Source organism: Budorcas taxicolor, chromosome 20, assembly GCF_023091745.1.
Source record: "Budorcas taxicolor isolate Tak-1 chromosome 20, Takin1.1, whole genome shotgun sequence".
Lineage (NCBI taxonomy): Eukaryota > Metazoa > Chordata > Mammalia > Artiodactyla > Bovidae > Budorcas > Budorcas taxicolor.
In genome coordinates, this window is record NC_068929.1 from 3,589,752 (window position 1) to 3,661,840 (window position 72,089).

Sequence of the window (72,089 nt, forward strand, 5' to 3'; positions counted from 1 at the left end):
CTGAGTGACTAACACGTTCACTTTGAATATGGAAAACTTAACAGTGCTGGTTTTTAAATCACTCAAGTTAGCTGCAGAGAAAATAATTAGTATCAAAAGTACTTAGATACTACTGTTTAAAAGTAGTATTAATACTACTTAAAAGTAGTATTTTTTTAAATACCATATAAATTTTCATCATACGCACAAAAATATTTCCCTTTAATAAAGATTTTCTCATCATGTTTAATGAGAAACAACTAAAATGTCATGAGAACAGTCCAGAAGGGAAATTTTTACTATTTATCTTTCAGATCATTTATTTTTTCTTCAAAATCTGTACATATTCTTGTGATGTTTTCAAAAGCAGGTCCTGAGACAGATTTGACCCATCTGTAGCTCCTAGAGGAGATAATCCATAGGACTCGATTTAAATTCAGCAGCAGCTGGAAAGAAAAAGGATAACATTCTTTCTCTAAAATACTTGAGTTAACTCAGTATTAGTAAAAAAAAAAAAAAAAGAAGAAATAAATAAACAAAACAAAAAAAACCTGAGATATTTCTAAGTGCTCTGAAAAATGAAACATATCTATAAATGACAGAAAACAAAATACAAGATTACAATTATATAATCAGCCAACGGTCCCACATGTGGCTAAGTATCAGAGCTTCTGGCTTTCTCATTCTTCATTCATTTACTCAATGACTATCTGCTAAGGTGTTGTGACAAACACTGGAATTACAAGATGAAGGTGACCCATTCACCCTGAGAAATGATAATGCCATAAACTGTAAAAATAGATGAACAGACAATTTCCATATGGAGTCATAAATACTAAGACAGGTATACAAGATGGCATGAGGAACACTCAGAAGGGACAGCCGGCTTTGCGTCAATACTGCCAGCTTTTTGGTGGAGGTGCTATGGAAGTAGCCGCCTGAAGGACAGGAAAAAGTACAAGAGTCAGAGGAGAGAAGCATGTACAAAGACCAGAGGTGAGGAAACGAATCTGTGGGATCCTACACAGTCTGGCTGTTTAGATGCACAGCTAAAGGACAGAGTAAGGTGGTAAAGAGATAAAGTCAACTACTTTGGAAGGACCCAAATTGATGCAGGTGTTTGGAGCTTTTCCTGAGGGCAAGAGATAAACTAGTGACAAAGTCAATGACGCAGAAATTATAAAGTCACCCACCAAGTGACAGCTATGCAAACATGACTGCTTGAGTCTGGGTGTTCTAGCCTTAACCACTACCAGACACTTGAGACGTTGATGAACTCCATGCTTTCTGAGAATGGTGTCCGGGTGCGGATGGACAGTTCCACAGCGATGGCAGTAGTAGAGAAAGGATACAGCCAGAAATAAATAGAAATACATAGAACATTTGAGATTTTTTTTTAATTATGGAACATGATGAATAAATGAGGAAGAAGAATATTTTTCACTATGACTGCTCATGCTTTCACATTATTCATTAGCTATGTATAAGAAGAAAACATTTAACATAGCATCTGTTATCCAAACAATGGAAAGAGATGCCATTTATTGTTTCTTTCAGAAATCAATATCTAAATTTAATTCATACATTTTGGCAACATAGCTTTTCTTAGTTCTCTAGTTATACTCCTGTCCAACTCCTGCCGCATCCAAAATAAGTCAAATATTATTTATCTTTAACTTAAGCAAGAGACATTATCATAGGAATGTTATACAACTTACTAAATGTGACATTTAAATAATACTTTTAGAGACTAGACCTAATTTGAAGATTACTTAAGTAGAAAAATAATCATATAAATAAAAGAAAATGTATTCCTACTTATTCCACTTATAAATAACAGAGAACCTATATATGGAACGTTAATCTGATAAAAAGTACAATAAATATCAGTCTATTGAGTAGACATAATTTCAAAGAATTACAGAATGACCCATGATCCTAGGAGTGACCCACAAGATTACTATCTTTTCCCCCTAACAGCTCCTGCTCTAAATACACCTTTATTTTGATTTCTAGGTGAGGATCCTGTTCAAACGGAGGCAATAGTTTGAGTTGAATGTTATTAAGAAGAACACATCTGCAGTTTTCTTTAAACTTTTCCATTTAACAAAAACACAGGACCTCTGGCCACTCCTTTGGCTAAAGGCTTTATACTTGTCTCTGTTTTATATAATATGGTTCCACACAAAAGTTTGTTTGTTTGTTTGTTTTTTTAAGAAAGGCTTTTACTTTGGAAAAAAAAAAACACAACTTTTTTTAAGGTATGAGAGTCATGATTTAGGCAAAGTTTATAATTCTACAAAAGAAGTAAGAAAGCCAATGACTTTCTTACTGAGTCCAGAGTCCTATGCCAGCTACTTCCTCAGATTAAGAAGAAACACATAGATTTTTAACTATAACGCAGAGAAAATGAATATGTAAAACCTTCTTACATAGTTCAATAATGCTTGTGGCATGACATGACCTAGTAGCTTTTTAACTAAATCATGTTTTAAAGCAAGAACAAGAATAAATTATTGTCAAACTCCTATATGTAGCAGTCAGTTGATATAGTTAATTTATAAAGTATATTTTTTAAAAAAACACATGACAGGGAACTTGAAGGAGAAAAGTTTCAAGGTAAGGACTTATACTCCTACCCTCCTTATGAGAGGTGAGGAGATTTACCTAACCAGTGAGTCTGGGAGAAAGAACTTCTCCCAAAGTGCTTGCTTGGTTCCAGATCCCTACTTTGAAAAGATGTATGTGCCCACAGCACTGTGAACTTGGGTGTGCAGTAGGCAGCCTGTGTCTGGGACGGGGGTCAAGCATTTGCTTCCTCCTCTTAGGCCTGCATGGTGAAGTGTCTGACTTGGGATGAAGTTTTGGGAGGCCTGCTGTGACCGCACAGCTACAGCACGTCCTCCAGTTTCACAGCTCTCAAGTACTAAGACCCAGTGTAGATGCAGTGCTGTGAAACCTTAATTGCTCTCCTACGATGGCAAGAAGCCAAATGAGAAAAAAGGTTGAGACTGAATTTAACAAGGGTTACTTTTCCGTACATCACAAACATCAGGAAAACACCATCAAAACCATAAACCTGTGTGCATTGACTGAAATGGATATTTTAATCACAATGATTGAACAGTGAAAACTGGTTGCAATTTCAAGACTCCCCATCATTGCCATCTTAGATACCATTCATCCAGGTGATGTCAAGATAGAGATAAAGTAAGCTTCATTTATAATGTTTAAATGTTTGAATTAACTACAAATCTAGAAATATTCTACAAATGCTCAGCAAGATTGTTTTTTTTTAATTTTAAATAAAAATGCTATAGGTAAAATAGCAATTAAAGAAAATGACGAAAATGTCATTTTTGTAAGAAATGACAAAATTTATGTAAGAAAATGACAAAAAAAAATGTTAAGCTAAAACTAGAAATTAATGTTTTGGTTTAGTATTGTAAGTTTATTTAATTCATAAAAAGGATTTATCTAGGATTCCTTTAAAAAAAAGCATCTATTTATAGTTAGTGTTTAGAAACCAGTGATTCACTTATGCTTAGAGGCAGAAAAACTTCATTGGGTACAGCAGAGCTTGAAAATGATTATGAACCATTGCCAACTGAAATCAATTAGAAAGGAAGTGAAACATCTGAAAGAATACTTTTGGATATTAGGCAATAAGATTTCATTTCTAAAGTAGAATTTAAATGCAGCTTTTCAAGAAATTTAATAATTTAGTAAGTATCTCTTAAAATCAAGAACTCTGGGACAAAAAAATCATAAAATTTCTGTCTCCTTTATTAGCACAGCTAATTATGACTTTTACTCAGTGTTCAGTTCAGTTCAGTTCAGTCACTCAGTCGTGTCTGACTCTTTGCGACCCCATGAATCACAGCATGCCAGGCCTCCCTGTCCATCACAAACTCCCAGAGTTCACTCAGACTGACAGTTGTAACCTTGTTCTAAAGAAGTACACACGCGTCTAGGGCTCTTCAAGTAACAAGTCACAGTTGGGAGAGGAGAGAAAGGGCATCAGAGAGAAAGGGAGGTGGCCTCACAGTGACACCTGCTGCCCTCTGGGACACACCTGCCTCCAGGAAACAGTTCAGGGATGAAGAAACACCCCATCCCACAAAGCCACTTTCAAGCATTTGCTTTCACCACCCTTGTATACACGTTTCACTCTTGACCTTGGAGAAATTAAGCTTTTGGCTCTGAGGAATCATCTAGAGTCACAATCTAGAGGGGAGGACAAGAAAGTCAATAGGTGATTGAAAAGAGCTAAAACAGCACCAAGAACAACTACAAGTATCCCCTGCTTTTCCAAAGTTCACTTTATGTTACTTTACTTCTAGGAAAGGCCTACATCAGCATCTGTTTTTGATAATTAAAAAAAAAATTTAAGAGACCATTTGATTTCATATAAAAAGGTTCAGTGTAGATTTTACAGTAAAAGGCATCATGCTCCCCAAGCAGGGATACTGGCCCAACTGGGCTCCTTCCCTGGAAGCCACACCCCACATCTCAGTGTCAAGTCACCACAACCCCAAACCCTATGTGGGAGCACCTGTGCTTCACTTGTGCATATTCATTTTAGGCTTCAACTAGCAGAACGTGCCCTCAGGTACCTACTTCTTTGCTGTATGCTGTTTTGGCTTATGAAAGGCTTCCTAGGAATGCTCTGCTTTCAGACAGTGGGGAAACCTGGACTAGGCACTGGAGGTGCCATCTGTCCTTTCCATCCTCCACACCCCCCTCTCAGTCAGGTCACCATACTATTTCTAGTCACTCTGTGAATTATCCTGTCTTTCACTCCTGTGTTATGTTAATTGCCCCCAATTTCACAAGCATGCCTTTATGCAGTGTGCTGCTGCTGCTAAATCACTTCAGTCGTTTCCAACTCTGTGTGGTGAAACTTAAAAGGACACAGTATTAATTGTTTGTCTTAGGGCTCCCTCTAGCAGTGACCATCTAGTTAGCCTTCATTTCCTACTAATCTCATGAACTGCGCTCTAGAAAAATTAGGCTTTAGAGACAAATTAATTAACTAAATTTACGTTCTGTGATTCTGTGTTTTGACTTATCTGTCTAGTTTACCTTCCAATGACTTTCTAACTTCTAGTTCTACTAGGTAGAGTTGCTTATATTTTTCCAATTCTGCTTTATGAGAATCTTCTTGCAAAGTTTTCACCTTGGGGAGTTCAGATTCCAAGTCTTTATTTAATTCTGAGTTCCAGCTGACTTCTTATGGAAACATTATTCTTCTCTTGTAATTGCTCTAAGTTCTCCTGAGAGCTGCTTGTATCTAAGGCAAATTTTAAAAGATAACATTTTAAAAATAATCTAAAATAAATAAATAAATAAATAAAAATAAAAATAATCATTAACCTGGAAAATGATATTTGCTCCCTTTAGTTTTGAGCCAGTGATTCAGAAAGCAATTTTAAAGGTTAAAAAAAAAAAAAGCAGAAGTTTAAAACAATTATCATCAATGTGAAGTGAATTACATGAGAATTATAAAATGAAAGTGGAATTATTGTTATAGTGGTGCTTATATAATCTGATAATTCAAAGAACAAGAGGATCAACTTAAAATTTTAAAAACTGAACAAGACAACTTAAAAATAATTCAAGAGGATGGTACCAGTTCTAAACCACAATATTTTCTTTTCCTCCTAGTAGCCTTGTTTTATACCAATTGGTCTTATAAATGAAAGGATTCTCTAGTGAGAATCATTCTGATAGGTCAATTTGGTGATAACCGTGATGGAAACGGAAATATTTAAAGGGAGAAACAAGTGTCCCCTTCCTTCCAGAAAACTACCAAACCAACTGCTCTAAGGGAAGTAGAGGAAACCCATAAGCTGTATAGATCCAAAATGTAATTTACAGTGAGGTGAATTCAAGCACATGACAGATGAACAAATTAACCTGCAAAATAGGTTGACTTCCTTTCATTTCTCTATGAGATCCTGTCTCGCCCTTTCTTCAGTCTCCCCTTTATACTGCTCTACTTGACTGTGTTCTATCATATTCACTTCCATACGACTTCTGAGGTTCACTACTTCTTGCTCCAACTTCTTTTTATTCTTCTCTAGTTTTTCACATTTCTTTTGCATTCCTTTCATAGATAATAACTCCTCTCGAAGAACTTGATTTTTGGCATCCAGGTGCAGACATTTTGAAGAGGCAGTTTCAAGGATTATCAGTCTTCAAGAATAAAATGATACTGTTTGCTAATGAAGAAAGTGGACTGAGCACAGCCTAACTAAAACCCAGGATCAAATAGATATGAGGGTATCTGTATTGTAGAATGTAGGACCAGGGATTACTCAGAGAATCAAGAAAGAAGTTCAAACCACCAAGAGGCACAAAATATATTCTTCACTGTCATCATCTTTGTCACAGAACATTTGCACTTGATTTTATACTCTTTTGTATTTTTTTTCCATAAAATGACTACAAGTCACCTCTTAGTAGAATGTCTCTTACTCCTTCCCCCCATCTTAATGCCCCATGTTTTAAAGAAGTTTGAGGGATACTGTATTGAGTTACCTAGGGCTGAGTTAATAAACACTTCCCAAAAGAAGATTGTGAAAATAAGACTTTCATTAATAAATATTATAAATATGGATTCTAACCCCATAAGTCTTTTTCTGAACTATGAATAGTTTTTGCTAATTTGAACTGCATTCCAAAGAAAAATAATTCAAAAGGTTAAAGAAATCCTATCTCCTAATAGCTTAGTGAGATAATCCATACATTTTCCTGAACAACAACAACAACAAATGCCTCATTTTCATAACCATTTGTTACTTTTCACAGAACAGAACATACCAAACAAAACAACAAACAAAATTTGCAGGAATTTCAGTGACACCGAGTTGCAAAGAACTTTCCTTTAGACAGAATGATTACTCGGTAAGTCGAGGTGAGTGGAGGTGGTGGTATTGAAACTGTCTACAAATTCTTTGACACTTTTCTCTGAAATTCCCTCCCCTTAAATATGTGCTGGCCTCAGTAACTGATTTCTACTGGACAGAGTCTGGGGAAACTGACTTTTGCTCTGTGGGCAAGCCCACCCTTAGCATCAGTCACTACGCTGCGAAGAAGTCCAGACCACCTACTGAGCACCTTGTCAGTGCCCCCACTGACCACCCCCAACTAATGTCTCATCCAAAAGCCAGCTCCAACTGCCAGACATGTGCATGAACTAATCTTCAGATGACTCTGGTCCCCACCTTTGTGACATCCCAGCTGATGCCAACTGGAAAAGAAACATGCTGGCCTCACTCACTGAGCCTTGCCTCAACACAAATTTGTGAACAAAGTGAATGCTGTTTTGAGCCACTAGGCTTTGACGTGGCTTATTATACAATTTGCTGGCAATAAATACCTGGCACAGATACTGATATTAAAAGTACCATTAAAAAAGAACTAAAAGATGTGAGAATGCCTTTCAACCTGGAGGTAGGTGAGATCTGAATGGATGCAAAGAAAGAAATGAAAACTCAAAGGGCTTCATGACATGGTAAACTGAATCCTGATGGCCCTTAAAGAGGCTGCTGGTGACAGCTTCTAGGCAAGAGAAGAAAACGACACTGAAACACAGGGGAAAGGAAATTCTTGCTAAGAACCAGCTGAAAGTAACATCAATGAGAGGGATAAGCTATCAAAAAAAGGGGGAGGATTATTAAATATAAAGGAACAAGGCTCAATTATATTTGGGTTCAATATCTGATATCTCCTTTACAGCATCCCCACATGTCCAGTGGTCACATGATGCTAAAAGAGAGAAACAGCTTCTGGGCTAAGATCAAATCTAGGGTGCTGCCAGGAAAACATGGTCTAAAGGTGAAGCCTGTAGACTGTAAAACCCTTCATTAAGACCCTGAAAAGACTTAAGGTGGTGCCTCAAATTCCTTTAAAGATCTTAAGGGCATAAGAATTTTAAAGGCATTATCCTACAAAGCTTCATAAGAAGCCCAAGGTGCAGAGCTTCTCTCAAAAAAGATTTGTGAGGGTAGCCTTTCCAATGATGTGAATCCCAATCCAATTTACAGGACACTAAAAGCTTTAAAGAGAACCTTGACAGCAAAAAACAGTGCTTGGCCTAACAGAGACCACGACATACAAACGAGAATAGGCCTTTGGGATTTTCTTTGAAGTTCAATAAAGAGGAAGTTGGCTTAAGAAACATGACTCAGCTACAGATAGAGGTCATTTCTTATGGAAAGGACAGCACACAGAGCTCAGAGGGTAGAGCAAAGGAGAAGCACTCCTATGGGCAGGACCAAGTCCGCATCAAAGAGCTGGCAGCACCAAACTGGACCTCAGAGCTGCTATGGACTACGGTGCCTCCCGTTTCCCATTTCTGGACGGGAGAGTCTAGTCATTCAGCAGAATGGTGGGGCTGTGGGTGGCAGATAACTTGCCCCTTTAGTTCTCAAGTCTTAGTACTGAGAGGGTTGTGCTCACAGGGTCACACTCTAGAAATCACACCCAGAAACCTCATCTCCATGTGCCATCTGTACCTGATGAAGATGGTAAGACCTCTACTTGAGCCTGGGCCTCACACTTAACAACTGAGATTTGTGAGGGAATGAGTAGGGAAAAGGGTATTTTTCATTGGAAGGACTATAAAAAATTGTGGCCAGTGATTTACTGTGCTAGTTTTTAAATGTACCCATTAGTTTTTAAAACTTTATTCTGTAAAAAAGGTAGAATATAGGCCAAGTATAACTGACTTGCTCCTATTGAACAGAAGATGATGAAAGTGATGCCATGTGAACTGCAAAGTGAGGTTAGACAAGGCGGCAGAGCTTTTGCCTGGCTCTCAACCTGGGAACCAGGCTCCATGTTGCAAGTAAGCCCAGGCTGCAAAGAGAGCCTAGGTGTTCAGTGTAGGTGTTTCACTTGTCTGCCTTCACCAAAGTCCAGCCAACCACAGATACCAACTATCAGACATGGGAATGAACACACCTTCACCCAATTCCAGTCCCCAGCCCTCGAGCTGCCCCATCTGAAGCTGAGGGGACGAGAAGCCAGCTGTCCTGGCCACCGTTTCCTAAGTGCAGATTTTGAACAAAACCAATGTTGTTTATTGAAGCCACTAAACTTAAAGCTGATTAGGAAAAAACAGAAAAATGGATTTTTGAATAAGAGAAAATAAAAGCATAACTTAAATGCAGGTAGAAACTGATCTCTTATAAAGTGGAATATAATAAAGGGTAAGAGTTTTAATGACAATGTTGAGGAGAAGAAGCATATAACTAGAAGAAAGACTTAAGAACTACTCCGGAAGAAGTTTTTCAGGGTTCCCTTCAATTACAATTTCTTACAAATAGGCAGGTGTGACTCAGAATTTCTGCTCAAGTTTGAAAACAATGAAGACTAGTAAGCAATGAGACATATGATTTGAACTATAAGAAATAACTAGAAATAGTTTAATTACCAAAATCAGACTTTTGACCTCATCTCAATTTACTGAAATTCTAAAAGAGGTGGGTAGCTTTGAGCAGTTACTAATCTAGAACTCAATCTTCATTGTCCTCTCCTCAGAAAGAGAAATAAAACACCACAAGATGCCACTTCATACTTGCTAGGATGGCTATACTCACAGAGACAGGTAATGACTAGTGTTGACAGGAATGTATAGAAATGGGAACGTTTTACATACCTTGGATAAAAATATAAAATGATGCCGCCATGCTGGAAAACAGTATGGCAGGTCCTCAAAAGGTTAAACAGAGTTGCTGTGTAATACAGCAATTCTATTCATAACTGTATTCCCAAAAGAAGTGAAAAAATATGTTCACATCAAAACTTAGACATAAATGTTCACAGCAACATTACTGACATTAGCCAAAAATTAGAAACAACCCCAAAGGTCCATCAGATGATGAATGGATAAATAAAATGTGGAACGTCCATACAAAAGAATACTCAGTTCAGTTCAGTTCAGTCACTCAGTCGTGTCCGACTCTTTGCGACCCCATGAATTGCAGCATGCCAGGCCTCCCTGTCCATCACCATCTCCCGGAGTTGACTCAGACTCACGTCCATCGAGTACGTGATGCCATCCAGCCATCTCATTCTCTGTCGTCCCCTTCTCCTCCTGCCCCCCAGCATCAGTCTTTTCCAATGAGTCAACTCTTCGCATGAGGTGGCCAAAGTACTGGAGCTTCAGCTTTAGCATTATTCCTTCCAAAGAAATCCCAGGGTTGATCTCCTCCAGAATGGACTGGTTGGATCTCTTTGCAGTCCGAGGGACTCTCAAGAGTCTTCTCCAACACCACACTTCAAAAGCATCAATTCTTCAGCACTCAGCCTTCTTCACAGTCCAATTCTCACATCCATACATGACCACTGGAAAAACCATAGCCTTGACTAGACGGACCTTGGTCGGCAAAGTAATGTCTCTACTTTTGAATATGCTATCTAGGTTGGTCAGAACTTTTCTTCCAAGGAGTAAGCCTCTTTTAATTTCATGGCTGCAGTCACCATCTGCAGTGATTTTGGAGCCCCAAAAAATAAAGTCTGACACTGTTTCCACTGTTTCCCCATCTATTTCCCATGAAGTGATGGGACCGGATGCCATGATCTTAGTTTTCTGAATGTTGAGCTTTAAGCCATTTTTCACTCTCCTCTTTCACTTTCATCAAGAGGCTTTTTAGCTCCTCTTCACTTCCTGCCATAAGGGTGGTATCATCTGCATATCTGAGATTATTCATATTTCTCCCGGCAATCTTGATTCCAGCTTGTGATTCTTCCAGTCCAGCGTTCCTCATGATGTACTCTGCATAGAAGCTAAACAAGCAGGGTGACAATATACAGCCTTGATGTACTCCTTTTGCTATTTGGAGCCAGTCTGTTGTTCCATGTCCAGTTCTAACTGTTGCTTCCTGACCTGCATACAGATTTCTCAAGAGGCAGGTTAGGTGGTCTGGTATTCCCATCTCTTTCAGAATTTCCCACAGTTTATTGTGATCCACACAGTCAAAGGCAATTATTGAGCAATAAAAGCAAGGAAATACTGATACATATTAGACGTACCTTGAAAGTATTATGCTAAATGAAAGAAGGCGGTCACAAAGGATCCCATATTGTGTGATTCCACTGACACGAAATGTCCAGAAAAGGGACATCTACACAGTCAGGGAGTGGAGTCATGGTTCCCTCAGGCTGGGAAGATCAGGAAGGGAAAACTGGCACAGGGTGATTTCTTTGGAGGGTGATGAAAATGTTCTAATGTGGTAATGCCTGTATAACCCCTTAAACACAATTAAGTTACTGAACTGTACAGTTTAAATGAAAGAACTGCATGGTATGTTCATTAGATTTCACAAACCTGTCACCAAAAACAACGGATACTTTGGGGTCATTAATGCTGTGCTGCTCAGCCTCAGATCACCAGCCAGGATACAAGACAGAGAGAGTAAGAGTGTGCCCTTTTTATCTAAAAATGATATGGGGAAAAGCTGTCTTTTTTACTGGTGTCCAACCTAAAAAATTAATAGACAAATCTGTGTTTCACTGTTCAAAGCATGGAATGATTATATTTCCCCAAATTAAGTGATTTGGGGGTTCTAAAACTGATTAAAAATTACCTTATGTTTTAGCATATTAATTTGAATATCCATTTCTGTTGACTGGTTTTTAAATCTCCATGGAAACTAAGCTCTCCATTTTCTTATTCATTTAACTTCCTTCTTGTCATTTTTAAAAGTTTCTTAAATCTGTGGAAATGTATAGAATGAGTAAGTTCTTTAAGAGCAGATATTTAATAATTAAACAGATATATGTTCTATCAGATAAAGCAAACAAATGTATAAATTATAATCCTTTCTCATTATTCAAACTTAATATTCCTTGAAAGCATAACTAAATTCTAATCTTAGATAAATATTATGAAGAAAAATTTTATCACACTTAAATATACTGTGTGTGATATATGTAATATATGAGTTCTTATAACTAAGTTAACATCAATTTTTAGCATGCTAGTGTGAAATATTAATTTATTATTAAATATTAGTTATAAACCAGAGATTAGTATTCAAGCTAAAGATGAAGAGATATGATTTATGAATGTTATTTGAAAAGACACAAGACACGTTTGTTCCTATTGACCACAGCCTCTACAAAAAGAAAAGAAAGTAGATACAAAAAAACCAACAAGAGTCTCACTCAAAATTGAAAAAAAAGAAAAGCCTTTGGAACCTGAGTTAAGCGGGAAATAACCCAGGCTGAGAGTTTTAGAAGAAAGGAAGTCAGAAAAGAGAGTGTACCAGTCTCTTCAAGACTGTTTTAAGAGATGTAGAAATCTTGCCCAGCACATTGTTAACAAAATGCAAAGCAATGTAGAGAAAATTAAAAGAGAAAAATATTAATGAGAATCAGAGAAGAACTCTTTGTATAATCATCACTTGGCATCCACAGGGGACTGGTTCAAAAATCCCCCAACACTCAGTGGATACAAAATCCACGGATGCTCAAGTCTCCCTAAGCACATCTTCCCTATACTTTCAGTCATCCCTAGATCTCTTACATTATCTAATAAAATGTAAACACTTTGTAAATAGTTATAAATACAGTGTAAACACTATGGAAATAGTTGCCAGCTTGAGACCAATCCAAGTTTTGCTTTTTGGAACTTCCTCAAATTTTTTCCCCTGAATACTTTTTATCTTGGGTTGGCTGAATCTGTAGATGATGAGGATTAACCGTACTCAGCAAGAAAAACAGAAGCAGTTTTTTATCTTACTGATCAAAACATGGTCACTAATTTTATTATTCTTTAAGTTACACATAGATTTTTGTATGTACATTTTATAACTAAAATTTTGGGGCAAAAAGAAAATATAAGCCAAATCAAGATACTTTTTAATGTTGTTCAACAATAACACAGGTAGGTTTTTAGATAATAAATTACTTGAATGATGAAGGGAAGGAACACAATTAAAAGAAGGCAGGATTACCAAAAAGAACAAAGATACTTTGCAGAAGTAAAAATTCAGCATAGATGATGAGGAAGAGAGTGACATTACTATATGCAGAGGCACAGTTGTTACTGTTTTAGAAATCATTACAGATAAGTATAGCACTGCTGCACTCAAAACCATTTCAGATTGTGCTGACTTTCCACAGTAAACTTTGAAATAGGATAATGTGTTTAATTATGAAAATACACAAAAAAATGAATTTGTGTCTAAAGTTTTAAATAAAATAAAATAATTGAGGTTATCAGAAATATTAAAATCTTACCCAGTAATCTTTTTTTCTAACTCACTGTCTTTCTTCTTTTCTTGGTCCAAGCTATTTCCCAGAGATTATTTTAATTCAATGTATTTCTTTAATTGTTCCTTTTCATCCTCAGACTTAGAAAAAAAACAATTTGAGAAAATTATTTTTAAATACCTAGAGAGACTTTATATTCTTTCTTAAAAATATTATTTCTCATGAGTTCACAAACTAATATGAATTTATAGTAAACACAGTTATTAAAACTGATTGATGCCAATAACGAATTTCAAAATTGATGACTTTTCTTAAAACAACTTTAAATTATTTTTCATTTCATAACTTATCTGGAATTTAAATTGCCAACATTTATTTGCTAAAAATAGAGCCTTTTACACGTAAAATACTAAATGTTAATGAAAGTTTTTTAAAAGACTCCCTATGTTTACATTTTACTTTCTAGAGATGTTCTAAAATAATTTTCATAATTGTTCAAGATATTCCAGGTTTTGTTAAGTCACACCTTACTAAAATAATCTTTGAAAAATTCCCATGCAACCTCATCTCTTAAAAAAAAAATCCAACAAAAATACATTCGTTCAGAAAAATGGTTCTATACCGACATAGTATTCATTCTTTTTTTTTATTATTTTACTTTACAATACCGTTTTGGTTTTGCCATACATTGACATGAATCCACCACAGAAGTACATGAGTTCCCAACCCTGAACACCCCTCCCACCGCCCTCCCCATATCATCTCTCTGGGTCATCCCAGTGCACCAGCCCCAAGCATCCTGTATCCTGTATCGAACCTAGACTGGCGATTCGTTTCTTACATTATCGTATTCATTCTTAATGAAGAGAACAAACTACAATATTTAAAATGATTCATTCTCAAAAATCTCACAGAAAGATCTGGATTACAAAAGAAACTCAAAATTCTCAATCAAATCATTACTCAGATTTCTGGACTCAAATAGATGTTTGTGTACCAATGTTCAAAGCAGCATTATTAACAATAGTCAGAAGTGGAATTTCATTGACAGATTAATGAACAAACAAAATGTGGTCTATATAAAATATTGCTTTTGGACTGTCACAATTTTTTAAATTAAAATCTTACTATAAAAATCATTAATTTTATGAATTCAGTCGACTTCTTCTATAGAGGAACCATAGTACTAGTAGCAAGCAGTATCAATAAAAATACAATAAGCTAATCAATGAAACTTTTCACATTGTCCAAAATATCCTTATATATTACTAGTAAAGAAATTAAAATCCTTTCTCAGTATGACAGAAATTAAGAGGTTGACTCACCAATCTTGTACTTAACAAGTTTTTCTGAAGCTGTTCAATTTTGCCCGCTTGCTTTTTTTTTTTAACATTAGAATTTTTTTTTTAATTTTTACTTTATTTTACTTTACAATACTGTATTGGTTTTGCCATACACTGACATGAATCCACCACGGGTGTACATGTGATTCCAAACATGAACCCCCCTCCCACCTCCCTCCCCACAACATCCCTCTGGGTCATCCCCGTGCACCAGCCCCAAGCATGCCGTATCCTGCATTGGACATAGACTGGTGATTTGATTCTTACATGATAGTATACATGTTTCAATGCCATTCTCCCTTGACTGTAGTTTGTAACTTGGCATTTTCAATTTCAAGCCTTAAATGCAGATTTAAAGATAATTATTCTCACACATAAGATTTTTTTTTTAAGATTTTTCTTGGACATAGACCATTTTTAAAGTCTTTATTGAATTGACTGCATTTTTTTTATTGTTTTTTATTTTTTTAATTTTAAAATCTTTAATTCTTACATGTGTTCCCAAACATGAACCACCCTCCCACCTCCCTCCCCATAACATCTCTGTGGGTCATCCCCATGCACCAGCCCCAAGCATGCTGTATCCTGCGTCAGACATAGACTAGCGATTCAATTCTTACATGATAGTATACATGATAGAATGCCATTCTCCCATATCATCCCACCCTCTCCCTCTCCCTCTGAGTCCAAAAGTCCGTTAAACACAGCTGCAGAATTGACTGCATATTGCTTCTGTTTTATGTTTTGGTTTTTTGGCTGTGAGGCACGTGGGGTCCTGGCTCCCCAACCAGGGATCAAACTCACACCCTCTGCCTTGGAAGGCATAGTTTTAACCCTTGGACTGTCACGGCATTCCTTCACAAATAGATTTTTAAAATATCACACTGTTTTTGAACAAATATCTGCAGGTTCAATTACATAGGTTCTTAGAATTTTGCAAAGTAGATGATTTGGCAACTGTACTGTTTTTTTGTTTGTGACTAATCGCCTTCCCTGGTGGCTCAGATGGTAAAGAATCTGCTGGCAACGCAGGAGACCCAGGTTCGATCCCTGTGTCAGGAAGACCCCCTGGAGAAGGGAATGGCAACCCACTCCAGGATTCTTGCCTGGAGAATTCCATGGACAAAGGATCCTGGAAGGCTAGAGCCCATGGGGTTGCAAAGAGTCAGATACGACTGAGCGATTAAAGCTTTCACTTTTTACTTGTGGATAATGTGCAAAATATGGAAATAATGGAGGGAAATTATGCATCTCAAAAAAGCTCAAAGCTGAAATGTTACACAGCTTCATGATAATATGTTTATTATCACTGTTGATCTATTCTCATATTATACTGTTTATCTGCTTTATACTTATTTTCTACGCTGCTTTAAGTCATACTTTTGGACGTGATCCTGTGTTTTCTCAGCACATCTCACAGCCTCTGTAAGTTGATCCTGTGCTTCTTGCAACTAAAAAAAAGAAAAAAGAAAAAACAACTGTTTTAACTACTAATAACCTAGTAAATCCGCCATCATTGGTTTTTGTCTCTTTTGTCTGCATATTGTTAACAGCTGCTTTCCTGCCATACAGCAGAGATGAGTTGTTACAACAGACACCTTACAGTCCACAAAGTGAAAATATTTCCTGTCTGCCCTCTACAGGTTACTGACCTCTCCTCCAGCACTCAAACACAACATCATCCATGCTTTAAATCAGATTTTCTCAAATAAACACACAAATTTATAAACTACTCAAATGGGGAAAGACAGAAAACTACCTTATGGTAAACAAATATATTTTTTTTTTAATCCAGGCTCCACATAGGCCATCACTTTAAATATTCACATATGTAAATGACCACAGATCTTCCAGTAGTTATGAGAGCTAACAATGCTGTTGGTGACAACCTAGTGTGAGAGGCAGTAGCTACACAGGAGCCAGAATGCATGGGCCTCTGTCACAGTTCCATCAGATCTGAGCTGCGTGTCTAGAACAAATCACTTAACCTTTCTGTATCTCAGTTTCTCCATCCATAAAATGGAGATAATGGTAGCATCAACCTCAGTGGGATTTTTGGAAGATTATATTGTGGAGTTTACATAATGTACTTTAGAGAAGCATATGGCTCCAGTATTGCCAGAAGGAAACCCGCTCCGGTATTTTTGGCTGGAGAATCCCATGGACAGAGGAGTCTGGTGTGCTACTGTTTATGAGGTCACAAAGAATTGGACACGACTGAGTGACTAACCACATACATAAACTATTTAGAAGAGGAAGTGGCATAGAATAAGAACTGTTTGTAATTGGCGTTATTATGGTCACTGTATTTTATCTGCAAAACAATTTGATATATCAGGCAGATGTCATGCCAACAGAAATCGTCTCCAACACAAGTCACACTGAAATCACTCTCCATACCATTGCAAATGGCAGTAAGGGTGAGCACGAGGCCCAGAACATATGCATCCAGTACTTCAAGAATGTTCACTGACTCCACTAACCAACTAGCAGTGTTCTCCACTTATAATAATTTGTAACTTACTTCCTCTCTGTACTATACAGTGGACAATGACCACGGGTTAATATGCAAATAGCACCTCCTGGATGGAGAGGTACAGAATTTACATGGCCATCAGAGGAAGGGTGAAGTCACTGCCATGGAAATATTACCCTACTGCTAAATCAAAGTTTTCTGAATCAATTCATTCCCAGGAACTGTTAATGTCTAGCAAGTACTCGGATGAGAAAATTAAGGTTACAAGCTATGGATATCAGAGAAGCCAACTCCAGAACCTCACAGTTGGTGAAAGGCTAGAAATCCATAAATCCCACCTCTGGCTGCATAATGAAAGAAGGAAATTTTACATTTTTATTCCAGAGTCAGGGAAAAAAAAAATGAGCGTTTAATTGAACAATTCTATTAATTAGACTAATAGAATTTAGTTTCTTAATAAAAGTTTTACTATACCAGTATCTCCAAGAAGAAATTATTGATGTGGTAAAAAGTACTTAGTTGTGTCCTAACAACTGCTAAGCTAAAATATTTTCCATTTATGCAGACAAGTATTGTGCATATCAATAAGTATTCCCTGTTAAACCAATGGATCTTGTAGACAAGATCCTCCCTCATGAAAAAAAGGACAATACAAAATTAAGGGCTAAAGTATTCTTCACAGACTAGATGAGAAAGGCTGAAGAGAAAAGGCTCAATGAGAACTGGACCGTCAGAAAAGCTCCATGGATAAGAGACTGGGCACCAGGTCTGAATAAATGGAGGACTACCCAAGAGAAAACAAAACTGTGAACACCAAAAGGACAGTCTGAGCAAAGGCCAAGAAAAGGCGAAATCAGCCAGTTAACTCTGAAGATAAAATCCAACCACAGGAAAAGAAAAGCGTGTCCACACAGAAACTTGTAAACCAGTGTTCACAGCAGCATTATTAATAGCCTCAAAGTGGAAACAGCCCAAAGCTTCATCAGCTGGTGAATGGATAAATGGCTTAGCCACATACTGTTTATTGTTTGACAATTAACAGAAATAGAAGAACTGATAACGTGCTATAACATGGATGAAACTCAAAAACATGACACCAAATGAGAAAAGCTCATCACAAAGGAGCACACACTGTGTGATTCCATTTATATGAAAGCCCGAGACAGATACTACACTGGTGTGTGCCTGGGACTGAGGGAGATGGGGGGCCATGAGGGGCAGCTAAGGGATATGGGGTTTCCTTTTTGGGGTGATGGAAAGGCTCTAAAATTGGTCACAGGTGACACCTTTCTACACTAAGAGATAGTGAACTACACATTTTCAGCGGGTGAATTATATGACACATGAATTATATTTCAATAGCTTTTTTAAAATCCAATGGCAGGGTCTAAATAATCTTCTTAATTCTCTATTTTGGATGTACATACTATACACCATCTGAGTACCTCCAGGCTTTTATAATATATCTAAAATGAAAAGAAGGCATTGCTTAACTTCAACTAGTTTCTATAATACCCTTTTTGCATAAGTTATTCTGAAATCTATGAAATAAATATATATATAACTCTACAGTCACTGACATAACTGAAGATGAGAAATGATAATTTCCTGAAACATTCCATTAAACATTCTCTGATTTTATCTGGCTTGCCGTATCATGGCAATACAAGTATCACACCAAAATAGTATTGTTTCAAAGAAACAGTCTCTCAACTTCTGTGAAAAATACTGCACAATTCTTAACTTTCCTAAGGGTAAGTAATATAAGAAAAAATATATATAATGCAAATGGCAGAATGAAAGTCAAGTTTTAGAAATGAGTGCATTATAAAGAAAATAAAATTGTAGTAAATTACTTGCAATGAAAATACAAACGAAAGCTGTCCATGAAAACGAGTGTCCTAAAACACTTTATCCTACATATAAACAGTCAACACATTCACTTTCATATATACCTGACTTGTGAGTTGACATAAGTTCTTTTTTAAATCCTGTGCCTCAACTTCTAAGTTGGCACGATAATGTGACAAGACCTCCAGTGACGCCTCTGATATAGACTGCTTTCTGAGGGTATCAGCCAGTTCTTATTGAAGTTGTCTCACAACTGCCTAATAAGATGCTCTGTCACTGCGTTTATCAAATCACTTTACTATTACATTATGTTAATAATAGATAACTCCAACATATGTACTTTGAAAATTATCACCACAGACAGCAACTCACCTTCTTTTTCCTCCTCACTGAGTTTGGTTACAGACACAGAAGGGGCCACCCTCCAGCCTTCCTGATATTAAGTTACTCAGACAAAGGATGCGGCCCCACTGTCCATGCCCTGCCCCTCCCAATAAATCTGCACAGCTTCACCACCTCATGTCCAGAAATGAGTGTGTAGGTGGGAAAAGTGATGGAAAATTCCACCCTGTGGAAACATTTTCATTTCCTTCTTTATTAGAAGCTTTCATTAACTCAGAGATCTTCACATATTCCAACCAGTGCTCAGATCTTTCCAATAGATTCCTACCTCAGCAGAAAAATGAAGCCATTCCCTTGTTGCTTACTCCAGTACTTTGGCCACCTCATGCGAAGAGTTGACTCATTGGAAAAGACTCTGATGCTGGGAGGGATTGGGGGCAGGAGGAGAAGGGGACGACCGAGGATGAGATGGCTGGATGGCATCACTGACTCGATGGACGTGAGTCTGAGTGAACTCCGGGAGTTGGTGATGGACAGGGAGGCCTGGCGTGCTGCGATTCATGGGGTCACAAAGAGTCGGACACGACTGAGTGACTGAACTGAACTGAACTGAGTATGTCTATATTAATCCCAAACTCCTAATTTATCCCTCCTCCCCACCTTTGCCCTTGGCTAACTGTAAGGACCTACTGGAGAGCACAGGGAACTCTACTCAATATTCTATAGTCACCTACCTGGGAAAAGGAACTGAAAAAGAATGGATATATGTGTGGGAATAACTGAATCAATTTCCTATACATCTGAAACTAACACAAAATTGTAAATCAGCCATATTCCAATATAAAAGAAAAATGAAATTTAAGAAATACGGTTGCCCCCATAGCCTTCAAGGAGCCTCAATATCCTAACCTCCACCTGCCTCCAGACCGCAGCCCCCACGACCCTCTCGCTGACTCACTGTATTCCTGCTGCTCATGAATCCTGCCATCCTTCATTTTTAGTGGACAAACTTGTATTCAAATGATACTAATTGATCCTTAAAATGAGAATTATGAGCAAATTGTTTGTAAAAATGCTCTAAGTAAATAACATAAATAGCAGTGGGAAGACTAAATCAGGAATAGTGTGGTTAAAGCTCACCACTCGAGTCCCAAATTATGATTCAATGACAAATAGATGCCTTTAAAGTGTTGAGAGGCCATAATAAAAAATGATTCAAGGCTGAAATTTTCCCAAGTTAATTCAAATTGATATAAATAAAATTAAAATTATACCAACAAATATGTCAAAAAGGTATGACAAGCTACTGAAGCCAAAGTACAATATATAAAATATAGCATCTGGGAAATCTGGAATTGACTGTCAAGGTAATCCATGTAATGAAACTTAATTTTGAAATATTCATTTTAGGTTTGAGCATTTCATTTCTCTGCTTCATCATGATACTGAAATGTGGTAACATAAAGATTAAAATTCTTATCCTAAAAGAGTAAATTACTAATACTATCTATATTAATAATTTAGAACTGAATCTCTTAACATTTCATAAGCAATACGATGTCTCTACTCAAAGTAAAGCATCTCTTGGTTCTAATTTTTATTTGCTGGATGCAAGGTGCGCTTTTAGGCTGGTGTAGAGACCATAGATTCACAGTCTACGTATTTTCTATGTTCAACTAGATTCAACATTTAGCCAGAATCAAGAATCACTGTGAACTTTCTTTCAGGAAGTCTGAGAATTTCTTCTTCTGGATACTCACTTCTCTTTCTGCTTTCTCATTTTTGTACTGACACATTCTCTCTTTTAAATGAATACACTCCTTGATTAACTCCTTGTTTCTTTCCTCCAGCATCAGACCTTGTTTCTCACGTTTGGCCTGAAGTTTTCTCACGATCTGCTGAAACTGGTCTTGGACGCTAATGACCGTCTTCTCTTTACTGTCAGCTCGGTTTTGTGCATCGTCCCGTTGCTGTCGGAGAAACATATTTTCACTCTGGAGTCGAGATAATCTCTCCTCTAAGGATTCCTGCTTTCCAATATATTTATTCACTTTGCCTTGTTCATTCTGATACGTGTGTTCAATTTCCTGCTTTTGACACTCTGTTTGGCTTAGGTCTCTCTGGACAGGTTCTAATATCAAAATATTTTCTCTGAGAGAATCTCTTGTGTGATGCAGCTTAATTTCTAGGTTAAAGAACTTACTTTCCACTCTAGAAAGTTGCTGGGAAAGCATCTCCTTGTAATCTTTCAGGTTAGCCACATCGGTCTTCGTTTTGTCCTGCAAGTGTAACCACTCATCTCTTGCTCTCTGGAAGGCAAGTTCCAGGTCTCTTTTTGATGTCTGACTTTGATCATGATTGTCTGAGGCAGCAGCCAGTCTAGAACAGTAGGATTCCACTTCCATTTCCAGTCTTCATTTGCTTTCTTTTTCGTTGTCCAGCTTAGAGTTTAGCATTGTATTCTCAGCTGTCAGAGCATTAAGCTGGCTTAATATATTGGGACATAGTCTTTGTTGATGATTCCTCATTCAGTTTTATTGCCTTTTGAAGATATCATTCTTTCCTTTTACAATTTCAATGTCATCAAAATATTTCTTTTCCTTTTCCCCGGTGCTGATTTTTCACTGCATCTATCTCCAGTCTTGGCATGGCAAGTTCATCCTGCAGCACGTGGTTTTTGCACAACAGGTCTTTTGCTTCTTCACAACTATCAGAAACCTAAGTGAAAGAAAGGAGACTTTTAGCTAGTACTCAATACAGTGACATTCCATGATTTCCTCTCAAATGAAAAACTAACCTCTATGTTTATACAATGAAAAGACAGCACCAAGTGTGTCTCCAAATGGAAAAAATAAGGTTCGATACAAATCTCAGACTTTATACAAGCAGAAATACCCAAAAGTTCAAAAATTTAATTGAAGAAAACAAATCCATGAAAGTATAAAAGAAACCCCAAGAGACTTCTCAAGAAGCTCAGAACTGGAAAGGCTTTTCTTTGAATTACAGCAAACTTGGGAAGGCTTAAACAAAAGATGTATAGATCGGACTACACTGAAAAATTGCATCTGACATGGTATATTTGTACAATGGAATACTGCTACTGCTGCTGCTGCTAAGTCACTTCAGTCGTGTCCGACTCTGTGTGACCCCATAGATGGCAGCCCACCAGGCTCCCCGTCCCTGGGATTCTCCAGGCAAGAACACTGGAGTGGGTCAATGGAATACTGCTACGCCATATAAAAATGAAATGCTATTTGTAGCAACAGGGATGCTGGACATAGACATTATCACACTAAGTGAAGTAAGTCAGACAAAGACAAGTATTATATCATACTGCTTACATGTAGAATCTAAAAATGAACTTATTTACAAAACAGAAAGCTTCAAAGACATAGAAAACAAACTTACAGTCACCATAGGTGAAAGGGAGGTATGGGAAGGGAGAAATTAGGATGTTGGGATTAATATATACACACTAGTATATATGAAATATATGAATTGATACTTTTGAACTGTAGTGTTGGAGAAGACTATTGAGAGTCCCTTGGACTGCAAGGAGAGCCAACAAGTCCGTCTTAAAGGAAATCAGTCCTGAATGTTCATTGGAAGGACTGATGGTAAAGCTGAAACTCCAATACTTTGGCCACCTGATGGGAAGAACTGACTCATTTGAAAAGACCCTGATGCTGGGAAAGACTGGAGGCAAGAGGAAAAGGGGATGACAGAGGATGAGATGGTTGGATGGCATCACCGACTCAATGGACATGGTTTGAGTCAACTCTGGGAGTTGGTGGTGGACAGTGAGGCCTGGTGTGCTGCAGTCCATGGGGTCGCAAAGAGTCACACGACTGAACTGAAACTGAACTGATATATAAAATAACCAACAAGGATCAACATAAAGAACTACACTTAATATTCTACAAGAAAAATCTGAAAAGGAATATGTGTATGTGTGTGTGTGTGTGTGTGTGTGTGTGTGTGTGTGTGTATGCGTGTGTGTTAGTCACTCAGTCATGTCTGACTCTTTTTAACCCCCATGGACTGTAGCCCATCAGACTCCTCTGCCCATGGAATTCTCCAAGCAAGAATACTGGAGTGGGCAGTCATTTCCTTCTCCAAGGGACTTTCCCAACCCAAGGATCAAACCCAGGTCTCCTGTATTGCAGGCGGATTCTTTACTGTATGAGCCAGCAAGGAAGCCCTATACATGTGTGTGTGTATATATATACATATATACATATATATACACACACACATATACATATATTGCTGAACCACTGTGCTGAATACCTGAAACAACACAATACTGTAAATCAACTATAATTCAATAAACAGCACTACTTGCTAGCTTTAAAAACACTGCATCTGATACCTAACCTATACAGTTACCTCACAGTAAGAGCCTTAGCTCTCTATACATTTAAACAGACTAAATTTCATAAAAAAAACTTTTTTGAGACTATGCTATATTTCTAACATTTTAACAGTCAATTAGAAGAATTATCCCTATTGATAACTGTACTAAGCACTTCTACAAATATCAATTAACTCATTAGCTATAACTCTGGAAAGGAAGAAGTAAATAAGCTGCAGGCTTTTCTCCAGGTCTTCTGACTCTAGTAGTCCACTTACATCAAACCACAGTTACTTCTCTAGTACAAACATACGAAGTGAGCCTCTAATTTCACTCATGATACACACACTAATGGTAAATAAGGTAAAATGTAGAGAGCTCTTCTTAGAAAACCATGAGATTATTTGCTACAGCAATAACTTTCATTATCTCTTCATAATGTTTAAAATAGTAACATGGGGGAAATACAATGAAAAACACAATAATCATCACTAATATATATTATGGCATATCTATCACTGTTTTCAAAATTCCCTGTACTGAAACAGGACACTCACAGAGCAGAGTGCTCATTTTCTCACAAGTAGAAGAATGACATCCAAAATGTTGTCTCAGAACTGCCTATAGATTCCTCCTTACCATCAGGGAAGTGATAAACTAACCTAGTGATCTTTCGAGGAAATGACATCACTACCAACAACCAGAATATCTACTGTCAGTAGCAAAATTTGTTTTCTTTAGAGGGGGAGGGGGGCTTTTATAAGTTTGTTCTATAGAAACAACTTTTTAAGGTGTTCAAAAGTGTGTTAACAAATGATGGCACAGTTTTTACAAATCGAAAACCTGTAAATGATGTGAAAAGGTCGTTGATAGGCTATTGGTTAAAGAAATGACAGTGGAGCCAAAAACGGACTCTGATTCAGACACTGAAAGTGATGGCGTGCGTGGAGTGACCAACACGTTCACCCCAAAGCAGAGGGACGGGGTCGGGTAGCACAGTCGATGCTAGACCACACACGGTCTTCCTCGCCTAAACCACAATCAGGATGCCGGCTCTTCCAAGATAGTTGCAAAAACTTTGAGATCGATTCCTATGGAAAATACTAAAGGCCTCTCCTTGGATGAGGCCATCGTGTGTCACTCCCTATCTGCAGCAGACAAACGGACTTGAATTACAAATATTACTTTATCCAACAGATGGAAAATGTTTCCCTCCTCAGAACATAGATATATAGGCTTTCAAAATTCTCTACATTTTCTATGATGTATAGTGTTGGTTTTTAAAATATACACATACACAGAGACATATACACATATTTTAAAATGACTACAGAAAATACCTCAGAGTTCATTTCCTTATTAGCCATTTCTGTCTCTTTTTGTTTGGCAAGGTGATTGGCCAGAATTCCATCCTGTAACATTCTGCCATTCTGTTCTCGAGAAAGCTGCTTCTGAGTGTCATTTCGCTCTTCTATAACCTGGAGAGACATTATATGAAGTTTTGGGCCTATGCCATTAAAAAAAAAAAAAAAGTTAAAAGCTTAGGAGAAGAATTTAAAATCAAAAAAATACTGTTTAAATGAAGTAGCCTTATTTCCACATGAATAACTCAGATCTTAATTTAAATGCCTGCTAAATTTATCACAGAGCAAAAACATAGGCAGACATAGTACTGTGAAGGAAAATTTCTTTACAAAGCACTTAATTAGTTTCTTCACACTCTCAATGCAAGTTAGCCTGTATTTTAACATACAAAATCAAAATTAATACATGGATTGGAATTAAGAATACTACTTTGCCTAATGTATCAAAAATGCTAACCATTATGTTCATGATTAAGCTTGATTTATGTCCATTCCTCCACTCAGAAAACATACACAGACCATCTATGAGAAGCCAAGAATGGCAAGAAATTAATAACTTAAGCTCTAAATGTCACAGTTCATACTTAATATAACAATTTTGTTCTAAACCTAAAAATACATATTAAATTAAAGGGATGCTATACATAATATTGATGAGATAGTATCAGAAAATTGAAAATTTCACCAAAGATTGCTCTACCTGATTCAGATCATTTCTCACAGTCTTCAGTTCCATTTCTAGTGCTCTGAGAGTGAGTTCAAGTTGCTGTTTCATTTCAACTTCTTTACTATATTGGTCTTTTTTTCTTAACTACTCCCTAATTTTTTCATACAACATATCAGCATTTCTTCTCTGCTCTTCTTCTTGCTTTAAGGTGAATCTGCAAAATTTATATAGCTCTTCTTAGAAAATCATGAGATTATCCACTGCTACAATAACTTTCATTCCCTCCACATAATGTTTCAAATAGTAAAATGGGGGAAAATATAATGAAAAACACTTAATAATCCTCACAGTTTTCATGTGCAGTCGATGGTGGACCACACACGGTCCACACACATAAGGGTTAAGAATAAAACTGCATCCATTTTTGTTTTCTGTCTTGAGAAAAAGGACTACTGTATACATCTTTGCATGGGAATGTAAAGGAATATAAACGTCAAATATAGATCAAAGATCTTTTTTAAGTTCTTATACTTTGACCAAATAATACAATATTATTAAAGAAACTGTATTCAAAATAATAAGGTAGAAATGAATTTATAGGAAAAAAACGTTTCTTGTAGTATTAAATATAAAACAGAAAACTGAAAAACAACTGAAAGTCAATGTGCTAAATAATTAATAAGGTTTCCATTACGGTGGACTTCTGTATGGTCATGAAAATGATGATTTGGAAAAACATACATTAAGTTATTAGAAGCATTCACTGTTAAGAAACTGCTATATTATTTCCAAGAATTTCACACTCCACAATACTAGTAACAATTTCTCCTCTGTAAAATCCTAGAGGATAAGCTAGTCCTTATAACACGTCTACATCGCTGCAGTATTAAAGGAAACAATAGTTCAAATATTTCTTTAAAAGCGAGGTGTACAGTACCTCAAGCTGCCGAGCTCTCGTTCCCACTCCACTTTCTGATGCTCTAACTGTGATTTTACTTCTTTGGTTTCTGACAGCTCTTTCTGTAGCCCACGAACCTTACTTTCCATTTTTTAATCTTTCCTCTAAGCAGTTCACAGTGGCTTTTTTTTTAAGTTCTACTAATCCGTCATATGAAAGAATCATACCAGATTTTCAACAAGCTAACAGAATCTGCATGATGAAGAAAATAAAGATTAAAAACAAAAAAAAAAGTTCATGTGAGTAATTTTTGAGTATAAAGGACTGTCTTTCATGTTCACACATCCATGCATTGAACAAATAGTAAGTGTCTATAATGGGAAGACATTATTCTAAGCTCTGCAGATGAAACAGACTCCTCTGGCTCTTGTTTAGCTTGAAGTCTAGTAGAAGAGAAAGATAAATAAAATAATATGAACTCAGAAGGATACTCTAAGGAAAGAGAGTTCTATGATCACATAACAGAACTTGACAGAGACTGGGTCCAGTAAAGATTTCCCTGGGGAAGAGACATCACACTGAGAAATGAAGGATGAGCAGGAAGTAGTAAGTAGAGAAGGAGGAACAACCCCATGGACAGTCTCCAGCTGCCATTATGTTTTTAACCAAGACAGAGTGAACAGCTACTGATTTACCTTCCTGAGTGGAGCGAGCAAAAACAACACCGACAAAATACATTAAACAATGATTTTCATAGCAAAGGACTTCAAGGAATGAGAGACAATGATCCTGGAAACACATGAGGTTAGCCTAAGGAACGCCCCAAATCACTGCCTTGAGAGAATTTCCAGGCTCCGACACGGGGAGAAGGAATGGAAGCTGAGTCAGCCAGACTCGCTGAAAGAAGGTGATAAAGCTGACAGTCTGGTGAAACCAAAGTGGGCAGAGATCACAGATCAGAACCACAGAGAGGAGAGAGTGGAACAGAGAGAAAAAGGACCCTGGAGATGTGAGGAGGAGCCCCTCGGGTATTCAGCAGAGGAACGAATACAGCCCATCTGGGAGAAACCACCTGAGACCAGGGAGAAACTATCTGAAAAGACTATAGGAACCTGTGACTGGTGCTCACTCAGTCCCAGGAATTCTATCTATTCTCATGAGCCAGGCTGGAAAAACTCCTAGGTACCAGCAGAATGAACAGGGTAGTCAGCAAGGTCTTCCCTCCAAGACAGTAATTAACAGCCTTAGCCCCAGGGTCCCTCTGGATACACCTAACAAATCATAAGAAGCAAGAGCACAGAAGGATCTCTGGAAAACTCTCAATATTTGGAAACTAAATCACATGGATCTAAATAACCCTTGGATCAAAGAGGTAAAGAAAAGAAGAATTACAAAGTATTTTGAACTGAATGAAAATGAAAATGTAAGACCAATTTTAGGAAATTGACATGCTGATGCTAAAATTCATGTGGAAAGAAGGGTAAAAAATAAAACAAGATGAAGCTAGACAACTGTGACCTTTAACCATGAAGCAAAGAGAAGCAACAGTTGGGCTTCAAGCAAGGGATAATATGATGAGATCTGAACTTTTAAAAATAGATAATAATTATAGTTGCTGTGTGGACTGAGGTTCCAGGAGGTAGAATGGCAGGGAAAGAAGTCCTGAGATTATTTCAGTTATTCTACGAGGAAAGTGATGCTAACTTGACCTTGGGTGAAGGCACAGGAAAGAAGAGGCAACAGAAGGTACAGTGAGTGAGAATGATCATAGACCTGTGGCACAGAGTATACACGCACGTTCATGTTCTTTTAATACAGAACCTACTTCTGAGATGCACAGCACTGTAACATATCCGTGGCTCTAGAGCAGTACTAGACAAGGTGTACATGTATTACTACTACACCATACACAAACAGGCATTGTGCCTGTGTCAAGTTGTTCAATTCAGTTCAGTTCAGTCGCTCAGTCGTGTCCGACTCTTTGCCACCCCATGAATCGCAGCATGCCAGGCCTCCCTGTCCATCACCATCTCCCGGAGTTGACTCAGACTCACGTCCATTGAGTCCGTGATGCCATCCAGTCATCTCATCCTTGGTCGTCCCCTTCTCCTCTTGCCCCCAGTCCCTCCCAGCATCACAGTCTTTTCCAATGAGTCAATTCTTCGCATGAGGAGGCCAAAGTACTGGAGCTTCAGCTTTAGCATTATTCCTTCCAAAGAAATCCCAGGGCTGATCTCCTTCAGAATGGACTGGTTGGATATCCCTGCAGTCCAAGGGACTCTCAAGAGTCTTCTCCAACACCACAGTTCAAAAGCATCAATTCTTTGGTGCTCAGCCTTCTCCACAGTCCAACTCTCACATCCATACATGACTACTGGGAAAACCATAGCCTTGACTAGACGGACCTTAGTCGGCAAAGTAATGTCTCTACTTTTGAATATGCTATCTAGGTTGGTCAGAACTTTTCTTCCAAGGAGTAAGCGTCTTTTAATTTCATGGCTGCAGTCACCATCTGCAGCGATTTTGGAGCCCAAAAAAATAAAGTCTGACACTGTTTCCACTGTTTCCCCATCTATTTCCCATGAAGTGATGGGACCAGATGCCATGATCTTCGTTTTCTGAATGTTGAGCTTTAAGCCAACTTTTTCACTCTCCTCTTTCACTTTCATCAAGAGGCTTTTTAGCTCCTCTTCACTCTCTGCCATAAGGGTGGTGTCATCTGCATATCTGAGGTGATTGATATTTCTCCTGGCAATCTTGATTCCATCCAGCTTGAGTTTCTTCCAGTCCAGCGTTTCTCATGATGTACTCTGCATAGAAGTTAAATAAGCAGGGTGACAATATACAGCCTTGACGTACTCCTTTTCCTATTTGGAACCAGTCTGTTGTTCCATGTCCAGTTCTAACTGTTGCTTCCTGACCTGCATACAGATTCCTCAAGAGGCAGGTTAGGTGGTCTGGTATTCCCATCTCTTTCAGAATTTTCCACAGTTGATTGTGATCCACACAGTCAAAGGCTTTGGCATAGTCAATAAAGCAGAAATAGATGTTTTTCTGAAACTCTCTTCCTTTTTCCATGATCCAGCGGATGTTGGTAATTTGATCTCTGGTTCCTCTGCCTTTTCTAAAATCAGCTTGGACATCAGGGAGATCACGTTTCACGTATTGCTGAAGTCTGGCTTGGAGAATTGTGAGCATTACTTTACTAGCATGTGAGATGAGTGCAATTGTGCAGTAGTTTGAGCATTCTTTGGCATTGCCTTTCTTTGGGATTGGAATGAAAACTGACCTTTTCCAGTCCTGTGGCCACTGCTGAGTTTTCCAAATTTGCTGGCATATTGAGTGCAGCACTTTCACAGCATCACCTTTCAGGATTTGAAATAGCTTTACTGGAATTCCATCACCTCCACTAGCTTTGTTCGTAGTGATGCTTTCTAAGGCCCACTTGACTTCACATTCCAAGATGTCTGGCTCTAGATTAGTGATCACATCATCATGATTATCTGGGTCGTGAAGATCTTTTTTGTACAGTTCTTCCGTGTATTCTTGCCACCTCTTCTTAATATCTTCTGCTTCTGTTAGGTCCAGACCATTTCTGTCCTTTATCGAGCCCATCTTTGCATAAAATGTTCCCTTGGTATCTCTAATTTTCTTGAAGAGATCTCTAGTCTTTCCCGTTCTGTTTTTTCCTCTGTTTCTTTGCACTGATCTTAACAACATGGAATTCTCATAGTAAAGCAACTCACCATCCTTGGAAGCTGTTTCAGATGACTGAGTTAAGTCATCAAGGTCATCCACAGAATTAATTTGTTCTTTGACTTACACATAAATAACACTATTTCATAATGTCCTTAAAATATTTATAGAACATACTAATTGTACAAAGGTGATAATCATCTCTTCATTAAAGCAAAACCAGACACTTTTTAAAAGGACAGATTTTTTTATCAAAAGGATAATTTTATCAATAGTGTTTCTAAATTAAGTTGGCAAAGTATATGTCTCTACAACAAAGGAAGATTTTATATTTTGCTACTATTCCTTTTACAGAGTATTTTTTATTAGGAAAATATTTTTTATAGTTAACTTTTTGACTATACCTTATTATTTTCATTAGATGTTTTCTTTGCAGGCCTAAAAAAACAAATGATTCTTTTCAGGTTAATATTAAATACTTAAAAATACAAATACCTAAACTTTGTTTTTTATATAAAATCTTTGCATTTGCATTGGTAAGTAATCTTTTATAAAAGGATTAAAACAATAAAGAAGAGTAACGTTAAAGGACAAACAAAATACATTTATAATACTAATAAGGCATTTAATTTAGATCAAAGAAAAGGAACAACATAACATTACTTGTATTATGTGAAGGGAATATACCAGGATTTTTTGCAGTTGTTATTTTCATCAATAGGAACTATGTTTTACAGCAGTAAAACCTATCTGGGAAGTATTCCTTAAGTCCGTATAAGAAAGAAACCCAGTTTTAATAACCATGATATTAGCCTTCCAAGGACTTCCTATGCAACTGCTATGCATTATTATAAGCACTTTGTATGTCTTAACGGTATTTTAATCCTCACAAACATTCTGGGAGATAGGTAACACATTAGGTCCTCTACATAGGAAGAAACAGAGCACAGAAAGGCTGAGTAAGTTGCCCAAGTCCACACAGCAGGTCACCAACAGACCCAGAGTTCAAACTCAGGAAATCTGGCTTCAACACTGTGGTTCAAAAATACGCTGAGAAAGTAATATTTAAATAAGTATACTAACACATATATATGGAATTTAGAAAGATGGTAATGATAACCCTGTATGTGAGACAGCAAAAAGAGACACAGATGTATAGAACGGACTTTTGGACTCTGAGGGAGAGGGAGAGGGTGGGATGGTTTGGGAGAATGGCACTGAAACATGTATACTATCATGTAAGAAACGAATCGCTAGTCTATGTTCGATGCAGGATACAGGATGCTTGGGGCTGATGCACGAGGATGCTTCAGAGAGATGATATGGGGTGGGAGGTGGGAGGAGGGTTCAGGATTGGGAACTCATGTACACCCGTGGCAGATTCATGTCAATGTATGGCAAAACCAATACAGTATTGTAAAGTAAAATAAAGTAAAAATAAAAATTAAAAAAAATAAATAATTAAAAAGAGTAAAAAAAATAAATAAGTCTTCTTAAGTAATATGATAGCAAATTAATCTATATTTATTATTCCATGTCCAGTTATAACTATAAATAATAATTTCTGAATCTTAACACATTTCTCAAAAAATAAAAAGATTTTAGAGGTAGGCAATGCTGGAAATCTACTTTCACTAAACACATGCTTTTGTAAAGAAATTTATCAGTAGGCATTCATTCAACCATTCTGCTGTTTATTCATGAATCTGATATACATTTATTGAGCACACAATATGTGTTAATAAAACTCTTACTATGGGAAGCATATTTTTTCTAATTTAGAACTTTATAAACCAAAATTAATAATTTGTGAAAGATTGTTAGAAGTTTTTTTTTCCTGTTGAATATAAACAAATAATTTCCCTTTTCCTTAGAATCTGCAAACAACTATGACGTTGATATGATGTAATATTTCAGAGTACCTTACAAAATCATAGTTACTCACGATGTTGCTATCAACTAGAATCATCAAGGAATGATCAAATCCTATTCAGTATACCTAAGTGTTTGTAAGTTCATGATTATATAATTTTTTTAAATCTATGTAGGATAGGATTAGCTGAACTAATCATCCACACATGCAATTACATAGGAATATTACACTTCAGAACCAACAAACAAGCCCTTACCATAAAACTATATATAACAGAAGTATTATGTACAATTAGTTTGCTGTAATAGTTTAAAGATAATGCCATACAATCAATAAGCTTTCTAATATTGGAAATGCAAACAAGATTAAACCCAATAAACACGTCCTCTGCTGGCTCATTTCTAACAGCATACATACTCTAAAAGCTCCCATCTTAACATAAAACAAGAAACTCCTTTGAACTCCACATTCCTCTTCAGTTACCATCTAGTTCTCTATGGCCTGTCCCAGCAAATATTCCCTACAGGGCTGTTTACATGTACTCACTACAGTCCAGCTTTCAAGGAGACTATTTACTGAAACGATTTCTGGCCAAAGGCACTGGTCCTCACTTTAATCTTTCAGCAGTGTTTGTCCACTATAGTTGAGGAATCTTGTCTTGGCCTGTATACTGTATTATGCTGCTCTATTTCCAGAAGAAGCATTCAGTGCTTATTTCTTCCTCTAGAAATAAAGAATTTGTAGATAGTATCTGTCATCCTCCTGATCCACTTCACTTAAAATGCTGTCATCATTAACATGCAGCAGACCACCAGTCAGTGAATCGGTCTTTTCAAATATTGGTGCAATCACACATTCTTCTGGTGTCCATTTGCTAGTGTCCTTTTTCTTTACTTCCTTCCTATGCACGCCAGGATCGCTACTTTAAAAAAAAAAATCCACAAAAAAGCCAATGTTTTCTAATAATTCAAATGATAAAGAATAAGAAAGCAATTCTTGTAAAATTCCTACTCTTATCCATCTTAAATCACTGATTAATTCACAAAATAGTTATTAAGTACCAACCATATGCAAGAAAACACAAATTCTTGCCTCAAAGACGGATATACAATTATGATATGATGTGATATGTAAGAGTTGATATATGAAAGTGATCAGTGAAATAAGGAAGGCTTTACAGAAGAAGTGAAGAGAGAAGGTGACAAAGAAGAAAAAAGGGAGAAAATCATTCTACTTGGAGACTAGAGTACAGAGCACAAAGATCAGGCACGTGGCATCTAGGCTGTTTCCTAGGAATCTGGAAGGAAAAGTATGAAACACATGAAAGAAAGCAGGGAGGTGCATCTTTGGAAAGACATTGGGAAGAACCTCAAGGGCTACACTGGAAACCTAGAGTTCACTGCCTAACACAATGACTCTTACCCATGGGAGTCATAATTAGATTTACACTTTATTTTCTGTTTTGCTTTTAAATACAATAATGCTTAATTTAGGGATTTCCCTGATGGTCCAGTACTTAGGAGTCTGCCTGCCAATGAGGGGGCACTGGTTTGATCCCTGGTCCAGGAAGATCCCACATGCCATGGGGCAACTAAACCCGTGCTGCACAACTGCTGAAGCCAGCACCCTAGAGCCCATGCTCAGCATCAAGAGAAGTCACCACAGTGAGAAGCCCAAGCACTGCCGCTGCAAAGAACTAGCACAAACAGAAAAAAAAAAAAAAAAAAACTCAAAAAAAAGTAACGCTTAATTTGGGTGACTTTTTAAATGACATGAGGCACATATAACATGAAAGAAAAAATTAAGGAAATATTTGGGGTTAGTGGGGGGCAGGCGGCAAGGCAGTTTACTTTTAAACCACCCACATGATGGGGTGATTTCAGCATTATGGCTGAAAGACCAGTACCTCATCAGCTCCCCCGCCACCAACAACAATTTGGCTTCCATCCACGAACATACTCAAAGTGCTATGAGGAAAAAAAAAAAAAACCCTGCCCACCAAGAATACTCTATCCAGAAAAATTATGTTTCAGAAATGAAGGAAAAATAAAAACTTTCCCAGAAAAGACAAAGCTGAGGGAGTTCCTCACCACTAGACCTGTTCCATAAGAAATGCTGAAAGAAGTCCTTACACTGAAATGAAAAGATGCTAAGTAGTGACATAAAATATATTTAAATATACCACACACTGGTAAAGGCAAGTAGGCAGTCAAATTCAGAATACTCTAATACTGTAATATGGTGGTATGTTAAGAAATTAACTTTAGTATTATGTCTAAAGGACAAAAAAATAAAAACAACTATATCTCTAGCAAAATGTAAATTATGATCATCACAACCATTAGCTCAGTTCAGTTCAGTTTAGTCACTCAGTCATATCTGACTCTTTGTGACCCTATGGACTGCAGCACGCCAGACCTCCCTGTCCATCACCAACTCCTGGAGTTTACCCAAACTCATGTCCATTGAGTCAGTGATGCCATCCAATCATTTCCTCCTCTGCCGTCCCCTTCTCCTGCCCTCAACCTTTCCAGTCAGGGTCTTTTCCAATGACTCAGCTCTTTGCATCGGGTGGCCAAAGTATTGGAGCTTCAGCTTCAACATAACTCCGTCCAATGAACACCCAGGACTGATCTCCTTTAGGATGGACTTGTTGGATCTCCTTGCAGTCCAAGGGACTCTCAAGAGTCTTCTCCAAGATCACAGTTCAAAAGCATCAATTCTTCCGTGCTCAGCTTTCTTTATAGCCCAACTCTCACATCCAAACTTATTTAACAGAAAAATAACAAATGACCTGCTGTTAAATAGGCTTACCTATCAGAACCTTCATTCTCCATAGCAGCAAACTCCTGCTTGTTCTTTCCCTGCTGAATCAATCCACTCTCATCAGCAGTATCACATACGTTGTCTGATACTTCCACTTCACTACTTTTGTGCTTCTTCTTTTCTTCTTCAAACTTTAATGAAAGTTTGACAGTAAGAAATTCTGTTACTTAATTATAAACATCTTTTTTTGTTTGTTTTCATTAATTTTATTATTTGACTCAGGGTTTGGCCTGATTTTAAGTGATAAAAAAATCTTTTTGTGCTTACTTGAATTTTGTCATTAACAAGTCACTGAAATATTTGTAAATCCTACTTCTCCTTTTTTGACAAAAAGAAACAAAATTCCCAAAATTTCAAAAAAAAGCTTCCTTAAGATGATGCAATTATTCATCCCCAGTCTTCCCCATCTAACTGGCAGAGACAGAGAAATAAAAAGACAAAACACACAAAATCTGTCCTCTTCAGTCTTTATCACCTGGATTTTCCATTAAACAGACAGATTTAGAGGATGTGACACCTTAGTGCCTCAAAAACACTAAAGCTATTCTTTCCCCACTGCCTTTTACATTTCTTTGTTCATTTGGATCCAGGATATAATGAAAAAGTGATGGTGTTCACTAAAATATATGAACCAAAGTTTACCAAAACACAAGGAGCAGAGTGAAACTGACGAGTTGTTACTGTGGAATTCTGGAATATAAATAATGCTTCCCAATTCCACATTCAATAACCATCAAACTTTATAGCTAGAGGGTATAGAAATAATTGTCTATTGTAGCCCCATTATTTACCAGAAATAGGAGCAAAACCAAGAAAGGTTAAATTTTTTTTTGTCTTTTTCTTTTTTTCAAATTATTTTTTAATTGAACGAAATTGCTTTGCAGAATTTTGTTGTTTTCTGTCAAACCTCAACATAAATCAGCCTAAGTTATACATATATCCCCTGCCTTTTGAACCTGCCTCCCATCTCCCCGCCCCCATCCCACCCCTCTAGGTTGATACAGAGCTCCTGTTTAAGTTTTCTGAGCCATACAGCAAATTCCCATTGTCTATCTTTTTACATATGGTAATGTAAGTTTCCATGTTTCTCTTTCCATGCATCTCAACCTCTCTTCCCCTTGCTCCAAGTCCATAAGTCTATTCTCTATGTCTGATTCTCCACTGCTGCCCTGTAAATAAATTCTTCAGTACCATTTTCCTAGATTCCATATATATGTGTTAGAATATGATATTTATCTTTCTCTTTCTGACTTACTTCACTCTGTATAATAGGTTCTAGGTTCATTCACCTCATTAGAACCAACTCAAGTGCATACCTTTTTATGGCTGAGTAATATTTCATTGTGTATATGAACCATAACTTTTTTATCCATTCATCTATCAATGGACATCTAGGTTGCTTCCATGTTCTAACTATAGCAACAGTGCTGCAATGAATGATGGGATACATGTGTCTTTTTCAATTTTGGTTTCCTCGGGGTATATGCCTAGGAGTGAGATTGTTCCTGGGTCATATGGTAGTTTTATTCCTAGTTTTTTAAGGAATCTCCATACAGTCTTCCATAGTGACTGAATCAATTTACATTCCCACCAACAGTGCAAGAGCATTCCCTTTTCTCCACACCCTCTCCAGCATTTATTGCTTGTAGACTTTTTGATGATGGCCATTCTGACTGGTGTGAGGTTATATCTCATTGTAGTTTTGATCTGTATTTCTCTAATAATGAGCGATGTTGAGCACCTTTTCATGTGTTTGTTAGCCATCTGTATGTTGTCTTTGGAGAAATGTCTATTTAGGTCTTTTTCCCACTTTTTGATTGGATTGTCTTTCTGGTATTGAGTTATATGAGCTGCTTGTATATTTTGGAAATTAATCCTTTGTCAGTTGTTTCATTTGCTATTATTTTCTCCCATTCTTAGGGTTGTCTTTTCACCTTGCTTATAGTTTCCTTTGCTGTGCAAAAGCTTTTAAGTTTAATCAGGTCCCACTTGTTTACTTTTGTTTTTATTTCCATTACTCTAGGAGGTGGGTCACAGATGATCTTGCTTTGATTTATGTCATCGAGTGTTCTGCCTATGTTTTTCTCTAAGAGTTTTAGAGTTCCTAGTCTTGCATTTAGGTCTTTAATCCATTTTAGTCCAATCGAGCTGGAGAAATCAACCTTCTTGACTTCAGATTATATTACAAAGCTACAGTCATAAAGACAGTATGGTACTGGCACAAAAACAGAAATATAGACCAATGGAACAAGTCTGAAAGCCCAGAAATAAACCCATGCACCTATGGCTACCTTAGTTTTGACAAAGGAGGCAAGAATATACAATGGGGCAAAGACAGCCTCTTCAATAAATGGTGCTGGGAAAACTGGACAGCTACATGTAAAGGAATGGAATTAGAACCCTTCTTAACATCATACACAAAGATAAACTAAATGATTTCTTCAAAGCCCCTAAAGTGGCATTCCCTAGCATTTTATGGCACCAAAAGAGATGATAAAATTCTGTAACCTTGAATCTGATAAATTACCAAATGAATTCATCAAATGAATCAGATAAGTTTGCGTGACTTTGCCCAAGTAATTTAATGCCTTAACTGGGGATAGGGCTGATCTCCTTTTTCTTTTAAAGGAGAATACCTACAGATTTTTGTCTGTTGTTAAAACTCAAGTCAAGGCACCTCTTACACAAAAGAGCAAACAAGCAAAGAAATTTAAAAATCTATTACTGGAAGGAAGAAAAATCACACAGCATCTCAAAACTCAGTTTTCTCCTTCGGAGATAATTTTTTGGGGGTGGGAGTTTATACTACCTATGTGACAAAATCACATGTGTCAGAACTTACTACCTTTTAATAAACAACATAACAGAAAAGTCTATCTCAAAAGAAACATCTACGAGTGATGATTAAAGAGTACATGTGAAAGTTAAAGTGAAAGCCACTCCATTGTGTCCGACTCTTTGCAACCCTATGGACTATACGGACCATGGAGTTTCCCAGGCCAGAATACTGGAGTGGATAGTCTCTTCTTTCTCTAGGGGATCTTCCCAACCCAGGAATCAAGCCCAGGTCTCCTGCACTGCAGGAAAATTCTTTTCCAACTAAGCCACAAGGGAAGCCTTATACATGTATTGGGAAGGGAGTACATGTATTTATTAAATTTTTTATTTTTTTTAATTTGTTTTATACTGGTTGTTCTATTTTTAATTTTATTTTTATTATTAAATTTGTTATTAAATACATAAAGGGAAGGAAGCACATGTATTTGTCACTAAAAATATCCTGAGGTGTCCATGTTGGAAATCTAAAATTTATTAAAATCTAACTCTTAAACTTCTTAATCTATGCTTGCTGCTGCTGCTGCTGCTAAGTCGCTTCAGTTGTGTCTGACTCTGTGTGACGCCATAGATGGCAGCCCACAAGGGTGCCCACCAGGCTCCCCCGTCCCTGGGATTCTCCTGGCAAGAATACTGGAGTAGGTTGCCACATCCTCCTCCAGGGGATCTTCCCAACCCAGGGATTAAACCTAGGTCTCACACATTACAGGTGGATTCTTTATCATCTGAGCCACCAGGGTAGCCCAAGAATACTGGAGTGGGTAGCCGAACCCTTCTCCAGGGAAATTTCCTGACCCAGAAAGTGAACTGGGGTCTCCTGCATTGCAGGTGGATTCTTTACCAGCTGAGCTACCAAGGAAGCCCCTACATTCAGTTATATTATATTCTAATATCTACCAATGAAAGTGGATAGCATTTTTAGTAATATTTACTGATTTCTCACCCCAAAATGAGATAAATTAGAAAGTTATTATTTGTGCCCTAACAACAAAGGTCCAATCTGGAAGCTTTGATTCTCTTAATAGGTAACTGGGTTGATTCTATGACCCCACTCTCTCTCTGAATGTACATCCCTAATCATTACACCAAGATCACAGACAGAATGACTCTTTCATCTTGGCATCACTGACTGGCAATTTCAATGGAAAACCCTGAACCACTGGGAATGATTTCTCTCTACATGTATCTAGGTCCGGGATCATCATTGTCATATTGTTTATAATTTCAACTGTTTACTCTTACAATTCAGTATTTGATATCACCTTCATAATCATATTATGAAGTTATAAAAATGGAAGAAATCAAAAATAGTCAGGAAATTTTTTTCCCTCAATTCCAAAACCAAATTATAAATATAATAGATTCTAACAATATGTGAAGTTTAATCATTAAGGTTCCATAAAAACTATTAAATTATTATCTATTGATTCTAAAAGGCTAATTTTGAAAGGTAATTTTATTTGTCATGACCTTTGTTACACACTGTATCATGCTGTTGAAGCACAGGAAACAGTATTAAGCGAGAAATTTAAATTTGCATTTTTACACACCTGGGAATGGTCATTTTCATCTCCAACAGGTTTTTCTTCTTCTTCCTCTGATGTCATTTCTAAATCTATTTCTGCAGACAAATCTGTATGTTTAATTAAAGTTACTTAGAATATTTAGATAAAAGACATAATCTTTATTTAAAACATAGATTTAAAACAGTATCAAATGACATCTTAAATCAATCTTAATCTTCAGCTGAATATTTACTTCTTTAAGACATACTTCCAATGATCTAAAATTTCAACAAACAATTTGGAAAATACCAGATGTCACCAGGATATGAGCACACAAACAGCTCAAAGATTCATTCACAAAATCGTCCAAACATCAATGAACAAAACAATCAGAAACAAAACAAAATTTCAAAATACAGGGCAGACATATAAAGTCACAATACAGTCTCTTCTCTACTTCATAACAGTACATTTTTAACAACATGCCAAGCTTCGGCTGCAACATTATTCATGGTTTACAAAATTCTTCTTACTTTTTATGCTTTTATCAATTCCTTAATCTGTAATGCTACCCTGTACTCTTCCTGACAAATAACTTTTCATCTTTTAAGACTCAACCTGCTTTGTGAAGTTGTCCTTGATTACAGCTATCTTTCCTCAGATAAACAGGTATCCCTTCCCTTGTAGCGACCTTAGTACTTTATAGATTTTTCTAGCGTATCTTCATCACCTGAATTGTAAATTATTTTTTCACATGTCTATCTTCTTGGCTCCTAAACTGCACAGGACAAGCTCTTAAAAATCACCTTTTAGTCCTTATTTATTTTAGTCAATAATTATTTATCAGCTTTCTGCTCTGTACTAGACTCTGGAGTTTAAAGAAAAATGTAGATAAAACATGTCAGGGAATGCTTTTCTAGAGATAATGCCTGAGAGGAGACTTACACAGTCCAAGGGAAAGAGAGGGAAGGCATGCAAGGCTGTAACAAGACGGAGAGAAAAGCACATACACAACAGGGTAAATATCTGAGAAAGTACAGAGACAGGTCAGGAGGGCAACACCAGCAATTCAGAATCCCATAGCAAATGACAGAAAGGGCGGGAGATGAAGAGTCAGACAGAAGTCAGATTATGAAAGCCTCACGTGTCACTTTCTGATGCCTGGACATTAAGGTGATTTGAAGAATGGCTCACAGTCACACTTGCTTTTGAGAGAGGTGACCCCAAATGCTACAAGAGGAATGAATTTGAAGGGCATACAAACAAATGGAGGGAGATGAATCTGAAGGCATTATTAATGGAAAAAAACAAAGGTGGTGCAGGCCTGAACTGGGGGAGTGTTCCCAGAAATATTTAGGATATAAAATTTTCTGAGTCCAGTAAAGAATAAATCTTTATGAAATGAATAAATGTGCAAATCAGGGACCCTGAAGGAGTAGACTCTGCTGGTTACTTTATAAAAGGTATCGACTGAGATGAGAAATGATCTACATGAACAGTCTGAAGTGGCTTCCATTTATTTTGTACTTTTCCTATTTCACATCTTCCTCTGTTGAAGGGACTGGATAGGTTTTATCTGAATTTGCATTTCGTGGACATACCAAGCTAATGCACAAACAAAGGCAAACAAGTCACTTCTATAGATTAAAAAAAAAAAACACTTTGAGTTTATAGCTTGTAGTCACTATTCTAGGAAATAACTGAGAATCTTTGGTAAACGCAAAGTTAACCCTATAGGTGAGGGTAGAAAAGAAAAAACTAGGTGTGAAAAAAAGAAACAGTATATGATTTCTTACTATAGCTCTGACCATATGACTGATTAAAGGTGCCAAATTAATTGGTATTTATGGACAACACATATTAGATGTGGCTACTCAATAGATTGGGCATCCTAGTAGAATCAGAATTGACTTTCTATATACCACTTTTAAACGATACAGCACTCCTTCAATATTGCTATGAGGTTACATTTTGAGAAGGCAATCTCTAGATGTCTACCTAGGTCTCCCAACTAGTCGTGGAGTTCTAAATATAATCCTGCTACCCACTCTCAGCTGTATGCTAAATACTAGGCTAAACACTTTCTCCTGACTCTTTCTGTATTTCTTGTATTACTATGGTCAGAGGGAGAATGCAAACACCTTGCTAAGAGGTATTGCTTGGCTGTAGGTTGCATAAAAGGAGTCAGCACAAGGTAGGTTTTGCCACAAAATCTAATTTGGAACCATCAGAATAATGGTTAGGCCATGCCCAGGTGGCCCACAGCTGAGTGCCCTGGGCTTCTGCATTACCTTGTTTGCCTTTTCTGTTTTCTGGCAGCTGAAACTGGCACAGGTCACGGAGCGTGTAATTCCCCAGAAACACCACTCCAACAGTCATCTTTTATCTATTGCAGTCATCTGTCCAAATTCTGTGGATGCTGACTGATTTTTGCTCATTGATTGTGACACCGGTGGACAATGATCAACTCTTAAATGCCCCGCTCTTTGATAAGTCTCATTATTGAGGCTCAAACTAGAATCGGAATCTGAAAACTCTGAAAACAGTTTCCATTTATTAGAATGTCAGTAAGAATACTACTTTGACTAACTTGTACAGTCTTTCTTCAGAGAATCAGTTCCATGTCCTCCTCTCCCCTCAAACTCACTAGTCCTTCAGAGCTTATTATATCTTACACTTCACTGCCATTCACGAAGAGACATTAACTAGTGTCTCATTTTTTCTACTTGCTAATTTTCTAGTATTACTTACTCTGATTCACTCAATCTCTATTACATATTCTGTATTCCATAAGAACTTTATTAATAATTATTTTTCCTCAACATACAAATATTTTATTAACAAAATTTATGGCATTTATTTTACATTGAATTATGCATGACAATATTGTGTGTTCTAGAGACAATGGTTTTAAAAACACTTTTATTGAATGGTACTACCTTAATTAATGGTACAAACCAAGACAATGTATTAAAACGCAAAGACATCACTTTGCCGACAAAGGTCTGTACAGTCAAAGCTACGGATTTTGCAGTAGTCACAGAGGGATGTGAAAGTTGGACCATAAAGAAGGCTGAGTGCCAAAGAACTGATGCTAGAGAAGACTCTTGAGAGTCCCTGGAGAGGAAAGAGATCAAACCAGTCAATTCTAAGGGAAATGAACCCTGAATACACACTGGAAGGACTGATGCTGAAACTGAAGCTCCAATACTTTGGACACCTGACGTGAAGAGCCAACTCACTGGAAGAGACCCTGATGCTGGAAAAGATTGAGGGGAGGAGAGGGGGACAGCAGAGGGTGAGATGGTTGGATAGCCTCACTGATTCAGTGAACATGACTAGGCAAACTCGGGGAGATGGTGAGGGACAGGGCAGCCTGGTGTGTTACAGTCCATAGGGTCACAAAGAGTTGGACACGATTTAGCAACTGAACAGCACCAACAACAACTTTAATTACAATAAGACAGCCTTTTCTCAATGTATCAATATCTTCAGAACCCATTTTTTAAGCCTTGGATAAACATCACAAACATATAAGAAATGATAGGCTTGTGTGTGACTAATTGTTTCCACATGAAAATAGGATAAGTCGAGGACCACACTGGATCCAAAGAGCACAGAGCACCATGAGACAAGAATGAATACAACATAAAAATGTTTGCTTCAAAAAAAAAAAAAAAAAAAAGCTGTCAGGTCTAAATTTCCTAAGAGAAGTCAAAGAAACAAGCAAGAAATGTAAAAGTGAAACTTTAAACCCTGTTTCAGCTCAAGGGCCCCCTTTATCATATCTAACCACTTCAACAGTTTAAAACTGTGGTTCTCAAGTGTGCCCTGAGATTCCCTGAAGTCCAGAGACCATCGGGTCAGGGGGTCCAAGAGGTCAGAACTATTTTCACAACAACACTGAATGTTACTTTCATTCTCATTCTCTTCTGAGTGCACAGTGGAGTTCTTCAGAGACACAATATGTGATATTATAACTCTAATGACAAATGGAATTAGCCATTATGAGTCTGTGTTCTTATATTTTAAGTTTTTCAGCTTTGTTTTCCAATACGGTGAACATCAATAAATACAACCAACTTAAACAAAAGTTCCGTGGCATTCTAATAATTTTTAGAAGTACAAAAGGATCCTAAAGCCAAAACTTTCAGAATCACTGTTTTAAAAGATTATGTCTACCAAAAAGTCATTAAAGTATGAGTACTTCCTCTACTTCTAATAATCAAAGATACCACCAACACAACAGACACACAAAGTCTGCATAACAAAACATCTAGTTGGCCTACATTCATCTGTGTAACAACACTAAAATGAAATAATTATAAGCTGAAATACAACTGATATATTAGCAAGAGAAGCTTTACTCTAGGTAAAGGTCAGAGTTCAAATAAGCAGTTTTGGACACTGGAAAAATCTTAGGATCTAATAATTTCTGAGAATCCCTAAGAAGTATACACATTGCAAACTGAGAACTTCAGGGTATTGAAACATACAGAAACATATTGAGTTCAAGTTTACATTTTAAACATTTCTTGTTCTTATGCTTGTACTTATCTTTTTTCAAAACATGGATACCAATAATAACATTTGCCTTATGTATGTCAAATGCTTCAATCAAATTTGCAAAAAACAAAAAAGTTAGCAGTATGAAGACTGAGCATTTCAAATACTTCAGTGTCCCTCTTTTCAGAGTTATGTGTGTATTGCAAAATTTACCTGAAGTGGATGTTTGTAGATCCTTCATTCCGACTATTTTATTAGGAATGGAATCTCTCACTAAGACTGCAGGCTGAATGGGTTTGAAAACAAGTTGGTTAATAAATAATGTACCTTTGATACAATCCACAGTTCATAATTCAAGATAAAAACATAAACGATTTTGCCTTCACATTAGGGTATTTCTCAGGAGAATCTAAACGGCAAAAGGGACACAGAGTTAATTACATGTAAACATGAAAGCCAGCTCTACATTCGTGCAGAGTTAGTACTGAGCAGAAATCCTTGTGCTCAGCCTTGGCAGTGAATACATTCAGTTTCAGTGTCTTGTTTTCACGGAGATGTTAGGACACCAGCAAGCCAGACTATGAATCCACTATAGATAGTGAAGAAAAAATAGAAATAAAGGTTTAACAAAACATGCAGTTAAGATTTCAAAAGTGCCATTATGTTTTCAATGACTTTATAAAATATTAAAGTGCACATAGACCAATGTGAACATGCCGACTGATGAGGAGAAAAGTGATCTTAATCAGAGGAACAAATCATGACCCCAAGAAGATAAATGTGAAAGTAGACGGTAAAATGCAACAGCATTATCTTGAATGCAATACAGCAGTATCATTTACACCATTATACTACAAGTATTTATCATGTTCTTCAATCTGTCCAGTCATTTAAGAAGTGCACAGCTGGGATGACAGTTCAACTGAATGCATAATTCATTTCTCATCAGAGAAAGAGTAATAAACTGGTTAGCTGGGATACACACTTGTAGAATAATGGTTCATAAAAATATTCACTTTTTCTCATACCCATGTGGGCTACTGGTATGCCTACATGTCTTGGCTCCTCTAGTCTAGCCATCTTAAAATTTCTCGATCCAATCACGCAAGAAGGTATATAAGACACATCTAGAAAATAATGTACAATAAGTTCTCAATATTGAAATACAATTATCAAAAAGGAAATAATAAATTTAACTGTCACACAATTATTAGTTATTAAAAATCTTGCATGTTTCAAAATCAATGTGAAAGTGAAAGTGAAGTCGCTCAGTCATGTCTGACTCTTTGTGACCTGTGGACTGTAGCCCACCAAGCTCCTCCGTCCATGGGATTTTCCAGGCAAGAATACTGGAGTGGGTTGCCATTTCCTTCTCCAGGGGATCTTCCCAACCCAGGGATTGAACCCAGGTCTCCCACATTGCAGGCAGACACTTTACACAGAACATCAGATCCAAGTACTAACATCAAAGATTTCAAGGGAGGAAAGGAAGCCAGGTTGAAAGAAGAAGGGGGAGGAGGCGGGAGAGGGGGGCAAAAGGGATGGCCTTACAGACGTCTCCTGCCACCTACAGATACCCAGGCATTACAGGACTTTTCCCTGGGCTCCAGAGAAGGGAGGACTGGAACTCAGCCCTACTAGAAATCAGACCAGAACCAGAATTCAAGTTCTCTGCCAAGAGGAGGTAATCAGTCTCCAATCCTCAACTCAGGCTGAGGGCCCTTTGACCAGATTCCCGAGTCCAGGACTAGGGGACTAGAAAAACAGGGAAAGATAGGAAGGGTTAAGGAGAGGAAAGAGAGAGGGACGGGGAGAGAGGTCAATAAAGTCTCTTGTTCCTTACCGGTAGGGGCACTCTGGCCAGTTGTCCACGTCAGGAGGAGACCAGGGACAAAGGTGTCCCAGTTGCAGCCGCTGGGTCTGGTCCATTGGCAGGCAAGCTGGCCCCTGAGTACCCCGAGCGGTCAGGATGTCAGTTTCAGCGAAGAGGAGTCCCACCAGAGTCGCCATTTGTTGCAGGAAGGCGGACCCCTTCCAGGGGCCAAAACTGGGCTCTTGTCTAACACTCAGAAATGAACTGTCCAAGGAGACACATGTGCTGATGAAGCAAGAGATTTTAATGGGAAAGGGCACCCGGGTGGAGGGCAGTAGGGTAAGGAAACCCAGGAGAACCGTACTTATCAAAAATAACAATTCTAGCATTTAGGGAATGAACCCTATTAATCGGTTTTGTTTCAAGACTTAGTTTGGTTTGGTACACCATGTTACTGCTTCAAAGGATTTCTGCAAAACAACTGTCAAAAAAAGTCAATGCCCCTATATTCACACTAATCTAATTTGAATAACAAATACTGATACAACATATATCTTTGATGTCTGATAGGTATTTGGAGTGGCTGGAGTTTCCCCCACTTCTAGCACCCCCTCCCACCTCCAGTATTCTCTGGAGCAACAATGATCTTATCTCTTCTCATTGCAAATACACTGAAGCCATCTAGAAGGAGTTCCTTCAAGTTTCCTCAACTCCAAACTCACCTCCCTAAGGCCTTACTTTCCTCCCTTTGTCCTTTCACTAGATCTTTCCTCTATAAAGGGTAATCTCTGGATCGTGGTCTTAATTCTTCCCCCTTTACATTCTTTCTATGAATCATCCCCACCACTTCTTTTTCCCTCTTTGCTTAGCAATGGTATCTTACCCCTGTAATTGCTACTTCAACTCTTTGCTTCCCTCTGGCTACAGACACGTTTAGAAAGAAAAACAAAATAATGCTTTTCCTTGATCCTGTTATGTCCTGTACTCTCCAAAGCTCTACTTCCAGATTTCTCTAAATGTAAGGCTACACCCTTGCTACTCAGAGAGCTTGTTAGAAACATAGATTCTCAGACTTCCTGCTCAGTATGTGCACTTCACACAAGGTCCCCAGGCTACTAGTTAAAATCTGAGAAACTCTGGTCTATACTGAGTCTGCTTCTACATTACTTCAACTTAATTTATTCTCCTGAAATCTTAGCCTCAACTTCCTCACTCTAACACTTCCCCCTAAAGTGAAACTGCATTACAAGTTGGAAACTTTCCAGTGGACTCTCTATCAGGCTGTAGGTTCCTCCATCTCCCTATCACGCCCCCTACTCTCTCTCCTTCTTTCTAGTTCTCTTTCGTTGGCCCATGTGACAGCATCCAATAAAGCAGCAACGTTTCGTAAGACACCAATTTGCACACATTACAGCTGAGCACCTATGCCCACGCTCCCCCACAGAGGATGACACACCACTCTGCATGCCCAGGGACCGCAATCCTGAATGCCTTCCTAACAATGAGGAAGACAGGAAGAGGGGAAAGCTTTGCTGTTCTTCTCTGACACGTTTTGGTGCTGGAAGCTCACTTCAAATGCATCATCCATATCAAATACCCTCCCTTTTTCTAAAGCGTTATCTTACTTATTGCCCCCTTCCCCCACAGACCTGTGCCTCTTTTCCTTCATTTCCTCCCTACACCCTTTGCCTCTCTAATCCCTCATTCCCTCATTCCTCTTGTTTCTTAACCTTCCTTAGGTCATAGAGTATCTTGAAACAGAATTATTTTTTTATTTTTTTGGCCCATGTGTCAAATGGAATCTTAGTTCCCTGAATAGGGATCAAACCAGCACCCCCTGCATTGGAGACTCTTAACTGCACAGAGTCCTAACCCCTGGACCGCCAAGGAAGTCCAGGAGCTAAATAATTTAGCTCCTTAAACTGGGTTCTCAATATAATCTGTGGCTGACACCTAATAAGATACACTATTTCCCTCCTTTTCTCATCTTTACCTCACTACACATCTGACAGGTGATTTTCTTTGTGTATTAGAATATATCAGCATTTCCATTTTATTTTTTTTAATTTTTATTTTTACTTTATTTTACTTTACAATACTGTATTGGTTTTGCCATACATTGACATGAATCTGTCACGGGTGTACATGAGTTCGCAAACATGAAATCCCCTCCCACCTCCCACCCCATATCATCTCTCTGATTCCATTTTAAATCAACATTCTGTGGGAATGCAAACTAGTACAGCCACTATGGAGAACAGTGTGGAGATTCCTTAAAAAACTGGAAATAGAACTCCCTTATGACCCAGCAATCCCACTGCTGGGCATACACACTGAGGAAATCAGAATTGAAAGAGACACGTGTACTTCAATGTTCATCGCAGCACTGTTTATAATAGCCAGGACATGGAAGCTACCCAGATGTCCATCAGCAGATGAATGGATAAGAAAGCTGTGGTACATATACACAATGGAGTATTACTCAGCCATTAAAAAGAATACATTTGAATCAGTTCTAATGACGTGGATGAAACTGGAGCCTATTATACAGAGTGAAGTAAGCCAGAAAGAAAAACACCAATACAGTTTACTAATGCATATATATGGAATTTAGAAAGATGGTAACAATAACCTTGTATGCGAGACAGCAAAAGAGACACAGATGTATAGAACAGTCTTTTGGACTCTGTGGGAGGGGAAAAGGGTGGGATGATTTGGGAGAATGGCATTGAAACATGTATAATATCATATATGAAACAAATCGCCAGTCCAGGTTCGATGCAGAATACAGTATGCTTGGGGCTGGTGCACTGGGATGACCCAGAGGGATGGTATGGAGAAGGAGGAGGGAGGGGGCTCAGGATGAGGAACATGTGTACACCCGTGGCAGATTCATGTTGATGTATGGCAAAACCAATACAATATTTTAAAGTAAAAAATAAATAAATAAATAAAAAGAAAAAAAATAAATCGACATTCTGTCAAATGACTTTTCTATAAAATATAGTTCTTACCTTCTACCTATCCATTTAATGTAATTTTTCCTCTTTGACCAGCAGCTCCAGCTAAAAGATCCACATACTTCCGTGGAAGGCTCTCAGAGATACTCTGTTAAAATTAATACTGAGTTGCATGAAGATTTCCTAATTCCTTTTGAAGAAAATATCCTACTTTTAAAAACTGCCTACATTTAACCCGGTTAAGACAGGTTTCCCAAGTTCCACAGCTGCTAAGTGACAGATTCAGGGCACTGACTTCAAACACGGTGCTGTATCACCAGGCAGTGGCTACCTGCACCTAAGGGATCAGGCCCTTCTCATCTCCTTCCACAGCTGCCGCCTTCAAACAGAGCACTGCTACTTCATGCTACTTCAAGGACGGCTGCCATAAAGGTTCTCTGCGCGTGCTGGTTAAACTATCCAAAATGGTTTGTACTTACTAAAACATCACAAAGCAAAGCTAACTGCTGTTATTATGTCACATGTTTCTTACTATTCGCTATGCTTTTGCTTCCTTGAAATGTTCCTTGCAGATTAACTTGACAATCCAAATATAATAATACCTTCAAGTTTCAAGCACTGTCTTTTCAATGTTGATGTGGTAAAAACCACAATTCAACCCGTTTCTCTCTGGCCCTCTCCAGCAGTTTTACACATGCACATGTGCTAAAGAAACATACATTTGCTAGGGAGATTGGGGATGACACAAACACACTACACACTACAGTGTATAAAACAGATGACTAGTAAGGACCTCCTGTGTAGCACAGGGAACTCCGCTCAATACTCTGTACTGGCCCATGCAGGAAAAGAATCTAAAACAGAGCTGATCTACACATAGAGAGATATAACTGATTCACTTTGCTGCACACCTGAACCTAACACAGTATTGTAAATGAACTGTACTCCAATAAAAATCGAAGGAAGAGAGGAAGAAAGAAAGAAAGGAACATTTGATCATAGACTCACCTGGAACAATGCTTCAATTTTTAGATAAATGTTATTTCAGAACACAAACAGATTCCTTATGACTTCTAAGCCTTGATTTCCATATTACACTGAGTTCATTAGGTAAATCTTGACAATTAGCTAAAGTGTACTATGTGGTAGTATTTAGCACAGAATTATCTTCTTGATTAAAAATCAATAACTAAAAATAAAAATTAAAATCAGATTAAAAATAAAAAAATTTTGACGGGCAAATGCAAAGGTGAGAAAGTCACAGGATCTTCTGCTTTTATGTTTTTACATCACTCAGTTGTTTACATTTCAAAATAATAACAGAAGACAGTACCTCAGAATCCCAAGGTGATTCTATATCTTCCTCTATTCCCAATCCTAAGGCTGACGTCATATCTGTAAAATGGAGTCACAGATACATTAATGAGAACATTTACTACTATGAATTTTAACACATATATGTCTATCTCTATCCACAAACAGTTCAATAAAATGAACTAGTGGAAAAGAATTTCAGAGGGTTGAAGCATTTTCAGGAAGTAAAAGTTGGTAGTACTTGGGACACTTCTGAAGAAAGAGAGCAAAAGAAACACACTTGAAAAGAAATGGATGCCATATTTGCATCTATGCACTTTAAAGGTTTTTATCTGCGCTTTTAAGCATAGAAAAAAATCCACAGACATTCACTTACTTACCACTTCTATTATTTCTGTGTGTTCCATCAACAGAACTCAAACAGTCACGATTTCTTTGCTCTTGGGGAGCCCTTTCAGTAATATCCGTATCACTTTCTTTGTCTACAATCTCTGGCTTTGTGGCTCCTTCCTATAAAAACAAGACAAAATAAAACAAAAACCCAACTTCAGAAAGCATATTCATTTATTTGGTCATTCAGTCAATCACTAAGATGACATTCACTGTTGTCTAAGAAATCATAGACACTGTCCTCAGAGAAGTTAGAAATGTGAAGAAAAGAGCGATTCTGTTCTGTGTTCTAGGCAAGGCAGAGACACGTGAAAACAAACAAGAGGGCAGAAAGTGTCCTTCAACAGCTCTGCAACTGAAGTGGACCAAGCACAGGAAAGGCACAAAGGAGAGAGGAGGCAGGTGAACCCATGAAGCTCAAGGAACTCTGTGACAAAGGGCTGTGTCTCAGAAGACAGAGTACAGAGCCGGGGTGTGAGGGGGATTCTGGGAAGGGCAGCCCAAGGAAAGGACGAGGTGTGAAACAGTGTGAATAAGTCATGTGGAAAACTAGAGCACAGTTACTGGGAACCCTACAGAGAGATGAAACGGAAGGACCGGGTCAAATGGCAAAAAGCAAGTGTCATCTTTTTTCTGCACGTGACAGGAATCTACTATAGAAATAAAGGGTTACATCATCACAAATATATTTTATTGTATTTGGTGCCATGCTTTTTTTCAAATGAAAGGGGAAAGACTACACTATACCAGGGAGTAGCAAATATGACATTATTTTACAGGACAGCATTGTAAAAAAAAAGACACTACAAGCGATGCTCCAGAGTGGACAGGAAGCACACTAAACACTGCCCATCACCCAGAGTTTCCATGAAACTGTAATTAAAAAGTTGAATTTGGCTTTAAAAACAGCCAAATAAAAACAGTAAAAATCATTCTAAAACAAACTGCAAAGCCAAGAGGAATGAAAAGATTGACAAACATGTTTTAGGAAGATTACTCTGGCAGCAACATAAAGATAAACATCAGGGAAGCAAAACTTGAAAAGAATATTTCAAGATTATAGGTGAGAAAGTGGATTATGATAATAAGACATGAAAAATGATAAGCAGGTAGAAAATACTGAACTTGCTGAGTGACTGGATGCAATAATTTCAAGGAAGTTTGGAGTCCGGGATCTTTCCTGCTGCGGCATTTCACTGATGCTGTCTACTAGGATAGGGAAAACAGAAGACAGTGTAGCTTACAAAGAGTCGGGGATGAGGGAAGCATCAGGAACAAGGCCTTCAGTTTGGGGAGTAATGAATTAATTACGCACACAAGGGACTCAGAAGAAAGGATTTGGATAAATACCTTTGGATTAGAAATAGATAGCCTTATTCAGGAAAAGCATAGCTGTTAACATAACTATTTGTAAAATATGCTAACCTGGTATAATTAATGCAAACCTATGCAGAATTCTGAACTTTTGAAAATAAAACAATACTAGGGGAAGAAAACTATGACATTAAAATTTTCAGTTATATATTTTAACACCTGTTTCAAGGACATAAAAATATACTTTTATAAATATGTGCAAATATTCATGTCTGGGATATTACAATAATAAGCATTTTTGAGTGTAATGAAAAGGTTTAATAGTAAAACACCAATTCAAGATGCTACAAAAAGATTCCTTTTTAAAATTTATCTTAAACGACAACTTTTAAATTGTAGATTAGAAATGCTTATGTGAGTATGGAATTATGAGTCATTTTAACGTACTACTATGAGCTAAGAAAGAAATATAAAACCCTATTTGAAAATTCACAAGGTTTTCTTCTTATTTCCCTGTAAACAGCACACTAACAACTCTAATTTCCTATCTGTGCCTTCTGGAGTAGTAGGTAAAGATTGAAGGAATGATCTTGATATTAAAAATAGTAGTAACATTATGATTATCCTAGCTGGAGATAGAAAGGTTTCCAAATACATCTATGATTATCAAGCAGGGCTCAAACTTAGTATCAGGAAAGAACAAACAAACTGAAAAAATCAAGTAACCACAATTTCTGAGTTTTGGATACAAAAGAATTGATATGTTAGTTTCATATGTATAACAAAGAATTGACAGGCTAGCTTAACACCTATAAATACTGAAGTTAATATAAAGTTTCTTAAGAATAACATGGAGTATACATATGGCTAGGGATATTTTTAAAAGTAAAAAGTTATCTTCCAGAGATAATTTTTAAACCCTGTTAGTGATTTTTGTTTCCTTATGATTTTGTAATAACAAGTAGTCTGCATAAGAAAAAAAATCATAAATTGTGATTTCATTCATTTACTGTAAGTGCCATTACATGTAGATATCAGGAAAAGACAAATCAGAGTCTCTTCAGCAAAAAAAAAAAAAGGTCTACATTTTTTCTTTAAGACTATTGCAGCTGAAAATTTTCTTATTGAATGAAGAGAGTAAGAATCTCATTTATATAATTATAACTTTTGTAAAAAGACTAGATAAAATGCTTATTTATTTCCTCTTTATTTTCAAAAAGATCTAAAACACCCATCAAGATTATACCATACAGTAAGATAAATTAGTTAAGTACATTAAGTATTTATCAAACAGTAAGTTAGAAACCACAAGAACAGAAAGGCCAAAAGTTCTTAAATCATAGTGAATCTGCTAAGACCTAAAACAGAAGTCACCTTGAATTGTCTATGAACTAAAGTTTTGCTATATTAAATAGAAGACATTGCTTCATTACTTTCAAAGTGAGAATTTGTTTAAAAAAACAGATCACTTCAAACTGAAATGAACTTCCAGAGGGAACTATATTCAATACAGATATATACATACATGTGTGTGTGTCAGTCCCTCAGTTGTGTCCGACTCTTTGTGACCCCGTGGACTGTAATCCACCAGGCTCCTCTGTCCATGGAATTCTGCAGGCAAGAATACTGGAGTGGGTTGCCATTTCCTTCTCCAGGGAATCTTCCCAACCCAGGGATTGAACCCAGGTCTCCCGCATTGCAGGCAGACTCTTTACCAACTGAGCCACCAGGGAAGCCATGTGTACATGTATAAGTATAACCAAGTCACTTTGCTGTACACCTGAAATGCCATGTGTACATGTATAAGTATAACCAAGTCACTTTGCTGTACACCTGAAATGAACACAATATTGTAAATTGATTATACTGCAATAAAAAAAAAAAAAAAGAACCACCACCAACCTCAAAAACAACCACCAAAAAGGTAAGGAACAAATTTTCTTTCAGTTCTTCATAAAAATCAGCTGTATGTCATTCAAAAGAGTATGAGCACTGCTTTTTCACGACCTCACTGTCTCCTCTTAAGTTGAATTTGAAATAATTCTTCTCATATTTATAATATAGAGTTCCTCATCTGACATACCCCCACTATTTCTGTTGTGTTTGTGTAATAATCTGTCTCATCCTGACCTTCATTCCATTTCATATTCATCTTGTCCTTCTTAAATGAATTCTTCCCTTTCATCCCCCTCCCCATGTTCATATTCATCTCTTCGTTCTTCCTAATTGCTTTGTAATGTTTTTCTTTCATAAGGGCATACTTAGGATGCCAATGTTTATAAATCTGAATCATGCACATATATTGCTCTTATTATCTCACCATTTTGTATCGTGACTTTGAAGGCTTCCATTTCTGTGGTAGGATCCCTTGTGTCATATAAGGGGACATGACATGTGAATGGCATGTGAAAAAGTACAGGGAAAAAAGAATTACAAACAAAACAACTTGCCTTTGTGAGACCAAGGCCCCCGAGAGACTTGAGAGGTTGTGGAAGAGGCTCAGGCGATGGGAAGGCAGGATGAGAGAAGCCCCGGGCTCCAGGTGATGGTTCGGGAATGGATTCAACCACATCTTCAATTTCACCATCAGAATTATTGTCCTCAGAGAAGGTTGTACTCTCTGGTCTCACAATGCCACATTTTGCTTCTACTACAGTGAAAACAAGGGGGAGAACATGAGAACATCTATAATTTCAAATCAGTGAATAAAACCAAGAGGACAGTCTTAGATAACTTACTGTCTCTTGGATTGCTGAGAAGCATTCATTAGCTTCGTTAAGTTTGGTTTCAGGACATTCTGGAGAAGAAAACAAGAACTTTAAGAATAATAAGGGTCAAATTTAATAAAATAATTATAACATCCCCCATTCCTCTATGATCTAACACAAAGAGCTCAGGCTCTGGAGTCATTCAGATGTGGATTCAAATTCCAGTTCTGCCACTGACTAACCTTCTCATGGGGTAAGGATTATGACAGATGACATAGGAAGCCCCGGATGTTCCTCTCCTTACCCCTAATATACTGCTATACAAATACTATGACACCTACTAGATTACTTTCTCTACCAAAATATTCTAGAATAAAAATTTATCCCCAATACTTTAGAGTACTATGTCTGAAAAGCTAAGCTATTGAAATTAGTTGCTATGTTTAGAAATTTGTTTGCATGATTTCTATATGCATGAATTATTGCTTGGGAAGGGAAATATGAAAATTTAGTTTTTAGCAGAACCTTATTTAGATGGGTTAGAACTGCAAATAGGAAAAGTTATTTCTATTCTGTTTGTCAAAGAGCTAAAGACAAATGATTTTTAAAATTCAGCTCATTCTAAGAAAGGGGAAAAAATAAGAGCAAACCTGTAGGGCAACGATCATGAGTGAAAGCCACAAACACTCTAAACAGAAAGCCATAAGCAAACATGTTAACAATAGAGGCAGAGAGAGATGCACGCAAAGAACAGACACTGAAGAAATGCATTCTGCAAGGAAAAATTAGGTTAACAGGAAATATTAAAAATGACAAAAGGTAGGGGAGGAAAAAGAAAGGAAAAAGTGAGATATGCCTAGTGAAGTACAATCTTAAGTGGAAAAAAAAAAGAAAAGCATAAGTATAATGAGGTATGTGGAAAAACATATATATTTAGAACTTATATACAATAAATCAGTAATATATCAGTATTGCTAAGGATACACTATGAACAAAGCCTGTGCTTTATATGTTTTTATTAATATATGAATTATATATCTACACTGCTCAAGTTTTATGAAAATATCAACATAATTATATATAAAACATATATTTAAAACAGAGGCTTTTGTTCATTGTATATCCCTAATAATAGTGATTTATATTATTTTAAAACTTTATGAATAATACTGTAATAAAGAGCTTATTTTTGCCACTATAAAAAAAGCCATTCAATTAGCCACACATGGGCATCTCTCACTACCTGAATGCTGTCAAGTATTACTAGAGAGAGAGGAATTGATAAAGAAATATTCTTAACATTTCACTGGGAACAAGGACTGGTAGTCAGAATTCTAAGGAAACTATGCTGTTTGAAAAAAAAAATTTAATGGAATACAAGATGGAGCTAAAAAGCTATGGGGTGGAAGAAGTTTGGGGTTGGCTAAAAAGTTTGTTTGGGTTTTTCCATAAGATGTTACAGAAAAACATGAACGAACTTGTTGGCTAACCCAATATATGGGAGCTCTCTGCACTGTCTATTCAATTTTGCTGCGAACCTAAAAGTGCTCTAAAAAATAAAGTATTTTATTTCTTTTTAAAGAAAACAGAAACAATAGTTGGATAAAATACTGAAACATGCTATAACACTTAGGACCCTTGAGAACATTATACCGAGTGAGAGAAGCCAGTCATAAAAACCACATATAGCATGATTTCATGTATATGAAATGTCTAGAAGAGGCAAATCTATAGAGACAGAAAATAAATTAGTGGCTGCCCTGGGCTCATGGGGGTGGGGTGTCTGAATGAAGCGGGGAATGATTGCTAACATCGGATTCTTTTGAGATGAGGAAAATGTTCTGAAAGTTGTTGTGGCCATGGTTGCACAACCCTGTGAATATACTAAACACTACTGAACTATACATATTAAATGGGTGAATTGATGGTGTGTGAATTGTATCTCAATAAAACTGTCATTTTCTTAAGTAAAGCTGCAATTTTTAAAAAATAACTGGTTAGAACCCATAGCATGCATACTTTAAACATTAGCATGCTGACGAATACTGAAGAAGTCTCTAGACTTCTAGAAATAGAAGATAGACTTCTCATAGTGATAATTCAGCAGAAAGGCATGTCATAAATATCCACATGCCTAACAACAGAGCCTCAAAACAAACAAAGCAAGAACTGAAGGTACCAAAGGTAGAAACAGACGGAAATTTTAAACACCAGCTTCTTAACAGGTAATAGAAGTAGATCCCAAGTTGGGGGGGGGGGGGGGCGGGGATATAAGTAATGTACACAATACCATCACCCACCTTTTGTCTAAAACAAATATGTTGAGGATTGACGCATGTACACGGCTGATGTATAAAAGAGATAACTAATGAGAACGTATTGTATAGCTCAGGGAACTCTATCCAATGCTCTGTGGTGACTTAAATAGGAAAAGAAATCTAAAAATGAGGGGATATATGTATACATATAACTGATCCACTTTGCTGTACAGCAGAAACTAAAGTAAGATTGCAAAGCAACTCTACTGCAATAAAAATTAATTTTAAAATACAATGAGTATAACAAGCAGTGGTTAAGCATTCACTTCATAATAATTTTTTGTCTCCTTGGAACCTCTAAGGATCTTTTAGTGGTCTGAAACCTTTCTTTAAGATTTCCTATTATCTTCTTTCCTTTTATTATTTATGTATTTACTCTGGGCTGTGCCAGGTCTCCCCAGCTGCACATAAGCCTTCTCTGGCTACGGCAAGGGGGCACTGCTCTCTGGTTGCAGTGTGCGGGCTTCTCGCTGCGGGGGCCTCTCTGGCTGCGCAGCACTGGCTCTAGGCTGCGGGGGCTTCAGATGCTGCGCCCTGCAGGCTCTGGAGCACAGGCTCAGAGGTTGTGGTACACGGGCTTCGTTGCCCTGCAGCATATGGAATATTCCTGGACCAGGGATGGAACCTGTGTCAGAGGCAGATTCTTAACCGCTAGATGAACCATCAAGGCAGTCTTCTTAAAGGAGTTGACCAAAGTAATTTGCACAGATGCCTTTTTCCTTCTTAACACCCTTTCCAAACACGAAGACTTATTCAAACCATCCCATTTTCCCCAAGACACAATCCCTGTATTCTTCCCTCTTAGATGTTTTAATTCTCTACTCCCTGGAACCCAGGTGGTTTTGACAAGAAGCGCTGCTCCCCTGCAGAAGTGTGCTAGAGGCCAATCACAAGCCGTCAGCCAGAGACAGACAGCATCCAGGCGGGTGGGTCTGGAGTGCTGCAAACAGCACAGCAGAGGAAATGGGCCTGGTCTGCACCCCTCTTTCATCACACAGCAGTGGCACCTGGCAGGCACGTGTTCATTTCCTATCAGCAAGCAGCAGGGCGAGGCGTGAGCTGGAGCCTCCTGCTTTTCCCAGGAGGTGGTTTCACTGCCAACGCCTTGCGATGCTCTCCAGGGTCTTGGGTTCCATAGCACGGTTGCTTTTCAGCACTTACCTGCCAGCTTCTGACTCATGAGACCTGTACAACCTCCTTCAACAGACTGTGCTTAGTCACTCGGGTGTGTCCAACTCTTTGCGACCCCGTGGACTGTAGCCCACCAGGCTGCTCTGTCCGTGGGGATTCTCCAGGCAAGAATACTGGAGTGGGTGGCCATACCTTCCTCCAGCGGATTTTCCCAACCCAAGGATCAAACCCAGGTCTCCTGCACTGAAGGCAGATTCTTTACTGTTTGAGGCACCAGGGACTATCATACAATGACCCGCATAAGACCTGAAAGGACAGGCCTGTGTCGGGGCGTCAGCACATCAGACGGCCTTCCTTCACACAGAAGAGACCACGTCAGGGGCCCGTGCTTCTCCATCCTAAAGCCCAAGGGTCCCAGAGCATGTCATTTCCCTCAAATCACTTGCAGGTAGTAACAGCACACTCTGTAGCTTTAGGACCAAGCTAGGATGGCAGAGCGCATGTGTGCTAAGTCACTTCAGTTGTGTCCAACTCTTTGTGACCCCAGGGACTGTAGCCTGCCAGGCGCTTCTGTCCATGGGATTCTCCAGACAAGAATACTGGAGTAGGCTGTCATTCCCTCCTCCAGGGGATCTTCCTGACCCAGGGATTAAAGCTGGGTCTCTTACGTTTCCTGCCTTGGCAAGCAGGTTCTTTACCACCAGCGCCACCTGGGAAGCCCAAGGATTGCAGGGGGAACGTGAAAAGAGAGGAGGTGCCCGGTGTTGTTATGCACACCATGGGAGGATGTCAGGGACAGCTTCTTTTTAAAAAGGAAAAAAAGCAAGTTGCAAAACTGTGTTCTTTCATCCAAGAAATATTTACTGAGAGAATTCCCTGGCAGTCCAGTGGTTAGGACTCCATGCTTTTACTGCTGAGGGCCTGGGTTCAATCTCTGGTCAGGGAACTAAGATCCCACAAGCCATGCAGCAAGGTAAAAAAAAAATATATATATATATATATTTACTGAGCATGCACCATTCTAAGCACTTAGGACACCGCAACTAATGAAACATACAAACCTGGCAAATAAGCAACCCTATCGTAAATGGTGATAAGTAACATGAGAGAAACAGAGCAGGAGGAGGCGGGGTATCATCGACTCACAGCCTTAAATGGGGCAGATGGGGAAGGCCTTTCTGAGAAGGGGACCTTTCTGTGTGTCTGAAGGTCGTGTATCTTGGTCTGCATACATATGCCTGGTGCTTCCCTGGTGGTTCAGTGGTTAAGATCTGCCTTGCAATGCAGAGAACAAAAGTTCAATTCCTGTTTGGGGAACTAAGATCCCACATGCCATGGAGCAACTAAGCCAACAAGCTGCAACTAGAGAGTCCACAACGAAGGTCCCACGTGTGAAAACTAGGACCCGACATAACCAAATAGATAAATACATATTAAATACTTTTGAAAAGCCAGTCTGGCCTCAAATGATTTCAAGAGGTCCCTAAACCCCCGAGTATTCCCCTGCCTTCTTCTTAAGCCTGAAATTTCTTTCATGAGGGGGAAAGAAACCTATTTGATTCCATTTAATTCTATTAAATTCCTATTTAATCCTGTACTATCAAAGAGAAATATCTGATGGTTTTGGAAAAGCTGGCACACAGCGCTCCCATGTTACCAGGTGACCGTGGAAGCATATGACTTTGCTCCATCACAAGGGAAGGGGAGCACAAATTTCAAGAAGACAGGTGGGTCACTGAGTCAGAAGGAGCAAAGGTAGCTATCAGACGGCACTCATCCTCGCTCAGCTGCCTCTGCCTGTTTGGCACAGGACGGGGCAGCTCTCTGCCATGTGGTGTGCATGTCATGTGACTGAAACCAGGCAATTCCACTACACTGACCATGACGTTCACACAAGGCAATTTAGCAGTGACCGGGCACCCTGGACACACACTGATCAGCAGCGCTACGCTGGATCCTCACCTTCTGTACCATCTGCGCTAAAGCGAGAGAGGAGCTCTCTAGCAGACCCACTTTGAAAGAAACGCTAAAGGAAATTCTTCAGATTCAAAGAGAATAATACCAGAGGGAAACAAATTTCAAGAAGAAAGGAAGAGCACTAGAAATGGCAAATAACTATGTAAATATGAGTCTTGTGGGTTTTTTGGTCTGTGCCATCCAACGTGTGGGATCTTAGTTCCCTGACCAGGGGTGGAACCCTTGCCCACTGCAGTGGGAGCGCCTAGTCTTAGTCGCTGGACTGCCAGGGAGTCCCTAATTTTAAAGAAGTGGCCAAAGCAGTCAGCTTTTTACACTTCTTATTTAAGAAATATTTATTTTTATGTATTTATGTAGCTGTGCCAGGTCTTAGTTGCGGCACTTGGGACCTTCCATCTTCATTGCAGCAGGTGGGATCTAGTTCCCCGACCAGGGATCAAACCCAGGCCCCGTGCACTGGGAGTGCAGAGGCCTAGCCACTGGACCCCCAGGGCAGTCCCGAGACTATTTTGTATGTATATATGATGTATATATAGCACTAAGTGGTGGTGTGGCTTCTATATTCCCCTTGATGTGGCACAATCTTATTTCCAAGCAGACAGAAAAAAACTAAATATGAATACTATAATCTCCAGAGCAACCTTTAAAATACAGAGATACATGGGGAAAAACAGCAATATGGAACACTAAGAATATAATCAGCAATACTGTTGATAGTAATGTAGGGGAATATACTCAGTAATAAAGTAATACCTTTCATGGTGACAGATGGTAACTGGATTTACAGCCATCATTTTGAAATGTATAGAAATGTCCAATCACTATGCTCTGCACCGGGGAACTGAGAGTGCTGTAGTCAATTATACTTCAAAACTAAACAAGTTCATAGAAGACGAGATCGGATTTGTCGTTATTGGAAGTATGCAGAGGGGTGTTGGGAATTGCAAGAATCTGGTCAAAGGGTACAAATTTCCAGAGCACCACCCAGCCGGGTCAGGAGGGCGGCCGGGGAGACCCCGCCCTCCAGGCCTCTGCCCCTGCACCGAGATCTAGAAGGAGCCCCGGGGCCGAAACACCCTCTGCGCGCCCACCACCAGCCCACCGCAGCCGCGAGGCGGAAACACGGCGGGGCGCCTGGCGAGCCCGGCTCCCGCCGCCCGCCCGCCGGCCCGTGTCCAGGAGCGTCCTCCCATCCACAGGCTCGCTGGAGACATGCGCTCCTGCAGGCGATCCAAGGGCACGCGCCTACTTGCTAAGAAAGACCCCCTTCTGCCGCCTGCATCTCTCTCATCCAACCAGCCTCCCGTCCCTTCCCCTGCCCCGAGAGACTATCTCCTCCTCTCCCACCGCCGAGACCAGGAGAGCCGCGCCCGCCGTCACTAAGCTCCCGGGAGCTGACATCAGCCACCAGGTAGGTCCCAAGAGTAAGCACCAGGAAAGAACAGAGGTGAAGATTCACGGAGACTCGCGGAAAGAGTCTACCTTCTCTTGAGTCTCCTTTTCCTCTCCACTCCTCCCCCCATCCCCGCTCCTTCACCAGCAAGAGAAATACCTGTTAAATTCACTCCTGGTGTGGACTTCAGTTGGCAAATCCAGGCCCTGTTGGTCCTGCAAGAGGTGGCAGAAACGTTTCTAGTTCGTCTATTCGAGGATGCCTATCTCCCCTCCTTACACGCCAGCCACGTCATGCTCTCCCCAAAGGATGCTCAGCTGCCCTGGGCACCAGGGCCATTCAAGGGCACAGCTGGGCTCCAGGCACCCTCCCGTGTCTCTGGTGGATCCCAGAGCCCCTGCCCATGGCTAGAACCAGATCCATGGGGTACAAGGTGTTGCCTGCACTTGCTGTCTCTGAGCAGAGTGTGTGAGTTGGTTTCCTAGTTAGTTTTTTTGAGAAGGAGAAGACTGCATGGCTTTCCTCTGTAACAGAGGTAAAATATGAGAGAATCAAGGTATTCCAGAAATCCTGAGAATAATTTTCAGATGAAGATACTCTGAGGTTGACTTCGCTTTGCAAATTATTCATATGACTGTTTGATGATTTGGAAAACATCAGATTTTCTAGGTTATAGGAGAAAAGGATATTTACTGATTATTTTAAGTCCTCTTGTACTATTTAAATGTTTTACCATATGTATATTTACTTTTATTTAAAGCATGATGGAACAAATAAGGGAAGACCACTCCAGTCAGTTGCATGGAAGAGCCTGGTGCATCCAAGATACAAATATCTGTCCCTCAGATTGACTTCATCGTTAGTGGCAGAAGCAAGTTCCTGTGTGCACTGTGCCTGTCAACAGATCAAAAATTCAACTGATTTGAAAACAGAAAATTGTTAAGGTCTGATGTTTTACCTCCTCTGGTAAACTCCTACTAAATTCATTCAGAAATTCCAACTTGCAAAATTGATTTGATTCTTTTATTGGCAAATCATAGATGTATCATAATTCATACTTCAGAATTCTTCATTCCAGGACTTTAAAGAGCCTTTTCAATGTTTTTACAGGTATTTTTATAACTTCCTTGTGGAGAGATAATAAAAATAATTCTTAATGAAAAAACATTGAAGCAAAGTTACTGTTATACAGAGATTATACTGTGTTCTTTGTGTGTTAGTGCTAATTTCTTCATTTGGACACTGTTTTCCAGGAGCCACAACTTAAAGAAGATAACTGAGGGGTGTATTTTTGTCTCCAATGGAGTAGAGTGTGAGCTGATAAAATCCTTGCCTTTCTTTTGTAACTGAAAGCAGTTTAAGAGACTTCCAGGGAAATAGGAAGTGCCACCAGAAGACCTTTGATATTGTGTGTGATGAAAATGATTGGGTGAGGGTGGATATTAATAATGATGCAGTCAGCCAACTGAATTCAGACTAAATGGAAGGATCAAGTTCTGTTGTTCAATACATTTTAACCCTTTGGAAAAACCTTTTCCTCTTCTACATCATCTCATTTTTATGTAAACACTGGAATAAACCTTATCTATGAATACATTTTTTTTAAGATACAAACTTTCAGTTGTAAGATAAATAAGTACTAGGGATATAATCTACAACACAATAAATAAAATTAATAAACACTGTTCTATGTTATATATGAAAATTGTTAAAGAGGAGAGTGAAAAGGTTGGCTTAAAGCTCAACATTCAGAAAACGAAGATCATGGCATCTGGTCCCATCACTTCATGGGAAATAGATGGGGAAACAGTAGAAACAGTGTCAGACTTTATTTTCAGGGGCTCCAAAATCACTACAAATGGTGATTGCAGCCATGAAATTAAAAGACGCTTACTCCTTGGAAGGGAAGTTATGACCAACCTAGATAGCATACTGAAAAGCAGAGACATTGCTTTGCCAACAAAGGTGAGTCTAGTCAAGGCTATAGTTTTTCCAGTGGTCATGTATGGATGTGAGAGTTGGACTGTGAAGAAAGCTGAGTGCCGAAGAATTGCTGCTGTTGGACTGTGGTGTTGGAGAAGACTCTAGAGAGTCCCTTGGACTGCAAGGAGATCCAACCAGTCCATTCTAAAGGAAATCAGCCCTGGGATTTCTTTGGAAGGAATGATGGTGAAGCTGAAACTTCAGTACTTTGGCCACCTCATGCAAAGAGCTGACTCATTGGAAAAGACTCTGATGCTGGGAGAGATTGAGGGCAGGAGGAGAAGGGGACGACAGAGGAAGAGATGGCTGGATGGCATCACCGACTGGATGAACGTGAGTTTGGGTGAACTACGGGAGTTGGTGATGGACAGGGAGGCCTGGCGTGCCGCGATTCATGGTGTCACAAAGAGTCGGACACGACTGAGCGACTGAACTGAACTGAATATTGAACAGGACCTTAAACGGCCAAAAAGACTGACAAAGATGAACACAGCTGGAGGCATCTTCCCCTCCGACTTCAAACTACATCACGGAGCTGTAGTAACCAGCACAGTGAGGAACTGGCAGGAACACAGATGCATGGACTCCAGGAAAGAATAGAGAGCCCAGGAACAAACCCACACGTACGCAGTCAGTTCATGAGCGAGCGAAGAGGAAAGGGCAGTCTTCTCAAGAAACAGTGACAGGAAAACTGGCCATCTACACTGAAGAACATCAGGGAAGGTCATCCTCTAGATCGTCTCACAAAAATCGAACTGGAAACCCACCGTTTTGCACATGGAGCTCTTCCCCCACCCCACCCCACCCCCACCCTGCCGAGTCCTCTGAGATGGACCTCTGGTCAGCGCTCAGCTGGACATAGGAAACATCTACTTCGTCCTCATTTTTCCCTCTTGCAGCGCCTTCCTGCTCGCAGGCACTGAGGCAACCCCACTCCTCTCAGCCTGAACGCAGCCCCGTTATCCAGGAGCCCGAGCCCTCACGGCCCTGGGGAGACAAAGCTCCCGCCAGCTGGTCACCGAGCCCAGTCTGAAGGCAAAGCGTCCTGTGCCCACGGGTCAGAGGGGGGTTTGGCGCCCCCTGCGGGCCGCCAGAGAAGAGCAGGCAGCCCCGCGCTCACAGACCTCAGAGGGCTCACCCAGAAGCAGCTCTGCTGTGAGCACTCAGACTGGAGGCCCAAAATGAAACGGAGCAGAATAGCTCCATGTCCCTCCTCAAAACATGGCTAAGGAACAATCAGAGCCTGTATGGAATGCAGCCATAAAAAGGAACACATTTGAGTCCGTTCTAATGAAGGGGATGAACCTAGAGTGTATTAAACAGGGAAGTCAGTCCAAAAGAGAAAAACACGGAATCTAGAAGGATGGCTCTGAGGAATCTGATCACATAGCAGCAACAGAGATGCAGACATGGAGAACAGACTTACGGACAAGGGTGGGGAACAAGAGGGAGAGGATGAGATGAATGGACAGAGCAGCATGGATGCATGTACACCAACATTTGTAAATAGACAACCAGTGAGAATTTGCTGTATGACTCGGGGAACTCAAACTATGGATAACAGTGTGGAGATTCCTTAAAAAACTGGGAATAGAACTGCCTTATGATCCAGCAATCCCACTGCTGGGCATACACACCGAGGAAACCAGAATTGAGACATGTGTACCCCAATGTTCATCACAGCACCGTTTATAATAGCCAGGACCTGGAAGCAACCTAGATGTCCATCAGCAGATGAATGGATAAGAAACCTGTGGTACATATACACAATGGAGTATTACTGAGCCTTTAAAAAGAATACATTTGAATCAATTCTAATGAGGTGGATGAAACTGGAGCCTATTATACAGAGTGAAGTAAGCCAGAAAGATAAACACCACTACAGTAAACTAATGCATATATATGGAATTTAGAATGATGGTAATGATAACCTAGTATGCAAGACAGCAAAAGAGACACAGATGTATAGAACAGTCTGCTGGACTCTGTGGGAGAGGGAGAGAGTGGGATGTTTTGGGAGAATGGCATTGAAACATGTATAATATCATATATGAAACGAATTGCCAGTCCAGGTTCAATGCAGGATACAGGATGCTTGGGGCTGGTGCACTGGGATGACCCAGAGGGATGCTACAGGGAAGGAGGTGGGAGGGGGGTATATCAGTGGCGAATTCATGTTGATGTATGGCAAAACCAATACAATATTGTAACGTAATTAGCCACCAATTAAAATAAATAAATTTATAATAAAAAGAAATAAATAAAAAGAAAAAAAAGAGTGAGGGGACACATGTACACCTATGGTTAATTCATGTGGCTGTATGACAAACCAAACCAATATTGTAAAGCAATGATCAATCAACTAAAAATAAATAACTGTTTTAAAAAAAAAAGACTAAATGAACAGAAACACAAACTTTGCAACTAACACCATAATTCAATTTTAAAAACTATAAAACTTTAGAAAACAACAAAAGATCTACATGACCTTTGGTCTGGTGACGAGTTCTAACACACAACAAAAAAAGCCAACTTACCAAATTGTGAATATAAATTGTTTAAAACATTGACTTTTACAATTTTATACATTTACTCTGTGAAGAACCTTGTTCAAGAGAAACAAAAGACACACTGTGAAATGAACCACTGACCACCCACCCTTGCCAGGCAACAGAGAAGAGAAAGCGCTTGCAGGAGTCATCTTACAACAGGAGGTCCTGGTAAGGAACAAGGAACTAACAAGCTACCACCAACCAGGATTCTGGAGAGGTCAAAAAGATGGGAGACTCCAGTGCAGAGGTCCTACCAACTTCCCAGGATCCTTCTCGCTGGAATCCATCTCGGCTGAGTGATGCATGTGCCCCCAGGAAGGATCCAATTCAGAATGACTGGCAAGAGACAAACCAGAAACTAACCCAATGACCAGAAAACCTGAGACTATGAGGCACGTGGCAGAGCACTTCTCTCCGTTTCCCTCACCCTCCTGCCCTCCACCCCGGCAGCCCTTCCCAATAAAGTATCTCGCTTGGACGGCACCCCTCTCCTCAGACAATTCATTTCCAAGTGTCAGACAAGAAGCCACTCTCAAGCCCTGCAAGGGATCCCCCTTCCTTCATCAAAACCACGATCCAGGAGAAAACGTCTTCCAAATGCTACCTTGTAGAGAAGGAAATGGCACCCCCTCCAGTATTCTGGCTTCAGAAATCCCAGGGACAGAGGAGCTTGGTGGGCTACAGTCCATCAGCAGGGCATTTCTGAGGGGAGGAAACAGTCCCAGGTAGGCTGAGGTGCTCGCCAAAGGCCCCAGAGCTTTGGATGGCACAGCCAGGACTGTGGCTGAGGACTCCAGTGCCAGGCCTCTTGATCCTGGCCTCTCTCACCAGGAACATGTGTGGCAAACTAGAATCAAAAATATTCCTGAGGGCGTCCCTGGCGGCTCTGTGGTAAAGAATCCGCCTGCCAGTGGGGGACACGCAGGTGTGATCCCTGCTATGGTTAGATCCCACGTGCCATGGAGCCCGTGAGCCACGGCTGCCGAGCCTGTGCTCTAGATCCTGGAAGCCACAATGCCGAGCTCACATACTGCAACCACTGAAGCCCGTGAGCCGGTGCCCCGCAGCAAGAGGAGCTGCTGCAGTGAGAAGCCCACACGCCACTAGTTATGGCCCATGCTCACTCAAACTAGGGAAAAGCCCACACCCGAAGACCCAGCACAGCCAAAAATACATACAATTGTTTTCCTAAAAAAATGCATACCTGACAAAAATCTCTACTCAAATTGTCCAAGAACACTAGAGCAAACAAGCCCATTCATAATTAGTAAAGATTGAAATAGACACCTGGCCACTGAGGGTATACTGATAGCAAACTATTATACAGAAACATACTCCAGATACTGGTGGGATGCGTGCACAGCCCCCTTTGGAAGACAGTCTGACAGTTTTTTCAGTAACCACATGGGACAAGCACTGAATTCTATACATGACAAGTGGTGGAAGCCAGGCGTCTTACCATTGGAATGGGAAGTTACCGAGAAACAAAAGGAAAGGTTACAAGATCCATGGAGACATCATCACAAATTACCTTTAACTGAAAATGTTCAAAGGTAAGCTTGAATACATGTATGTATTTCCAAGTATTGTCAGCTGAGCATATTTAGCTCCTACATGTATGTTTTACATATCATTCTCTAATGAAAGGGAACAGGAAATGTCCCTGGTGGTCTGGTGGAAAAGGATCTGCCTACCAATGAACGGAACACGGGTTCACTCCCTGGGGCTAGAAGATTCCACATGCCCAGGGGCAACTAAGCCCCCGTACAACTATTGAAGTACTTGCATGCTCCAGAGCCCAAATTGTGCAAACAGAGAAAGCACTGCAATGAGAAGCCATGGCACGGCAACTAAAGGGCAGCCTCTGCTCAGTACAAATAGACAGCTAGCAACAAAGACCCAGCGTAGTCAAAAATAATTCAATGTTACAAAAAAAAAGCAAGGACAGAAGTTCTTTGAATAAATGACTGAGATTAGGGGTGAGGCAGTAAATATATGAGCTGGATTTTCACAAACAGGAACATCCACGCAAAGAACAAGCCTGCAGAGCTCTGTGCCCATCAGCCACAGGAAGAGACTGCCTCCTGACAGCCTTCGCCAAACTACAGGGGCACCTTTGGGTTGTCTGTTTCCCTCACTTTTCTGACTCTTTTCTTTAAAAGATGCACATTTCTTCATAGAATGCCACAGTGGAAGGAAAACAGGCTTACAATTTTTAGACCTGACTTTGCGAAAAAACTTGGAGCTTGTTTTTTTTCAATTAAAGCCCCACATAATTTAAAATTTTTACGTTCTAATTATTCAGTTCCAAAACACCAATCTGATTGCACAGGGTCTCCTTGGAAAGGCCCTCCTCTCAGCAGGACAGCCACAGATTCCACCATGAAAGGGCAGCAAGGTGCCCTCCACCCTTCTTTTATGCCTGGGTGGCCACCAGGTGTTTAAATCCATGCACCCTACAAAGTTTCTAGGGTGCAACTCGTGGACTCTTCCTTTTCCCATCCCAGCAGGTGGTCAAGGGCCCGCCGGGCTGCAAAGTGCCAGAAGCAGGCTGGGCCAGCCGGCCAGGGTAAGGTTATGAAGTCCCTGCAGGTGAAATCACCAGGCAGGATAAATCCCTTGGACTTTCAGCATGCACTAGGCTGCTTGGGAAAACCGCATGGGTCTGAGCTTTATGCGAAGGGGTAAAGCGGTAAAAGGCTTGACCCCAAAGGCGAGGCCTTTCTGCGACCGCCAGGTTAGGGGGCTCCGAGACTGTGCCAACAGAGAGGGCGGAAAACGTGGTTCCCTGCTCCACCGAGTCCCAGTTCCCTTACCTGTGGTCCACACCCGTCCACTCCACTCACTGGATGCCCATCAGTGGGGACCAGGAGCGCATGAAATGGGCATTTCCAGCCGCAATGATGACCCCTGAGAGCACAACTGGGACGCCCCGCCCCCGACGCGCTCCCGGTGCGCCCCGCCCCCACGCGCGCTTCCAGGAGAAGCCGGTGGCCTCGCTACTGCTGCCAGGTGAAGCGCAAGGACAAGCAAATCCACCCCACAGAGACAATCCAAGCTTTTTATCAGCTCAACTGTCTATGATTCAGGGATGAAACTATGACTACAGAAAGCAAAGATGACCTGACCTAGGACGGCCATGATATTCTATAGAACCAGACAAAATTGGTTACCAGGAAGCTTCTTTTTTTCTTGGAAACTGTAAAGCTGGTTCTTTTGCTTATGCAATTAAAAACAATTAGCTTGTTACAAAGGCCTGCCTAGGGCAACGCTTGAAGTTAACCCTCGCCACAGAATTCAGCAACTTCTCTGGTCGCTCAGACAGTAAAGCGTCTGCCAACAATGCGGGAGACTTGGGTCCAATCCCTGGGTTGGGAAGATCTCCTGGAGAAGGGACTGGCAACCCACTCCAGTATTCTTGCCGCCAACCCGCCTCCCCGCCACCCGCCCCCTCCCCCGCAAAAAAAAAAAAAAGGCAGCTCAAAGAAATATTTTAAATCTCAGGTGGAAAACTATTAGATCTCTTGTCTGTGTGTCTGGATTTATGTATGTCTCAGTGTGAGTCTTCTGTTTTTTGATAATATTGCTCAAGTACTGAGTTCTTATTTAAATGGTCTCAAGAAAAGGAAGCCCTTACAAATCAAACAGTTGGAAATACAAGAAAACATTGACCTAAATGAATTTCTGATTCATGGGAACTGGGAAATAGTCAATATTAAATATCTAGTATTTTTTTCCCTACTCTACTATAGACATATTTAAGAGTCATGAACATTAAGCACAACATTCTCACAGTGCCTAGGTTTATTATAAGTTAAAAATTGCTATATTTTTATATCTGTCACAGCTTGTCAACAAAGAAAGTACCGCTAAAAACAACAAACTCCTAAAAAATGTAAATGTGATACGAGCTTTTAGATAAACTATTAACAATAGTTATACTCTAAAATATCTGTCTATAATAGTCTCAATTGAAGGCAGAGGAGAAAGGGATGACAGAGGATAAGATGGGGGTTGGATGGCATCACTGACTCAATGGACGTGAGTTTGAGCAAGCCCCTAGAGTTGGTGATGGACAGGGAAGCCTGGCGTCCTGCAGTCCCCGGGGTCACAAAGAGTCAGACACGACTGAGCAACTGAACTGAACTGAACTTACAATAGTGTCTCCAGATTTTGGTTTCTATAGTTGTGCTAAACTAAGTGACGACAGTGTATTGAACAGCTACGTCATATCCAAATAAATTAAAGTTGTAAAACATTCCGTACTTGATAAGACCTCCCTCTTACACAGAAATGAAACAGATTTTTGACTATCCATGAATAGTATCTGGTGCCATTCTGACATGTTCAGTGTAAGAAAGCATTTTTTTTTTTTTTTTTGCTATTATCACTGATACATACGTTCACCAGTCTATACAATGCCAATATAAAAGTCAGTTCTTAGTTGCTTAAGGGAAATGTATGACTTGTTACTAAAGAAGGTATGAGGAATGAAATTGCATTTTATGAAGAAAAACAAAGTACTTCTTTCTTACAGGTGGCAGTTTCAGGAAGGGAGAAGCAAAGGAATGGATACAGACTGGGATAAGGAGGTTTTATGGAAAGTGGACCCCCAGAAAAAAGTTTTGTGCATAGTACACGTTTTCTTGAGATGTTGAACTGCCTTTGCCAATAGATTTTAAGTTTCTTTACCTCCTAAGTGATCTGTTCTAGGTTTACCTTTGAAATGTTTTGTTAACTTTGGCTAAGTGGAAAGGTATGTTTCGCGGTGACTTATGTGATCCTCAGTTCAGTTCAGTCGCCCAGTCATGTCCGACTCTTTGCGACCCCATGAATCACAGCACTCCAGGCCTCCCTGTCCATCACCAACTCCCGGAGTTCACTCAGACTCACGTTCATCCAGTCGGTGATGCCATCCAGCCATCTCATCCTCTGTCATCCCCTTCTCCTCCTGCCCCCAATCCCTCCCAGCATCAGAGTCTTTTCCAATGAGTCAACTCTTCGCATGAGGTGGCCAAAGTACTGGAGTTTCAGCTTTAGCATCATTCCTTCCAAAGAAATCCCCGGGCTGATCTCCTTTAGAATGGACTGGTTGGATCTCCTTGCAGTCCGAGGGACTCTCAGGAGTCTTCTCCAACACCACAGTTCAAAAGCAGCAATTCTTCGGCACTCAGCTTTCTTTACAGTCCAACTCTCACATCCATACATGACCACTGGAAAAACCATAGCCTTGACTAGACGTAACTTAGTCGGCAAAATAATGTCTCTGCTTTTGAATATGCTATCTAGTTTGGTCAGAACTTTTCTTCCAAGGAGTAAGCGTCTTTTAATTTCATGGCTGCAGTCACCATCTGCAGCGATTTTGGAGCCCCCAAAAATAAAGTCTGACACTGTTTCCCCTGTTTCCCCATCTATTTCCCATGAAGTGATGGGACCGGATGCCATGATCTTCGTTTTCTGAATGTTGAGCTTTAAGCCAACTTTTTCACTCTCCTCTTTCACTTTCATCAAGAGGCTTTTTAGCTCCTCTTCACTTTGCCATATGGGTGGTGTCATCTGCATATCTGAGGTTATTGATATCTCTCCCGGCAATCTTAATTCCAGCCTGTGCTTCTTCCAGTCCAGCGTTTCTCATGATGTACTCTGCATATAAGTTAAGTAAGCAGGGTGACAATATGCAGCCTTGACGTACTCCTTTTCCTATTTGGAACCAGTCTGTTGACTCATGTCCAGTTCTAACTGTTGTTTCCTGGCCTGCATATAGGTTTCTCAAGAGGCAGGTCAGGTGATCTGGTATTCCCATCTCTTTCAGAATTTTCCACGGTTTATTGTGATCCACACAGTCAAAGGCTTTGGCATAGTCAATAAAGCAGAAATAAATGTTTTTCTGGAACTCCCTTGCTTTTTCCATGATCCAGCTGATGTTGGCAATTTGATCACTGGTTCCTCTGCCTGTTCTTAAACCAGCTTGAACATCTGGAACTTCACAGTGCATGTACTGCTGAAGCTTGGCTTGGAGAATTTTGAGCATTACTTTACTAGAGTGTGAGATGACTTCAATTGTGTGGTAGTTTGAGCATTCTTTGGCATTGCCTTTCTTTGGAATTGGAATGAAAACTGACCTTTTCCAGTCCTGTGGCCACTGCTGAGTTTTCCAAATTTGCTGGCATATTGAGTACAGCACTTTCACAGCATCATCTTTCAGGATTTGAAATAGCTCAACTGGAATTCCATTGCCTCCACTAGCTTTGTTCGTAGTGATGCTTTCTAAGGCTCACTTGACTTCACATTCCAGGATGTCTGGCTCTAGGTGAGTGATCATATCAACGTGATTATCTTGGTCATGAAGATCTCTTTTGTACAGTTCTTCTGTGTATTCTTGCCATGTCTGCTTAATATCTTCTGCTTCTGTTAGGTCCATACCATTTCTGTCCTTTATCGAGCCCATCTTTGCATGAAATATTCCCTTGGTATCTCTAATTTTCTTGAAGGGA

At 39.2% G+C, this 72,089-nt stretch overlaps 1 pseudogene; it reads right to left on the reverse strand.

The window, feature by feature from the left end:
• Positions 1-5,047: 5,047 nt before the first annotated feature.
• LOC128066256 (ankyrin repeat domain-containing protein 26-like) lies at positions 5,048-58,087 on the reverse strand (annotated as a pseudogene).
• Between the last annotated feature and the right edge of the window lie 14,002 nt (positions 58,088-72,089).